At 45.9% G+C, this 71,237-nt stretch overlaps 2 protein-coding genes across 2 annotated transcripts; both read right to left on the bottom strand.

Annotated features, from left to right (window-relative positions):
• Nucleotides 1-6,121: 6,121 nt before the first annotated feature.
• Nucleotides 6,122-8,831, bottom strand: LOC122743727 (GSK-3-binding protein FRAT2-like). Its single transcript, XM_043988851.1, has one exon. It carries the CDS (start codon nucleotides 8,618-8,620, stop codon nucleotides 7,787-7,789), a length of 834 nt encoding a protein of 277 aa, XP_043844786.1. The 5' UTR covers nucleotides 8,621-8,831; the 3' UTR covers nucleotides 6,122-7,786.
• A 27,492-nt stretch (nucleotides 8,832-36,323) lies between these two features.
• RRP12 (ribosomal RNA processing 12 homolog) lies at nucleotides 36,324-61,626 on the bottom strand. Its single transcript, XM_043984990.1, has 34 exons — nucleotides 61,387-61,626; nucleotides 58,206-58,435; nucleotides 57,907-57,990; nucleotides 57,082-57,158; nucleotides 54,851-54,956; nucleotides 54,484-54,600; nucleotides 53,685-53,823; nucleotides 53,384-53,511; nucleotides 52,285-52,383; nucleotides 51,856-51,947; nucleotides 51,051-51,162; nucleotides 50,644-50,741; nucleotides 49,860-49,974; nucleotides 49,161-49,303; nucleotides 48,843-48,964; nucleotides 48,690-48,754; nucleotides 48,429-48,591; nucleotides 47,862-48,016; nucleotides 47,482-47,549; nucleotides 47,094-47,187; nucleotides 46,314-46,472; nucleotides 46,061-46,141; nucleotides 45,837-45,942; nucleotides 45,418-45,525; nucleotides 44,980-45,137; nucleotides 44,029-44,120; nucleotides 43,665-43,814; nucleotides 43,381-43,547; nucleotides 42,963-43,079; nucleotides 42,734-42,783; nucleotides 41,854-41,926; nucleotides 40,333-40,394; nucleotides 39,846-39,928; nucleotides 36,324-39,678 (listed from the first exon to the last, which is right to left on the bottom strand). Exons 1-34 carry the CDS (start codon nucleotides 61,523-61,525, stop codon nucleotides 39,576-39,578), a joined length of 3,855 nt encoding a protein of 1,284 aa, XP_043840925.1. The 5' UTR covers nucleotides 61,526-61,626; the 3' UTR covers nucleotides 36,324-39,575.
• Between the last annotated feature and the right edge of the window lie 9,611 nt (nucleotides 61,627-71,237).

Below are 71,237 nucleotides of genomic sequence, written 5' to 3'. Positions count from 1 at the left end.
CCAAGGATCTGGGTTAGAATCCCAGACCTACCACTTACCACTTACTACTGCCTATATAAATGACCTTAAACAAAGTCTTTAATATTGCGGAGCCTCAGTTTCCTCATCTGTAAAATGAAGGGGCTGGGCTCCATGGCCTCTAAAAGCCCCTTCCTTTTACAAATGCCTGATCCTATGAGCTATAAGGAATGACATGTGAAGATTTAAGAGAAACATAGGAAGCCAGGTGTGAAGAGATTCAAGGTAAAGAAAGGAGAGCCCAAAGAATACACAATGTCTATAAATATACAGACAATGTTGTTGTTGTTCAGTTACTTTTCACCATGTCCAACTCTTTAGTTTTAGTTTTGTTTTTTGGTGAGGCAATTGGGGTTAAGTGACTTGCCCAGGGCCACACAGCTAGTGTTAAGTGTCTGAGGCTGCATTTGAACTCAGGTCCTCCTGAATCCAAGGCCAGTGCTCTTTCCACTGCACCACCTAGCTACCCCATGTCCAACTCTTTGTGACCTCATTTGGAATTTTCTTGGCAGAGATACTGGAATGGTTTGCTATTTCCTTCTGCTGCTCACTTTAGAGATGAGGAAACTGAGGCAAACGAGGTTGACTTGCCTTGCCTTGGGTCACAAAGCTAGTAAGTGTAACCCTACCACCCCTACTCTATGCTGTGAATGATTTCTCACTTCGCTCTGGACCCCTCCTCTAGATAGATTTTAAGGTATTGCAGTTATTGGGGGGGAGGGGGTAGTGGATAGGATGCTGGGCCTGGAATCACCTAGTGGTGTGACCCTGAGCAAGTCACTTAACCTTGTTTGCCTCAGGTCCCTCATCTGTAAAATGAGCTGGAGAAGGAAACGGCAAACCACTTCAGTATCTTTGCCAAGAAACTTCTAAACGGGGTCATGAAGAGTCCTACAAGACTGAAACAACAATTATAGTTATTTGCATTAGCAGCTCCTTCCTCCCAGATCTCCACCCCCAAACAACACTGAGAACACACTTTCTGATAACTATCCAAAGGAACCCTCAACAAAGTCCACTCCCTGAACGGGTGAAACAAGATTACTTTCTGACTCCAGGCAGGGTACTCTATCCACAGGATAGAGCCGAACCACCCAACTAGCTCACTGACAGCATGAAAAGAGAACAAAACTTAGGTCAAATACCATAAATGCAGGTACTGTGCTTTCCTTTCCATTTTGTCCTAGCCAACTACAAAAGTGGTGAGTGGCATGTACTGTCCTCACAGTCACTCTATTAAGTAATTTTGTTTCAACAGTTCAGGAAGTGTACTTTGTTGAGGATTACTCTGGATGGTTTTTGGAAAGTGTCTGTTCTTAACGAGCTTGTTATTGCTTGGGGTGGGGGCTGGGAGGAAGGAGCTGCTAAGGCAAATAACTTGTAACCCTTGTCCTTCTGGTCTCCAACGACTTCATGACCCCAATTGGGGTTTTCTTGGCAAAGATACTAAGGTGGTTTGGCATTTCCTTCTCCAGCTCATTTTACAGATGAGGAAACTGAGGTGAACAGGGTCACACAGCTAGTAAGTTCTGAGGCCAGATTTGAATTCAGAAAGACTCCTCTTTGTGACTCCACACTGGGCACTCTCTCTACTTTGCCACCTAGCTGCCTCCCACCCAAGTAACTATAATACATCAGAATATATCTACAGGAGAGGTCCACAGAGATATAAGAAATCATTTATAGCATGGGGTGGGGTGGGAGGGGAGATAAGGCAACTCCTTGAAGGGAGGGAGATCTCACTGGGCAGACATGTAAAAGAAACCATTTTAGGAAGCTAGGACAGCTTGTACAAAGCCACTGAGGCCAAAAAGAATAGAATGAGATCTAGGAATGGCTAGAATTTAGTACATGCTAACAGGAATAATATGAGTTAAACCTGGAAAGGAGGGGTTGGAATAAGCCTGCATAGGGCCTTGAATGCCAGATCAAATTTTATTTGGTAAACAAGAAGCCATGGAATATTTTTAATAGGGGAGTAACCAATCTCCAGCTATGCATTAAAATTATTTTGGCATCATGTGAGAAGAGGGAATTGGAAGGGAAGAGACTAGAGCCAGGTAGATCAACTTGAAGCCTAGCACAGATGTCCAGGTACAGTTGGGGAGAACATGGGTCCCAAGGACTGGGGAGAAGTGATGAACAAAGGTAGAATAAAGCAGCATGGCACAGTGGGCAGTGGAGTAAGACCTGGATTTGAAGCCTACCTGGGTGATGCTGGGCAAGTCACATAACCTCTTTTTCCTCATCCGTAAAATGGGGACAATAATAACACCTGCCTCCCAGGATTGTTGTGAGGATAGGATGTAACCTAGTATATAAAGCATTTTGCAAACCTTAAAAGGCTAAATAACTGCTAGCTATTGTTAACACACTCATGAATCCACAAGGATTTGACATTTGAAAAAAATTGGGATGGTAGGAAGAAGGGTAGGTTTTAGAGAAAATGAGTTCAGTTTGAACATGTCACATTTGAGCTCAGGACATCCAGATGTCACTACCCAGCATGCAGCTGTAAAACTATCCAGGCTGGAGATAAGAGATTTGGAGGAGACTGCAATAAAGTGATCATTGAAGCCAAGGGAGCCGACATTAAGGGAGGGGGCCTGGAGGTCATTTATCCTGGTAGTATAATCTGAACCTTCCTAACCCGAACCACTGTTTAGTTCCTGTTAGAATCTGGACTTGAATCCAGGTTACATGCATCCCACCTCAGTGGTCTTTCCATTCAAACATTGTCCTTATTCTAATAGAATTGGGCTTCCATGGGGCCGCTAGGTGGCACAGTGGATAAAGCACCAGCCTTGGATTCAGGAGTACCTGAGTTCAAATCCGGCCTCAGACACTTGATACTTACTAGCTGTGTGACCCTGGGCAAGTCACTTAACCCCCATTGCCCCGCAAAAAAAAAAAAAAAAAAAAGATTGGGCTTCCATAGAGCAGCTTTAGGCACCCTCTCCAGGCACCTACAGCTCCACAGGGCTTGTCTTACCCCTACCTGGGCACCTTCCACACAGGCACCAACCCCCATCCCCACTACCTTTAAGACACCCAGGAACAACTCCACCTGAGGATGCACCCCTGTGGACAATGTCAACCTACCTGAACATTCCTTATTAATTTACATCATTCCAGGACCCATTCTATCCAGCCCATCCCAGTGATTCTGAATCCATGGCTGCCATTGTTCAAACCCCAATGTCCATCCCCCACTGTCTGGTCCCTTATTCCTCTCTCTTCTCAAGCCAAGTGCTTCCAACCTTCCACTCTAAACAAAGCTACCCAACCCTTCCAGTGTGCCCTCTGGAACACCTCCTCTATAGGCAAGAAACATTTTTTTCCTTTCTTGTTCCCTTCAACTTCTTGAACTCACCGAGTCAGGGCTCCTTCTTGATGTTCCTGGCTAGCCTGTCCAGCCCAGGTTGCACATTCACTCATCCCTGACTCATTGGTGGAGGTGAGGAAGTTAGATGACTCTTTGTGCTCCATTGGCACTTCCAGATTCTCCCTCGGTCACCACCACTAAGAAACTTCTCCTTTGAGGTTCATTCAACCTATATTTATCAGCCAGCCAAGACTTTGACAGCTCTTGTCTCCAGATCTCCAGGATACTCTCCTCCCTTCCTCAGTGAGTACCTAGCTCATAGTCTTTCTCTCTTCCCTAACTCCCTAACTCCCACAAAGGGACTTCTATATACATCCTGACATTCCCTCAAATCCCTAACCTCCCAATTCTTTAACTTACTCATTTCCCATGACCTAGTCCTCCATCCCACAACTACACACAGGGATGGTCATGCCCATGACCCACAGTGTTCCTTAGCGATGTTCACCAACTCTGAAATTCCTTTTATCTGATCAGAATTTTGGGTCATTCCATTTCTCCCTCTGCCTTGCAAGTCCAAATAATGTTGTTTGTCCATACCACAACCTCAATCCCTTCACACCTCAGTTCTTTCCCAGGACATCTTCCACACAATGGCTATACTCACTTTGCTTCCCCATCTTGACCCACTATTAAATCAGTTCAACTCCACAATGACCACAAATCCCTTGCCTTTTTATAGATCTTGCCCCAGCTGAACCCCAGCCTTGGATTACCCCCACTATTCACTATTCACTATTCACTCTAGCTGCTGAAAAGCTAGAGAAAATCATGAAACTGTATCGGCCAGATCTGTGTATTATAGAAACTCAACTGGGCCCTCACTGTGGCAAAGCAAGCCTTTTACACCTCCTTAATTGATTCACACTCACAACAATGGCTTTTCCAAACCCTTTCATCCCTCCTAAAACCTCCCACAGCTCCCCTAAAGACCCACTCTCTCAGCTAAGAATATTGCCTATTTCACTGGGGAAGAAAATCTATCAAGGCTACTCACTCATTAAGCGACTTTTCTCCCCTCCTCAACCAAATGCCTTCTGCCACTATTTCCATCTGCACTGTCTCACATGGAGAGGTAGTCCTTTTTGCTAAAGCAAACCCTCTCTATATCATTCTATTTTCTGTTACATTTTCACCTCCATCATCCCTACTAATTCTTCATTATCTACTGACTGTACGTCCCTACTGCCTGCAAAGATGCTCCCATCTCCCCCATTGTCAAAAACCTCAAGTTGTCCACCCCAGCTATCTCTTCTTATCCTCTATCTCTCCTCCCTTTTGTGGCTCAACTGAGAAGGCCATCAGCAATGTCTTCCTCCTACTCTGGTCTTTAATCTTTGCAGTCTAGCTTTGGGTCTATGGTTCAACTGAAATTACTGTCTCCGGTGTTAGTCATGACCTCTACATTGCAAAATCTAATGGCTTTTTTTCTCAATCCTTACCCTTCTTGACCTCTCTAGTGTCTAACACTATCAATCACCCTCTTTTTGATACAATTTTCCCTTTAGGTTTTGGAACCTGTTCTCTCCTGGTTCTGCTCCTTGCTGATTTCTTCTTTTCTTTGTTTTTTTGGCAGGGCAATGAGGGTTAAGTGACTTGCCCAGGGTCACACAGCTAGTAGGTGTCAAGTGTCCGAGGCTGGATTTGAACTCAGGTCCTCCTGAACTGAAGGCCAGTGCTTTATCCACTGTACCACCTAGCTGCCCCCTCCTTTCTGATTTCTTTTGCTGGATCTTAGCCAAGGTTATTCCTGCTAAGTGTGGGTGTTTCCCAAGGTTCTGCCCTGGGCCCTCTTCTATATCATTTCACTTGATGAACTCGATTCCCAAGGTTTCAATTATCTCCTGCCCTAACCTCTCCTCCCAACCCTCATCCTCCAGTTGACTACCCTGGTATCTCCATCTAGAGGTACCACAGCCATCTTAAATGCAACATGTCCAAAATTGAATTCAGTATCTTTCCTCCAAACCTTCCCCTCTTCCTTACTCATATATACCCCACCCCCTTCTGACACTGAAACCCAGCCTGGGGCAAGCCCTCCTTACCTAATGCCTGACTACTACTACAATAGCTTGCTAGTTGGCCTTCCTGCTTAAAGTCTCTCCCCCCATTCCAAGCCATCTACCACTCAGCTGACAAAATGTTCCTAAAGTACATGTCTGACCATATCACCTCCCCCACTTCCCACCCCCTATCAATAAACTCCAATGGCTCCCTATTACCTCTAAGACCAAATATAAAATCCTTTGGAAAGGTATGAAGAGCTTTAAAAGCCAATCTTCTTAGATCTTACTACCCTTCACATCCCCCGTAATTCAGTGACACTGCCCTCCCTGATGATTTCCCCCACATAACACTTCATCTCTCAACTCCCCAATGTTCCCCATACCTCGAAGGCTTTCCCTCATCCCAGCCACCCTGGTTTCCTTCAGGTCTCAGCTAAAGATGCATTGAGCCTTTCCTGGCCCTTCCTTAATGCTTCCCTTTCTTCTGAGTTTACCACCCCCCCCCCCAATTTACAATGTATTTTAATTATACAATATTGTGTGTGTCCAGCTCTTTGCAACCTAGATTTGTGAACTGTGTCCAAGGATTGGCCTTTCTTTGTATCCCCAGAACTTAGCACAGTGCCTAGCACCATAGTAGGCAACTAATAAATAGTAGTTGACTGAGAACTGGTCAGGTTTTATTTTTTATTTGATTCTATTTCATTTTCTCTCCATCTTGTAATACTCAGTTATTTCCCATTTTCACCCCAAACAAAGGTTGTTCCTTCCACGAGCTTTTACAACAGGCACTCTGGGATGCTTTTCGAATCTTTTCATTGTTAAGGGTATCAGATGTTTACTTTCCCACCCAGAAATAAGACATTTCAATAAAGATAAATCCGATAAATCAGGACCACCAGTATTTCCACAACCAAATCTGAATGAGTCAAGCCATTCAATCTCTTAAAACTGTTCTTGGGCTACACAGGGACGGGGGTGTTTCCAACACCCCATTATGTTTCACAATGGCGAACCCCGCGGCTCCTCCATGCAGAGGGTCACATTTTTTAGGCTGGTTTCATTCACTCACAAAAAAGCAGCTATGGAGAGAGGAAAGAAAATAAGCCACCTCTATCAAGGGAATCGCTGCTATTATTTGCGAGAGGCTCCAGAGGGGCCATTAGAAATGTGGGTGTCTGCGTGTCCTTCCTCTCAATCCTCCCGCCCTCATTTTCTATGACATACCAACATCCCAAAAAGAGGAACCCCCCCCCCCAAGGAGGGCTCGAAACTAGACAGAAAAGGGAGACACGCTAGGAGGGTCAGAGTGGAAGAAAAGGAAACAGAAGTGAGCGCTTTTTTTCCTAACAGTTTCTAGGAAATCTTGATCCCTGGCCAAGAGCTGAAGCCAACAGCAGGAGGAGCTCTTAAAAGGAGTATGCGCCCAGAGCACGCATCTACCATCCCCTACCCACTAGTAGGCACAACGTGCATGTCCTCAGGAGACACCCAGCAGTTGCAAAACACAGGGCTCCACTTGGAGTACAAGCAGAACGAGCCAGGATACAGTTACTCTCCTGCCAGGAGAGTCACAACATAGCTTGTGGGAAACAGTGACCTTGAAGGAAACAGACTGGAAGGACAGATTCTCAAAAAGCCTCTCTTCTGTCTGCAAAGAGCATTGAAGCCCAACTATTTATTTCCCACCCCACCTAGTCAATTCCACCCTTTTCCTCTCCTCTCTCACTCCCTCCCCGGGAAAAGCCAACTGTCCATTCACAGCAGAGAATGGGATCGGTCCCGGCTCAACTCCATTCAGCCCTTAATTTATTCTCCACCCAATATTTCTTCCCAATGCAATTTTAGCACCATTTTCCTTAAGCATTCCCCTAAAATAAAAAAGAAATGTACGCACATAATTAACAGTTTTCAAGTGTTATGTATAAAAATCCTCTTTTGAACCCATCTGATCCTCATACTTTTAATCCGACCACTGGACCTCTGAGGGAAAAATTAGGCCCAGTCAATGAAAGTAGTAGCTGCCATGTTAGTTTATCCCGAACAGACTGGGGTATTTGCCCTCGGGCCCCTGAGGCCGACCGTAAAATCCAAAGTAAACCATCCAGACCCACCCTATCAACTTTGCTTTCTAATACCCCTCCCCAGTCTCTAACGCGGTGGGTTCCTTGTTTGCCTCCAATTAAACAGGAGGCCCCTTTTCTCTGCCTCCTGCCCCATTTCCCGGGACCCCTAGTTCGCTCTTGTCAATCTCTGGGGCAGTCGTTCCCAGGGTCTGAGCCGCCCCTCTTCCTTCTTGCCCCTTGGCCTTCTGGGCTCACTAGCTGCTGGAGCCCAGGATGCCGACAGCGGGTCTTTGCCCCAGGTTTCCTCCGGGCTAAAGCAGGCTAGTCGTCGAGGGCTGCAGAGAGATAGAGTCCCTCCCGCCCCAGTCGCTCCCACCCCCGGGTGCAAAGACGAAGGAGGGGCCGGCGCCGGGGGCAGTGGGGGCCACGGCACCAGCAACCACGGCCACAGCTCTTCGAAGTCGTCGAACGGCCTCTTTGATGAGGTTCCCCGAAAGGACAAGCTGCTGCAGAAGCTGGTGGGGGTCATCGTCTCCGGCCCGGAGTCCCGGCTGTCCTCGGTACCGGTACTGGTGGTGCTGATGATGATGCAGACGGCGGGAGGCGGTGGCGCCCCGAAGCCAGGCGCGCCGGCACGGGCCCGGCAGCGGCTGCGGGAAGCCCCGCTTGCAGACTTGCGGGCCAGACGCCCCGCTCCGGGCCGGGGCTCCCCCCGGGGCGCACGGACCCGATGGCACCCGAAGTGGAGGGTGCGAGGCGGCGCCCACGTCGCTCGTCCAGGGCAGGGCAGCGCGGGCCCCGCTCCCCGCGCACTGCAGCGGTCCGGCCGGCTGCAGGGGCGCCGGAGCCGACCCCGGAGGCAGCAGCAGCTGCAGGACCGGGGGCCGCAGCGGGGGCGGCGGGGGGCGGCTTGAGCGCCAGGGGCCCCCGGGGGCGGGCCGGCTCCCGTGCGCCGCGTCCAGCTGCAGCGCCTCCCCGATCTGGGCCACCAGCCGGTCAACGTCCCCCGAGCCCCCGACAGTCACCGACTGCTGCAGCAGGAGGAAGCTCTCTTCTTCCTCCCCCTCCCCCTCGGCGTCCTCCTCCTCCTCTCCAGCCGCCGCCGCCTCGTCGTCCTCGTCCTCCTCCTCCCTCCGGCACGGCATGGCCTCTGTCCGCCGCCCGGACCCCGGAACTCCGCCGCCGCCGATGCCGCCGCTGCCACTAGGACCGCTCCTCGCTCCCCGCCGGGCCCCGGCGACAGCTCCCGAAGACAGGGCGCTGCGGTCTCGGAGCGAGCCGGCCGCGTGCGGGGCTCCCGAGCGCGCCGCAGCCGCCACCGCCGCCTCCACCGCAGCTCCGGGAACTGGAGCTCAGCCGGTTCAGTTCGATTTGTAAACAATGGGTGACGCGGGGCGGTTCGGGCGCTACCATTGCTGCAGGGCGGGGGGGCGCGGGAATGGTTCAGCTCGGAGGTCTGGAAGGATCCCTGGGAGGGCGCGCTGCGGGAGCTCCGCTGGACGCGGATGGCTGGATATTCATTCACTCAGGCCGCCAGGTCCTGCGCTATGGACACTTTACGTGCGCTAGACTCGACAGCTCCTGACCGACCATTTGCATTTCACCCCCACGTATTTGCTCCAGTTGGGCTCGCCCTGCCCCTCCCCCAGGAGCCCTTGGCATGGGGTGGGTCGTGCTCTCGTTGGGTTGGAGTGAATGGGTATAATGTTAAAAGGGTGAAATGCCTAATATTCATCCTGGAAGAGACTGGGCAGGAGAAAACTAGGCCGACAGAGAACAGAAAGGAGCGGGGGAGAGTGTGGCGTTAGGAGAGTGGGTGTTTACATCGTTTTTATATACTTACAAGTGTAAATGTAGTCTCCGCCCTATAGAACGGAAGCTCCTTGCGGACAGCCAGCACCTTCGCTTTTATCTTGGTATATCCCTAACTATTAGCCCCCGTGGATGGAGTCTGGAGCTCTGATGGTAACTGGGAATACCTCGGTGAAGAAAATCCTGCCAATACAGATTGGCCCCTACATAGCATGAAATAGAATTGTCTGGAGCACTAAGTACGTGTATTTGGGCAGGGTCCCAGGGCCAGTATGTGTCAAGGTCATGAGCTCTCTCCTCAATATGCCCCTCAGCCGGACACATAAAAGCCGGTTAATGGTAAGGGGAAAGTGAAAGTACTGAGAACGGGATCTAATGATGATTAGAAACATTCCCTCTGACTTTTATAGGCTCTGAGATTTGGTCATCTAATCCAACCCTTTTATGGTACAGTTTGAAAAAAAGGAACCCCACGAGCGAAAAGCAGTCCCAGAGCAAGAAAGGGATCCATTTCCTGAGGAGGGGATAGGGCTAAGGATGGTGGGGGACAATCTTGACTTGGAGAACAGGGAGGGCAAGAGTAATAACTATGGCTGGGTTAGGGCTGTATTGTAAACCAAGTCAGTCAGTTTATAAACCTTTATCAGTGCCAGGCACTGTACTAAGCCGCTGCTACTGGTTACCTATATGACCTTAGGCAAGTAACCTATTCTCTTGGACTTTGGTTTCCTCATCGGTAGAAAGCCTAGGCTTGACTAGGTCACTAAAATTCCAAAATAGTCCTGGAAACGACATTAAGTAAAGACACTACTACATTAACATTAGGTAATGTATAGCCCTTCTGTAGGTTTTATACATACCTGGGCCTCAGCCCTGGTTTGCTTGGAGTGATTCACCTGGGGAGATAAGTTACTCAACCTGTTATGAATGTGCCTCTCATGTTTTGCCCGATGAAGAGGAATTATTTTTGATTTTTCTGTGTTAGATGGCAGCTGGGAAACCGTGCTTGGGGCATTCCTGAAGGCCCAGCAGAGGTTCCCAAACAATGAGGTGTGTCATCATTCATTACTTGTACTTCTGGTTTAGGTGATTGATTCTCTACTCTAATGACAAGTTTGCTATAAATCTCTCAGTGCATTATAGTGACCCCCATTTCCCATAAAGGCTTAGAAGCCATTTCCACTAAGTGGGTAATTTTACTTTGTTGTTGTTCTGGTTGCAATTTATTAGAGGATTTCAAAGAAAATGGAAATTAGAGGAAATCTTAAGGATTCTAGTAGAGTGAAAACAATAAAAAAAATTTTCCTATTCTGTGATGATTCCAGGCTTTAAGGAGGAAAAAGTCGTTTTATGCTTCATTGACCTTGAACATGAACGTTGCTGGTATAGCTATCATCTCTAAAGGCATGCATCCCTATAGGTTGGTTGTCTTTGGTTTTTCTCTCACTGTGATTCTGATTGTGGGCTTGGTACCAGAAGAATGGCAATTTTAAGCTGTCATTCTTTTAAAAAAAGAACCACCACTACCACCTTCTATACAAAAGCAGTTGAAATTCTTACTTAAAGTCAAATCAGAAATCAGTGATTGTTGATTAAACAAACACTAGTTAAGTGATTAGGGATAAGTATTGATTAAGCATCTACTAAGAGATAAGCAGGAGCTAAGGCTATACAGATATGGTCCTCAGGTGCCTCCTGTGATCAGGTGCTGTGCTAAGCAATGGGATCTAAAGACAAAAGTGAAATGGTCTTTGTAATCTCATAATGGACTGTAACATGTGTGTGTGTGTATTCCCCTCCCCCCAAATAGATAAAAGGTGATTTTGGAGAAAAAAAAAAGCCTTAAAAGGCTTCCTGTAGAAGGGGGTAGTGCTGGAGCTAAGGCTTAAAGAAAATCAGAGGTTGGGGCAGCTAGGTAGTACAGTGGATAGAGCACCAGCCCTGGATTCAGGAGGACCTGAGTTCAAATCCAACCTCAGACACTTGCTGTGTGACCCTGGGCAAGTCACTTAACCCTCATTGTCCCACAAAAAAGAAAGAGGGATGGAGGTGAGGAGGGACAGGCCATTGTAGGGATGGATCCTATCCTAGGCAATGGCATGGAGGTGAACAATGGAATGCTATATATAAACAGTAAGGAAGGAAGTCATTTTGGCTTGACCAAAGTATGTGAAGAGGGGAGTAATGTATCCTAAGGCAGGAGAGGTAGGTTGTGGTAAATATACAAAGCGGGAAAAGATTCCATCAATAAAGTGAGTCTGGCCAAAAAGCTATTTTGTCATTATTGTCCCATTTTCTCCATCAGTTTTCATTGCTCAGCTTCAAGCATTGAGCAAGGTGTGATGACGTACCCATTGTAACATAGGCTTCTCTGTGTTCACTCTCTCTTTATGGTCTGACTGGTCTTTTCAGTATAATACATTTTAACCTTGTCAAGTTAGTCTGAGTAATAAATAATAGGATCAGACTCATAGCTCTAGAATTAGGAGGGACCTCTTGTTGTCCTTCGGTCATTTCAGACTCTTTGTGACTCCATTCAGGGCTTGCTTGACAAAGATATGGAGTGGTTTGCCATTTCCTTCTCCAGCATATTTTACAGATGAAGAAACTAAGGCAAACAAGATTCGCCCCAGGGTCACACAGCTAGTAAGTGTTTGAGGCTGGATTTGAACTCAGGACTTCTTGACTCCAGGCCTGGTGCTCTATCCACTGTGCCACTAGCTGCCCAGTACGGACCTGAGAAGCCATCTAGCCCAACACCCTAATTGTAATAGCTTATGTCTATACAGTGTATCATGACATAAAACTTCACAACGACCCTGTGATTATTGTGTAGTGCAAATATCAGTTCTATCTTACAGATGAAGAAACTGAGGTTCAGATTAATAGACTTGCCCAGGAGCACTGAGTGACACAGATTGAATGATTTCATAGAGGGGAAGGGCCATGAAATACAAGTTGGCCCTCTTTTCCCTCTACATTATTTCACTTATTGATCTCCTTAGGTCCCACAGTTTCAATGATCATTTTTATCCAGGGGACTAAGATCTATTTGTCCAGCTCTAGCCTCTCTCCCAACCTGCAGGTTCATATTTCCAGCTGCCTTCTTGACATCTTGACCTGAATGTCCCATAGACAACTTAAACTCAATCTGTCCAAATCCGAACTCAGTATCTATTCCCCTAAAACCTCATCTCTTCCTTCAACTCCCTTTATACTGTTAAGGGCATCACCATTTCTCCCAGTCATCCAGGCTGACAAACCCAAGCGTCGTCCTCAATCTCTCTCTCTCTCATTCACCATACTGTGTCAGTGGTTAATTCCTGTCATTTCCACCTTCATATTATCTTTAGCTTATTTCCCCTTCTTTCCTCGGACACTGCAGACCCTCATCACCTTATGCCTGGACTATTGCAATAGCCTGCTGGTTGTGGCTTTGTCCCCCTGCCTCAAGTCTTTCCCCACTCTAGTCGGTCCTCCACTCAGCTATCAAACTGGTGTTCCAAAAGTACAGTCTGACCACCTCATCCAACTCTGCCCCCCACTCCAAACCCCTCCCCCAACCACCAATAAACTCCAGTGTTTCTCTATTACCATTTAGCATCAAATATAAAATCCTCTGGTCTTTAAAGTTCTTCATGACCCTTGGCACCTTCCTATCTTTCCAGTCCTTCTACTTTACTACCCTCCACATACTCTGTGATGCAATGACACTGGCCTCCTGGATGGTTCTTCTACACAATATTTCAGCTCTTTTTCCTTTTTTTTTTTTTGAAAAGAGTATTTGATTTTTTCAATAATGTAAAAAAGACAAATTTTAACATTCATTAAAAAAAAATTTTGAGTTCCAAATTTTTCCCTCCCTTCTCCCTAAGATGGTAAACAATTTGATTAGGTTATATGTGTGCAATCACTTAAAACATTTCCATATTAGTCATCTTGGTGAAGAAGAAAACAGACCAAACACACACACACACACACACACACACACACACACACACCACGACACTCTTGAAAATAGTATGCTTTGATTTGCATTCAGTTTCCATAAGTTCTTTCTCTGGATATGGAGAGCATTTTCCATCATGTGTCCTTTGTAAGTGTCCTTAGATCATTGTATTGCTAAGAAGAGCTAAGTCTATCATAGTTGAATCATAGTTGATCATTGCACAATGTTGCTGTTACTGTATACAATGTTCACCTGGTTCTGTTCACTTCACTCTGCATCAGTTAATATAAACACAGTTTTTCTAGATCTGCCTGCCTGTCATTTCTTTATAGTACAATAGTATCCCATCATAATCACATGCCACAATTTGTTTCAGCCAGTCCCTAATTGATGGGCATCCCCTTGATTTTCCAATTCTTTGCTACCACAAAAAAAAAAGCTGCTATAAATATTTTTGTACAAGTAGGTCCTTTTCCCTTTAACACTTCATTTCTCAACTGCAGGCATTTTTCCATGACTGGAACTCTATTCATCATCTCTACCACCTCGCTTCAGGTCTCATTTAAGTCCTTCCTTCTACAACAAACCTTTACCAAACCTCCTTAATCTTACACCTTTCATCTTGAGATGACCTCCAGGTTTATCCCATCTTATCTTGTTTGTCTATAGTAGTTTGCATTTTGTCTCTCCCGCTAGATTGTTAGCCCCTTGAGATCAGGACATTGTTTAGTTTGTTGCCTTTTTTTTGGATCCCCAGCAGTGCCTGGCCCATAGTAAGTATTTAATAAATGTGAGTGAATATGGATGCTGATTGAACCATACTATATAGTTCTTTTGTTTTTGGTGCTGTTGTTTTTCTTTTTTGAGGTTTTCCTTTTTGCTCTAATTATTCTCTTATCACATGAGTAATGGAGAAATATGTTTAATGTTATTGTACATATACAACCTATATCAGATTACCTGCTGTCTTGGGAAGGGTGGGAAGGGAGGGGAGGGAGGGAGAAAAATTAGAAATTGGAAATCTTATAAAAACAAATGTTGAAAACCCATCTCTACATGTAACTGGAAAATAATAAATACTTTTATTTTAAAAAATTAATGGAAAAATCTGAAATTGGAAAGCTTGGTATAAACAACAAGTGAGAACCGTCTCTACATGTAACAGAAAAAAATAAAATATTACAAATAAAAAAATAAATAAATGTGAGTTTACTGACTGACTGGCAGTGCCAGGAATTTAAAACATACCTTTTTTTAAACATCTTTTTTTTTTTTTTTGGTGACGGCAATTGGGATTAAGTGACTTGCCCAGGGTCACACAGCTAGTAAGTGTTAAGTGTCTGAGGCCGGATTTGAACTCAGGTACTCCTGACTCCAGGGCCGGTGCTCTATCCACTGCGCCACTAGCTGCCCTAAACATCTTTTTAAAAAATTGAATTATTGTGCCTTTTGTTTTGACACCCATTGTTTACCCCTTAAATATCTGTCTCCCTTTTCTCCTTCACACATTTGACCCTCCCTTATGATAGAAAAACTAACTTCCCAATTTTATCGAGAGCACCACCATCCTTCTAGTACTGAAATTTGTAACATCAGAATCATCCTTACTCTGCCCTCTTCCTCACCCCAGCCCCTACCCCCATTCCCAATCAGGCGCCAGCTTCTGCTTTCACACTGCCTCTCAGCATCTGTTCCCTTCTCTCTATTCCCATGGCTACCACTCTAGTGCAGATCCTTATCACCCTCCAAAAGTGTATTACAGTAGCCTCCAAATCCCTATTACTGCCTGCATTCTCTCCCTACTCCAGTCCATCCCCCACACATATTGGCTAAAGTGATATATCCCTAAAGCACAGGTCTGTCCAATCACTTTTCCCGCTCAAAAAGCTTCAGTAATTTCCTACTGACTGGGGCAGCTAGGTGGCGAAGTGGATAAAGAGCAGGCCCTGGATTCATAAGGACCTGAGTTCAAATCCGGCCTCAGACACTTGACACTTACTAGCTGTGTGACCCTGGGCAAGTCACTAACCTAATTGCCTCACTAAAAAAATTAATTAATTTCCTATTGACTTTGGGATGAAATATAAACTTCCCTTTGGTATTTAATCTATCACAAACACTTCTCTCTCTCCCCCCTCTCATTCTCCCTCTCCCTCCCTCTCCCTCCATTTAGTGTCATATCAACATTTACTTCACCCTTTGAGAACAAAGGATGAGCAACAAAACAACAAAGGTTAGGAGAGTCTCATGTAAAATGCCTGAGGCTTGGCTGGAAATCTAGGTTACAGTAAAATGAAATTGGACTGGGCCCATAAATATAAACACCTTGAGGGAAGGTACAGTCTCTTACTTTGTCTCTGTATCCATAGGCATGGTGCCTGCCCATGGTAGACAACCAATATATGCTTATTGACTGGTTATCTCTTAAGATTCTCTCTAGTACTAACACTCTAAGATTTTACGTGGTCATTTCCTTCCCCAACCCCCACTCCCTGTGGTCATCAGGACTATTTCTTACGTCCTAGGCTCTATAAAAGCAGGCTCAGATACAGCCTCCAATTTCTAGCACTGGCTTGAAGTCTGGTTGATACTGATTGGGATAGCCAGAAACTAAAAGTAGGGCCAAGGAAACTGATAGAAAATGATTGGAGAGACCTCATTTCTCATTAGGCCTTGAGAGGAGTGTGGTGTTGTAGTGGGAAGAGTAGAGCATGGGGAGTCCAAGCACCTGGATTTGAATGTTAGCTCTGCACTTACCACCTGTATGGGCTTTATTGATTCCCTTTTGTTAAAACCCCAAACTTAACCTTTAAAGCCTTGTAGAATCTGGGTCACACCTACCTTCCTTTCCTGTCTCATATATTTCTCCCTCTACCTACTCTGATCCAGGCCAAAATGGCCTGCTGGCCATTCCCCATTCATGACATTATTCTATCTCTTACCTCCATGACTTTGCACAAATTGTAGCCCATGTCTGGGATGCAGTCCTTACTCCTACCTCCTAGAATTGCTGAGTGCTGCCTCCTACAGGAAGTCTCTCCTGATCCTTCCCAGTTGTTAGCACTCTCTCAAAATTATTTTCTATAATCATGGCACATTACTGTAATGGCATGTTATTGTGCCATAAGAAATGATAAAAGGGATGATTTGGGAAAAACCTGGGAAGACTAGTACAATTTATACAAAGACAGCACTGTCAAGACAAACACCTTTGAAAGACTTAAGAATTGTGATCAATGTAATAACCAACTATGATTCCAGAAGGCCAATGATGATGCCCACTTCCTGATAGAGAGGTGATGAATTCAAGATGCAAAATGAAGTATGTTTTTAGATATGGCTTACGCAGGGAATTTTTGATTATGTTGTTGGTATTGAGTCTTTTCAGTCATGTCTGATGCTCTGTGATCCCATTTGGAGTTTTCTTGGCAAAGATACTGGAGTGGTTTGCTATTTCCTTCTCCAAATCATTTGACAGATGGGGAAACTGAGACAAATGGTTACATGACTTGCCCAGGGTCACACAGCTAGTAAGTGTCTGAAGTCAGATTTGAACTCAAGAAGATGAGTCTTCCTGACTCCAGGCTTGGAACTCTATCTACTGCTTGACTAAACATATTTGTTTGAAGAGCTTTGTTTTCTTTCCTTTTTTTCCCCCCAAGATAGGGGAAGGAAGGATAGGAAGAAATAAATTCTTATTAACTGAAAAAATGAAAATAATTGTTTGTTTACACTCTGTATTTACTCACTTGTGTACATATTGTGTTCCTCTGGTAGACCTTGAGGTCAGAGTCCTTCCTTTCTGTCTTTGTACTTCTGGTGCACTTAAGAAAGGATGAATTGAATTGAATCCCTTTACCTCTCTCAAAAGCTTTTCCCCATGTTTAATGGAGTAAGTGGGGTGGGGATGGGGAGCACTTGGCCTAAGTGATCCCATAGATGTGTTCCTTCTCAAGAGGTTATGAATCATTTTGCCTGTGGCATCTCTGTCAGCACAGACTACTCTCAATTACCTGGAGACTCCCTAGAGACTCAGGTCACCTCTCCCAGGCAGCTTCATACCAGCTCCTTTCTGCCTTGCATTTGAGTAGAATTACAGCAATGAATTCCTAACCGTTGGGCCTGCTCCACCCTAGCAGGCACCTAGTGGCCTTTAGCCAAATGCTGGCATTTGTCATGTGGTCGTGTCCCACTGTCATGACCCCAGTGAACTGCAGCACATCAGACCCTTCCCCATGTCATGTCTTTTTGGCATTTTAATACCGTCCGTGGGGTTTTATTGGCAAAGATACTGGAGTGGTTTGCCATTTCCTTCTCCAGTTTTATATAAGCAGAAATTAAGTGATTTTCCCAGGGTCACACAGCCAGTGTCTGAGGTCTGATTTGAACTCTGGTTCTCTGAATCCTGGCTCACCACCTAGCTGCCCCAATTTTTATTTTATTTTATTTTTTGTGGGGCAATGGGGGTTAAGTGACTTGCCTAGGGTCACACAGCTAGTAAGTGTCAAGTGTCTGAGGCCGGATTTGAACTCAGGTACTCCTGAATCCAGGGCCGGTGCTTTATCCACTGCGCCACCTAGCCGCCCCTGCCCCAATTTTTTAAAAGCCTCCAGCTCCTGCTATTCCCAGGGGGTGGGTTTCCCATCCAAGTATTAACCAGGCCTGAGCCTGCTTAACTTCTTGGATTTTTGGTGAGTTGAGGGTGGTATAGCCATAGACAATTGCAGGCATACCTAGAAGGAATTAACCAGCCTCCAGCTGTGCAGGGTGTGCCTTATTGATACAGCCCATTCAACAACGGGCAATGTCATCCATATGTACATGTGTGATCATTTTGTCTTTACAACAACACTTAGAGGAAGGAAGTCAGGTTTCTTCATTCCCATTTTGTAGATGAGAAAACCCCCATTAATCCTCCCTTTTCTTGACCACTCAACCTGAGAAATGTCCATTAAGCTGCCAGAATCTACTTGTTCGAGTGATCCCATTCCATCCCCTCTCCTCCAGCAGAATGTCCCCTCTCTCATCTCATCTCCTCTTATTTGTAACCTTTCCCTGCCTACGGCTCCTTTCCTACTGCCTACAAACATGTAGATGTATCCCTCATCCTCAAAAAATCTCACTTGATCCCTCTAGCCCAGCTAACTCTCTTCAGGGCAATGGGGGTTAAGTGACTTACCCAAGGTCACACAGCTAGTAAGTGTCAAATGTCTGAGGCCAGATTTGAAACTCAGGTCCTCCTGAATCCAGGGCTGGTACTTCATCCACTGTGCCACCTTGCTGCCCCCAGATAGGTGCCTCCAGTTTCTTTTCTCTCACCTTCTTCTTAAACCCCTCACAAATCTGACTTCTGATCTTAATCATTTCACCAAAACTGCCCTTTCTGAAGTGAGTTATGATCTCTCAGTTGCCTCTCTAATAGCTTTTTCTCAATCCTCGTTCTCCCTGACCTCTCTACAACCTTTGACACTGTTGATAACTCTCTCCTTCTAAATACTTTCTCTCTAGGTTTTTGGGATACCACTCTGTACCCCAACATATAGAGCATGTACAGCATGCCACCCACAGGTGTCCCTCAGGGTTCTGTCTGGGAGCCTCCTCTCTTCTCCCTCTACACTATTTCTCACCAGCTCACCAGGGATGTAATCATCATCTCTATGCTGATGATTCTCTCTCACATTTACCAGTCCTGCCCCAAACTCTCCAATCTCATATCTCAAACTCTCGGACATCTCAAATTGGAAATCCAGTACACATTGAAAATCCAATGCGTCCAATGTAAGACTTGTTCTCTTTCTCCCCGAGCCCTCCCCCATTCTTTCCTTCCCTGTTACTGTAGAGGGTAACACCTTCCTCCCAGTCCCTCAGGCTCACCAACAGGAAGTCATCCTGGACTCCTTTCACTATCTTGGCCCCGCCTCCCCAACCTCCCCATATCCAATTGGTTGCTAGAGTCCGTCCATTTCACCTTAGCAGCATCTTTCAAACGCGCCTCCTCTCCTTTGACAGGGCCACAACAATAATACATCCTTGTTTGGCCACTATCGTGATTTTCCTAAAGAGCAACCCAACCCTGTCACCCCCACTACTCCAATGGTTCCCGATTGCCCCTAGAATCAAATACAAAATGCTGTTTGGCATTCCAATCCCTTCCTAGCCTAGCCCCCTCCTACCTAAGCCTCTTTCCTGGTTGCTATTCTTTTTTTTTTTTTTTTTTTTTGCAGGACAATGAGGGTTAAGTGACTTGCCCAGGGTCACACAGCTAGTAAGTGTCAAGTGTCTGAGGCCGGATTTGAACTCAGGTCCTCCTGAATCCAGGAACGGTGCTTTACCTACTGTGCCACCTAGCCATCCCCTCTAGACTCTTAATAAATGTTGATCAATTGATCAACAATGATGGTTTGGAAGCTTGTCTTTCCAAGGCAGTGCTAATAACAGGATTGATGTTTTTCTTATCAATAGAATGTGAAGCATGCTGTATGAATGAACTGTTATTGCCACTGGCCTTCTTGTAGAGAATTGCTTAGATGAAAATTACCTTTACCTGTTGGGTTTTTGAGTCAGTGAATCCGACTCTCAAAACTGCAGTGGCTTTAGGTGTGGGAGGCCACTGCTGAATTACAGCCTCTTAAAGTTAACCCATCTTATAACACCATTATCTCCTGGTAGATGAAGACTGCCAGGCCACAACATTGCAGTTGGATGGGCCATCCATCCAGCGGGTCATTTAGTTCATTTTTGTTGGGTAGATGCAATAGAAGGGCAGTGAGCTAGGCCCAGAGGAGGAAGGGAACGAGACGAGTTGGCAAATTGTGTATCACTTCAAATGATCATAAGCTGTCTCCTGATACAAAAACCAATCTCTTAGCACCTAAGTGCCTCCGGTATGTCTGCGCCATTACAATTTGTAGAACCTCACAATATACAAAGAATAGAAATTACATGGAGCGATGAGGAAATGCGTGGTAAGCATAAGTGAGCTGTAGCCAATTACCTCGGACAATCTGCTTACAAGAAAAGTAAACTGTATCACCCAGGAAATATATAATTAGAAAAGGAAGTGGCCTGATCCTATAGTTGAGAGTGAAAGCGGCTGGCCTGAGTATTGTATTAGTTTCCATACAAAGAAAGAAGGTATTCCAGCATACTAGGTAAACTCCTGATGGAGGATTTATGGGAGAATATGAACAAGAATAGGCAGTGAGGCAGTACATTGGATAAAGTGCCAGGTCTAGAGTCAGGAAGACTCATCATCCTGAGTTCAAATCTGACCTCAGACAGTTACTAGCTGTGTGACCCTGGGCAAGTCACTTAACCCTATTGCCTCAGTTTCCTTCCCGAAGAAGGAAATGGCAAACACTCCAGTATCTTTGCTAAAAAAACAAAACAAAACAAAAAAACCAAAAAATCAAATGGGGTCACAGAGTCAGACATGACTGAATGACACATTTTTGGCTCTCAGTTTCCTTTATGTGTAGAGTATATGGGAGTTTCTCCCTTCTACAAGAGTTACTGACATAGAGACCAGAGTCTAAAAGGCAGCTAGGTGGGTAGGTAATGCCAGTGTGCCACCCAGAGACAGGGCTAGAATAGCTGTTCAAGGTATATTCTCGGGGGCAGCTAGGTGGTACAGTGTATAAAGCACCGTTCCTGGATTCAGGGGGACCTGAGTTCAAATCTGGCTTCAGACCCTTGACATTTACTAGCTGTGTGACCCTGGGCAAGTCACTTAGCCCCAGTTGCCTCACCAAAAAAAAAAAGTATATTCTCTACTACATAAGCCATGAGGTGACACTCTAGGACCAAACTATTCCAGCTACCTCCCTTCCAACAGATGCCTTCAGTGGGGAAAGTGTTCACTCAACTCCCAGCTATCTTTTAGTGTCTTAGGAATAAGTTCAGGTTCTATCCCATCTTATTTAGTCTTGGTGGTGGGGATGGAGGTAATAAAGATGATGTTATAATTTGTTTGACTCAATTTCTCCCATTAAGATTATCTCTTTCCCACCTTCAGTGACCCCCAAAGGGCAGCTAGGTGGTGAAATGGATAGAGCACTGACCCTGCAGTCAGGAGGACCCAAGTTCAAATCTACCCTCAGACACCTGACACTAGTAGCATGTGAACCTGGACAAGTCACTTAACCCCGGTTGCCTAAAACACCCAGGGCCATCTCCTGTCATCCTGCTGTATATCTTGCCATTGGACCCAGATGACTCTGGTGGAGAGAGTGAGGCTGGTGACTTTGTACAGCCTTCCCTCTCTTAAATCCAATTCACTACAAGTCATGACATCTGTCATGGTCCTCTTCGAGAATGAAAGACAAACAACAACAATAATCCCCAAAAGACTACACATTCACATTATGACTGAGAGTTCATTTATCTAATGGGATAAAAATCTAAACATTAAAATTTCCAAGTGACCTGAGCTCAGCGGCTCCTAGAAAAGCCTGAAATCTTAATTTCTGAGTGGCTGCAGCTTGCTCCTGTAAAATCTTGGGCCCTCGGCCATCACTTTCACAAAGGGAACAGACACACTTAAAGGTCATTTATGGAGGAGGTTGACAAGGCTTCCCCCCACCAAATCAGTATCAAGTCAAATAGAAGAAAGCAAATATATCACCACAAGAATCACCTGATTCCTATAGGAAGAGTATGAATCTCCTAGCCCATCCTTAAAAATCAAACAAACCCTGGAGTCTAATGTTGAATAGAGGTTCTCTCTCCTGTCTACAACATAACCCTATGTTGCCCTGGTGATCCAGGTCCCTAATCAATCATAGCATGATGTAATAACCCAGCTAATATCTCAAATATGTTTTTGGTACATTTTCAGCTGGATTCTTCTCGTGGGTTTCTACTATTCTCTCTCCTGTTTCTTGTAAAGCAGCCAACCATCACTCTCAGAAGTCCCAAAACAGCCCAACATTGAATGACTTCTTGACAATTCCTTTTCTGTTAATTGCCCGGGTCCATCCAAGCCATGGACTCCTTGTCCTTTTGGCAAATTCGAAATGGGAATAACCAAGGAGAGGAAAAGGCAAACCAGAAAAAACTCAAGCTGTTTCAAACATGGCTCATGTAGTAAATGAAAGGGCCGGACACTTGAGTTCCCTTCTAGCTTTAAAACTATAGTGACTTCATGTATAACATATCAAATTGCCACCTCAGAAAGTAGGGAGGGGAGGGAGAGAATTTGGAACATACATTTTTTGAAATAAATGTTAAAAAAATTTTTTACGGGGGCACCTGGATGGTGCAGTGGATAAAGCACCAGTCCTGGATTCAGGAGATCCTGAGTTCAAATCCAGCCTTAGACATTTGACACTTACTAGCTGTGTAACCCTGGGCAAGTCACTTAACCCTCATTGCCTTGCAAACAAACAAACAAAAACACCAAAAATTGTTTTTACATGGAATTGGGGGTGAAATAAAATATTATTTTAAAAAACTATAGTGACACACCAGTACTGGGCTTACTGCTCCCCACATGTGATAGGACCAAGTTTCCCAGTTTCTCCATCTGAGCTATTAGTTTTTCCTAAAAGGCATCAAATTTTCAAATTTGTCCCTGGGACCTGATTAAGCACTGCCTTGATTTACAAAGATTCCTGGTTACATAAGGACATTAGAAAGTCCTATCCAAAAAAAAAAGTTCTATCCATGTGGATTGGGAACCCCTTGACTTCATGTTTGTCTAAAGACCCTGCTGTGTCACCATAGCCTGCCCAAATGATGAGACACACATTACCAAATGGAGACAAGGGGATCAGGTGTATAGAACCTAAGTGCCACTATATCCTTGTTGTATTAGGGCAAAGTAAACTTCCTTTTGTTAACTGTTCAGAGACTTAAATGCCTTGGTTTTTTTGTCCCAACATCCCACCTGAATTAATGGGTGTTAGTGTCAAGCCCAGCCCTAAGACCACATCTGCTATAGGTGTGGTATTCCATTTCATTTCATCGACTACAGCATAATTGGCCAGTGCTCCTCAAAAAAAAGGTCAAAAGTGGTTACTCTAAATTAAAAAAAATAAGTATGAAAACACAATTTGAAGGTGGCAAGTGATACCTAGCATTAGCCCTGCCTTCTTCATCCCCTTCTCCCTCTCTCCAAAATGAGAAATGGGAAACAACCTCCCGCTCCACCCATAGATTACAAAGCAAATGAATCTAGTTCAGTAGCCTGACAAGTCCTAGGGATTTGGGAGGTAGCCAAGAGAAAACAAGATTCACTAAAGGGATGTGATCGCCACTTCTAAGGATTCAAGGGGCTGTTAACCTAGAAAAGGGAATAATAGATTGGTTCTGCTCATCTCCAGATGGTAGATCTAGGAACAAAGGGTGGAAGCAATAGAGAAACAGGTGGAAGGAATTAAAAGCTATTCCTAGAGAGAATGGGTTGCTTCAGGACGTCCTCATGGCTCCCCTATACTTCAAACGAAGGCTAGATGATCATTGGTCTTGTAAGATCCCTCCCAACTCTGGATCTATGCTCCCATGTTGTAGAGGGAATTCTTGTTCAGAACCGGATGACCCCTGAGGTCACTTCCAACTCCAGTGATGGAGACACATGCCAACTGTACCAATCAACTCTCAAGTTGATACACAACGAGCTATTCTGTACTTTGAAACTATAGCGAAGCCCATTTGTAAAACATCAGTCTGCAAATACTCGGGGCTGTTGGTTGCACTTCATCTGTCAAATGAGGAAGAGGAGGAGGAGGGGAACTAGATTCAGTCCTCTAAGCATTTATTATGCACCCATGATGTCTCTGAACCTCATCTGTTTTGTGAAGATGTCTGGAACCAAGGTCATTCGGCATCGAGTCATTTAGCTCGGCTTTAGCGTCTCATCGTCCAGAGCTCTGGCAGCACACTGTTTGGCAGAAAGGAATTCAAAACTAGGCAGAATCCACTGCCACACCACAAGACTACAGGTTATTCCAGCTGTGACTCATGAAACTCACTTCCCAGCTGGAGCATCGAGACCTCTTGGCCGTGCTCTGATTATCAATCAGATGGCTGTGGCCAAATCCACTCCAGGAAATGGTGACCCAATTTACATTCTCTCACGTCAGGGTCCAGCACTCTCTGGAGTGCGAGCAGTCTCATGGTGAATCACAAAAAGAAAACAGACATCAGCCCTAGATCACACTATTTTGCTGTTCTTTTGTCTTTGGGGACCAGTGTAAGCATCAAGTGCCCATCTGTGGCAGATTTAGCATTATCCTTCGAAGAGATGAGAGCCCTGAATTAGAAGTAACTCAGGAAACAGTAGAAAAATATTTGAAAAGGAAAGAAATGGAAGTTTTTGAATGAGAGGCAGCAGAAAGAGCACTCTGGAGTCAGACTTGGATTCGAATCGTAGCTCTGCCCCATTCCTAGCTGTGTGACCTTAGACAAATCACTTAGCCTTTCTTAACCTTGGTTTCATACGATTGTAAATCCAGAGCTGGCAGGAATCTCAATGACCATCTAGTGAAGTCCATTCACTGGACAGAAGAGGAATCTGAGGGCTAGCCTTGTCCAGGTAGCTCATGTGAACATTGTACAAGACACTCTGTTATGACAGTCGCCCCAGACTTCTACACGAATGGATGATGGGGACAAGGCAATGGGCAGGCACTGGGCCCCACTGACATCAGTGTCCAAGCTCTCAGCAGCTGGATGGGGTGGAGGGCAAGAGAGAAGCCACTTACTTATAAGGGAAGGGCCCCACAGGGAATCATCTCTTCACCTGCCAATAAAAGGAGTTAGAAGTGGATCTCTAAGGTCCCATTCAGCTACAGTACCTAATATCCCTATGTTCTCTACCATAGGAAGCACCATGAGAGGAACTCATGGATATAACGCCTTAAGGTTTACAAATCACTTTTCTTTCAGTAGAATGTTAAGTTCCATGAGGGCAGGGACTGTTTCATTTTTGTCTTTCCAACTCCAGCACCTAGCACGGTCTCTAGCAAACAGCAGGTGTGTAACAAATGCCTGCTTAATTGAACCAAATCAAACAGTCATCCGTCAATTATAATAACAGCTCTTAAACAGAAGGAATTGGACTTCACAAACAATTGTCTCAAATGACGTACATCACCTCAGGAAGGATGTTTATTCTCCGTAACAGATGTGTGGTTCTTCAAATGTATTGGACGAGGGGGCAGCTAGGTGGAGCAGTGGATAAAGCACTGGTTCTGGATTCAGGAGGACCTGAGTTCAAATATGGCCTCAGACACTTGACACTTACTAGCTGTGTGACCCTGGGCAAGTCACTTAACCCCAATTTCCCTGCAAAAAACAAAAAACAAATGTATTAGACAAAATTCTAATTTACAGCAGGGATCTATGGGGTGCTCAGGGAGGACTAGCACTTCTGGTGTGAGGGCTTCTTGAGCCCTTTTCAGGGCTGCTCATCCATCTTTGGTGTCCACCTCTCATCCTACTCTCACCTGTGGCTCCAAGGAGCTATAGCATGCATAGTGGCCACACCCCTGTAAAACCAACTTGGCAGATGGACTAAACCAGGTTGAGGGTAGCTGATGGGCCTCAGACCTGTCGGTGAGTTAGAGGGGTGTCTACCCCCACAGAATTGGAGGATGAGAACAGTTGTTTCAACATCCACAAAGGCGGCTAACACAGGCACCGTAGGGTGCTAAGAGCTTGGTCAGACATGGAAGACACCAAGGTGATCTGTGGTATTCCAGTCCATCACCAGCCACTGGGCTTCTGTTACTCAGAGAGTGAGGCTGACAACTTTGCTCAACTCGGACTCACTTAAATCCAATACAAGCCAGGACGTCACTCCACAATGTCATTGGTCCTCTTCAAAAACAAAGGACCAAGGGGCAGCTAGGTGGCGCAGTGGAGAGCACCGGCCTTTGATTCAGGAGTACCTGAGTTCAAACCCAGCCTCAGACACTTAACACTTACTAGCTGTGTGACCCTGGGCAAGTCACTTAACCCCAATTGCCTCACTAAAAAAACAAAAACAAAAAAACAAAAACAAAGGACCAGCAACAATAAAAAGGACTTGACAAGATTTCCTGATGCCTGCAAAGAAATACCCGAAGGTGTCTATTGTATTACTGTTCCTGCCTTCCTGGGTTACCAGCAGCCTGAGAGTTGAGGCCTTTGTCAATAGCAACCTGTATAAATGAGGCCTGTGAAGCAGAAGATTCAACCAAGCTAGGCGGCTCAGTGGATAGAGTGCCAGCCCTGTAGTCAGGAGGATGAGTCTTCCTGAGTTCAAATCTGGCCTTAGACACTTACTAGACAAGCCACTTAGCCTTGTTTGCCTCAATTTCCTCATCTGCAAAATAAGCTGCAGAAGGAAATGCCAAACCATGCTATTATCCTTGCCAAGAAAACCCCAGCTGGGATCAGTCTGACACAACCGAACGACAAAAACAAAACCAAGAAAAAAAAAAGTCCTCAGCTGTAAAATGATGATTAAATGAAATATTTGTAGAGCACTTAACAAATTTGTAAAGCACTTAATATTTTTTCCCTCCTGGCTCCTCCTTTCCCCCCAGGTTATGAGGCTTTCCTACATCTCAAATAGGATTCAAATGCAGGTCTTCCTGACTCTGAGTCCTCTGCTCAATCTGCTACACCCTACCCTGCCTCTTAAACCTCCAAAGATAGTTAATATCTATGTTTTCCTAGTTAGGGATAAAAGTGATCTCCATCTCCCACATAAGCACTTAAGGTACATTTATATCCTAGGAGACTGTGTCAACAGTTGAGGCCTTAGTTCCTGGAGCCAATTAGATCTCAATGACAACTTTCCTGCCTTTTCAGGGAGAAACCAGCCTAGCCTATGGGAAGGAGGGATCATTCCTACCACACTCCACAACCCCCGGTGCTGGTGCTGTCCAGGAAACCTGTGATGACCTCTTAGCCAACCCGTGTCTCCTTTTCCTCATGTAAAAGGAGGGGAGAGGACTCAGTGGATGTATTAGCAGGATCCCTCCGGAAGAAAACCAACAAGAAAAAGACAAAAAGCAGCCTCCAAAACCTCGCTTAAATCTTCACCGGCCTGTAAAGGGCCAGTGAAAAAAGAGGGGCTTCTCTGACAGGAGCCTGCTCCTTCTGAGTGTACATGCCACTTAGGAGAAGACAGCTACCGCTGAAGTCCTTCCTTTTTTCTTTTTTGGTGAGGCAATTGGGGTTAAGTGACTTGCCCAGGGTCACACAGCTAGTAAGTGTTAAGTGTCTGAGGCCGGATTTGAACTCAGGTCCTCCTGAATCCAGGGCTGGTGCTCTATCCACTGCGCCACCTAGCTGCCCCCTAAAGTCCTTCCTTTAGGCAGCACCAAAGGGGCAACTTCAATAAGTCAATGTATAAGCTTACTATGTGACAGGTAGGGAGCAGCTAAGTGCTTCAATGGATGGAGTGCCCAGCCTGCAGTCTGGAAGGCTCATTTTCCTAAGTTTAAATCTAGCCTCAGACACTAGCTATGTGACCCTGGGCAATTCACTTCACCCTGTTTGCCTCAGTTTCCTCATCTTTAAAATGAGTTACAGCAGGAAATGGCAAACCATTCCAGCATCTTTGTCAAGAAAACCCCAAATGGGGTCACCAAGAGTTGAAATGACTGGAAAACAACTCAAACAAATGTGCTAGGAACTAGGAATTCAAAGCCAGAAATGAAATAATTCCTGACCTCAAGGGGCTTACATTCATCTGGGGCTAGTCCCTAGTCATCAGAAACTCAGATATCTGGGAAATTTACTCAGATGGCATTATAGGTTTCTTAACAAGAGTTTCTTAACCCTCAATAGAAAGATCCATTCAAGTCTCAACCAAAGTTCATCAAGTCCCCAATGAAAGGCTCACTTCTCTCCAAGCTCATTAAGTTGATTTGGGAACAATGTCCTCAATCAGATCCCTGCTTCTGAAAACTATAAATACTTAATGCTAGAACTCCAGGCTGTCATTGGAAATTGACCAAAAATTTTGGATCCCTGATCTCATCAATGGGGGCACTACAAGAGAGCAAGTCAAAACCCACCCACAACCTCATCCTGCCCAATCAAAAAAGCCCTATGTAGATGTCAGCTGTTATCACTTTTTGCAAGGTATTACATGAAATGCTAGGAATTAAACAGAAATGATTCTCTTCCTGCCTCCAAGATGCTTAATTTAAAAGGGAGGATCAAAAATTTTTTATTTTTTTTTACAAATAAGTCTGTACAATATAAAACGTGACAGAGGCTATGGAGAGATACATATGTGAGCAAACAGAGACCATGTTCAAGTTGAGGTTATCATGGAAGGAATCAAGGAGGAGATAGCACCTGAACCGGATCTTCAAAAGAGACAGATTTTAACAAGCAGAGATGGGGTGGGAATGCATTCTAAGCATGGGAGTTGACAGGCACCAAAACATTAGACACAGGAGGGGCAGGATAAGATGGGGGAGTGCCCTAGTTGACGTAGAAACAAAGGTCAGGAAATACAGGTTAGAGGCCAACTGAGGGGCTCAAATCCCAGGCTAGGTAGTTTGCATGGAGAACCAAGACAGTTTTTTTTAGTTATAGAGCTGCTGTTTTCAGAGAGGTGCATGAAAAAGATTACTTGGGTAACAGTGTGAAGGTTAGATTGCAGTCAAAAGGGTATTAGGTCACTTTCATTTGAAATTTATTATGGTATATAGTGTAAGATGGATCTGGGTGTAGAATGGTGCATTACTGTCAGATGTGGTCACTTTGTCAGTTGGGTTTTGTTCAAATTTTTCTCTTTTTTGGTAATAACTAGAGGTACAATTTTTATTTTTCTTTTCTTCTCTTGGAGGCAGTCAGAGTTAAGTGACTTGCCCGGAGTCATGTAGCTAATATCTGAGGCCACATTTGAATGCAGGTCTTCTTGATTCCAGGGTGGGTGCCCTATCCACTGCACCACCTAGCTGCCCCACAGATTTTCTTTTGTTACAATTTTTCTTGGTTCAGTGAGGAGGGTAGTAAATTGGGAAGTGCTTCTCAGTTTATACTAAGTATAAATAAAAATTACTAATTGGGTGGGAAGAAGCTATTTTAATAGTCTAGGTAAGAAGAGAAGAACTGTACTAGAGTGGTTATATATTGATGGTGGAAAGGGAGGGATGGATGCAAGAAGAACTGACAGGATTTGGCAACCAGTTAGATGTGGGGGAAGAGACAGCTAAGGTTTGCATCTGGGTAACTGGGGAAAAAGTGATACCAGGATTGAATGAATAAACGAGTGAATGAATACGTATTAATATATGCAAAGCACTATGCTAACTAAGGACTAGGGCTACAAATAGGAAAAAGGGGGGCTAGTCTCTGCTCTCAAGGAACTCTCATTCTAATGGGGGAGATAACACATGGAGAAGGTTTCATCTGGGTCAAACGGTAGAGTCCCATGGTGCTTAGGGCACAGCAACAAAGCAGATAGGATGATGTCTTTTTTACTGTTCCCACTGGGAAAAAAAAATCACATCTGTTTCTGATATTGTGATTTGACAGTGCCCAGGACTCTGATGCTGAGAGCTTTCTTTTCTGGGTCTTCAGTAACCATGGATGCTAGGAAGGTGGGGCGTGGCCTTAGTGTCTGCAGAAGCAGTTGCCAGATCACGTCTCCACAGAGGCCACTTCCTGGGATGATGGCGGCAGGGGCTGGACTGGGGTTCAGGGTCCCTAGGCTATTTCCACTGAACTCTGAGGGGAGGTGGTGGAGGTGTAGTTTGACCATCTAGCACTTGAATGAATGAAGCATTTATTAAGCTCTTACTATGTGCAAAGCACTGTACTAAATACTGGGACTGAAAATTAGAAACAAAAATCTCAGCTTTCAAGAAGCTCACATTGTAAGAGGGGCAAACAACTCAAGAGGGAGGGTTTCAGCTGCGAGTCAGATGGAAAAGTGCCTTGGGGCACAACAGCTCAACAGATGGTAAATCCTCTTCTTTAATGTCATTCCCACTAATAAGACGATATCAATGTTTGATGTGAAGCCATTTGCCAAGAATTTTGGTGACAAATTGCTACCTACCCTCTGTCTCTCTGGGCACTCTGCTGCTTTTCAGCTACTCTGGCTTGCTGTCCTAGGGGTGGTAGTTGGTTGGCAGTTCTGGGGGTAACTAGCCTCTTCTCCACAGTAATCACTGATGGCCGAGGGGGCCGGGCTTGAAGAGTTTGGGAGGCACTGGTATTTTTGTGGCTCTTGGGCTTCCCTGCCCATTAGTGGCAGGTGGTCAGTGGTTGGTGTTGGTGTAGAAGGCTGGCCTTTTCCCTTCAGAGATTGCTCCTCCTAATGGTGGATGTGGGGGCCAGACTAGAAGCAAGCTTGTCATCCACAGAAATAGGGAAGTGGGAGGGGGGGGAAGTTTAAGGGGCAAGGTAAATTCAAAGCCACAGAGTTAGGTACTCTCACAATAGCGAATGTGAGTGTTAAGCTTGTTGTTTTTTTTTTTCAGAAGCTTTCATTGCCTTCTCTTTGCAATCTGTTTAAAGGAAGTGTGGAATATAACCTAGAGAAAATTGTTCACCTTCTCAATGTGTGTGTGGGGGGGAGAAGGGGAGGAGGGAAGGGAGGGAGAGAATTTGGAACTCAAAATTTGAAAAGAAAAAAACATTAAAATTGTTTTTACATGTAATTGGGAAAATAATAAAATAGTAAATTTAAAGGAAACTTGTAAGTAAAAATGCTTCCTTTTTGAGATGAGCAGCACGGGACCAAACCCTAAGTTTGGGGGACACACCTGTACACATGCCACCCATGATTCACAGAAAACAGGCACCAAGTAAATCTGATATTTGGATGAAGGAAAAGATGTATCTGAGGCCCGAGTTCAAATTCTGCCTCAGATACTTACTAGTTATATGACCCTGGGCAAGTCACTTAATCATTCTGAGCCTCAGTTTCCTCATCTGTAAAACGAGGGTCATGAATATGATGGCCTCCAAGGTCCTGTCCAACTCTACATCTCTGGTCATTTCTGGTAAACATTTCTCCAGTCTACAAATGGGATGAAGTACAGAAATCCCTTTGTAACCCATAAAACATCACAGCATCCACTAATGCAATTATTATTTTCCTTTTCCTACCTTTGAAGATGGAACCAAAGGACAAGATCATTGCAACCTCCAAGTGAGGAAGGAATCAAGGAGATGACACCTGAACTGGGTCATCAAAAGAGGCAGATTTTGACAAGCAGAGATGACATGGGAATGGCTTCTAAGCATGGGAGTTGGCAGATATCCATCTACTCGACACAGGAGGGGCAGGATGAGATAGGGGAGTGCCCTGGTTGAGTTGAAACCAGCCATCCTTTATGTGGTACTTTGGGGCTTACAAAGCACTTCATATCTTAGCTTACCTTACAGGTCCACAACCCTCTGAGGTAGGGATTGTTATTCCCATTTTACAGATGAAGTTGAGAGGTTAAGTGGGTCACTCAGTGAATGTCAGAGGCAGAATTCAAACTCAGTCTTCCTTGGCTCTAAGTCCAACATTCCATCCACTGTGCCACCCTGGGGCCTCTTGTTAGGTGCAGTGCCATTTAAATTGCCACATGTCATCACTATTCACATAAAGCCAGTATTTGGCAAATCTGATATTTAAATGTAGAGGATGCATCAGAGACCTGTTTGGATCCTTTGGAGAATGTTTTGCAACCAGATTTAACTCAAATCTTTTGTGCCACTGGTATTAGGAGAGTCTATTGGGCAGCTAGGTGGCGCAGTGGATAAAGCATCAGCCCTGGAGTCAGGAGGACCTGAGTTCAAATCTAGCCTCAGACACTTAACACTTACTAGCTGTGTGACCCTGGGCAAGTCACTTAACCCCAATTGCCTCACCAAAAAAAAAAATAAATTATTGGGGCAGCTAGGTGGCACAGTGGATAGAGCACTGGCCCTGGAGTCAGGAGGATCTGAGTTCAGATCAGGCCTCAGACACTTAACACTTACTAGCTGTGTGACCCTGGGCAAGTCACTTAACCTCAATTGCCTCACTAAGGAAAAAAAAAAAAAGAGTCTATTGCTACTCACCTTAGGCTCTGCTAGGCTTTTCCAGCAGGCATAGCATATTTTGAGTTCCCCAGTACATGCAAAGGTGTAAAACTTAGGCATGGTGTAATGCTAGGCCAAATCTTCAAAGAAACATTAACTGTTTTTTTGTCTTGGTTTGGTAGGATTTTTGAGCTGAAAAAGACCTTATAGAGCATATGGCTTAGTTCTCTCATTTTACATATGAGGAAACTGAGGTCCAGCATGATGTTGCCAGAGGCAGCAGAGGCAGGATTTGAACCCAGATGCTTTGATTGCCAATATGAACCCCAGCTAGCTAACCTAGTTAGTTAAAGGTCTGTAATCCTACTTCTCAACGAGGTGTTTTATAGTCTAGGCACCATCCGTCCCCCTCAACTCTCACATATAGAAGCTCCTATAGTGAGGGTCTTGGCAATATGGTCTTTATAATGGATACCAGCGTCAATGATGACCATCAAAATGATATTATCTAAGACCTTTGTTGATACCATATTCTTACCTCCTATTCTCTTCTCCAACCCTTGTAATCTAGCTTCTGGCCCCTATATTCAGCCTGAAATTGTTCTTTGTCCAAGGTCACTATGGATATCTAAATTGCTACGTCTGGTGGCCTTTTCTCAGTCCTCATCCTTCTTGACCTCTCCATAGCTTTCGATGCCATGAACTACCATCTCTCCTCCTGGTTACTCTCTCCTCACTGGGTTTCTGTGGCTCTCACTGCCCCCATTTCCAAGATGATGTCAAAACCTGTCTATTTCACCTTCCCAACATCTCTTGAATATGCTCCCTTCTCCCCTCTGACACCTCGATCACCCTGATGTAAGACCCTCATCACCTCATGCCTGGACTACAGCAAATAGCCTGCTGGTGAGTCTGCTGCACCAAGTCTCTCTCTGCTCCAACCCATCCTCCATTCACCTACTAAAGTGATTTTCCTAAAGCACAGGTCTGATTATGTTACTTCCCCCACTCAATAAACCTGAGTGGCTCCCTACTGATTCCAGGATCAAATACAAAATGCTCTGTGTGGCATTCAAAGCCCTTCATTGCCTAGACCCCTCATACCTTTCTAGTCTTTTTTTTTTTTTTTGCAGGGAAATGAGGGTTAAGTGACTTGCCCAGGGTCACACAGCTAGTAAGTGTTAAGTATCTGAGGCCAGATTTGAACTCAGGTCCTCCTGACTCCAGGGCCGGTGCTGTGTCCACTGTGCCACCTAGCTGCCCCCTCTAGTCTTCTTACACGCCTTAATCCCCAACACTTCTCTGATCCAGTGACACTGGCCTCCTGACTACTCCACAGACAAGAGATTCCACTTCTCAGTTCCAAGCATTTTCTCCAGCTATCCTCCATGGCTGGAAAGCACTCCCTCAACTCTGCCTACTGACCTCCCTGGATTCCTTTTTTTTTCTTTTTTGGCAGGGCAATGAGGATTAAGTGACTTGCCCAGGGTCACACAACTAGTGTCAAGTGTCTGAGACTGGATTTGAACTCAGGTCCTTCTGAATCCAGGGCCAGTGCTTTATCCACTGCACCACCCAGCTGCCCCATTCCCTGCATTCTGTTCAATCCCAACTAAAATTCCATCTTTTATAAGCCTTCCCCAACCCCTCTTAATTCAGTTGCCTTCCCTCTGTTATTTCATATATATATAGCTTGCTTTGTAAATATTGTTTGCATGGTGTTTTTTTAGATTATAAACTCTCTGAGGACAGGGACTGTCTTTTGCCTCTTTTTGCATACCCAGAATTTAGCACAGTGCTTAACACATACTGAAGTGCTTAATAAATGACTGATTGGACAGTATAGATGTTTCCTATGGATCTTTTTCTACATGAGTTGTGTCATGACCCCAATTGGGGTTTTCTTGGCAAAGATACTGGAGTGGTTTGCCATTTCCTTTTCTAGCTCATTTTACAGATGAGGAAACTGAGGCAAACAGGGTGAAGTGACTTACCCAGGGTCACATAGCCAGTGTCTGAGGCCTGATTTGAACTCATGAAGTTCATGTACTCTACTGTACCACCCAGCTGTCCCTGCCCAGTACTCTATCCACTGTACCACTCAGCTGTCCCTATTTCTTGTAGATGACTTCCAAATTCACACACCCCACTGTAATCACTCTTCAGATCTCATTCTATACTGATTCATTAATTGAATAAACATTGATTAAGCTCTTCCCATGGGGCCAGGCATGAAAGATACAAAGAGAAAAGTAAATACAAGATATCTTAAGCAGAACTGAAGTGATTTCACAGGGAGGAATTGGATAACTGGAGGGATCAGGATGGGCTTCTGTAGATGGCAAGTGAATTTAACTTGGAAGCCAGGGATCTGCCAAGGCGGGGAGGGCACGGGGCGCATTTCAGGTATGTGGGGCAGCATATGGAAAGGCAGAGGTACAGAAGATGCAATGTGGTATATGGAGAACCATTAGGCCACTGGGTTAGGACACAGAGTGGGTAAAGGAGAGTGATCTCTAAGTCTGGAAAGGTAAGCTATAGCCAGAATTTGAATTGTATCCTAGAGGTAAGAGCTAGCTACTGCAGCTTACTGAGGACAGGTATGAAATGTCACAGGTACATGAGTAGGGCTATTTCGGAGTAGGGGAAAATGAAGGTGACTAAATCTAGAGCCATGTCAACCCATGTACCTACGCTGTAGGAAAGAAAGGAAGGGTCAGGGAGAATCCTAGGTACCCTCTCCTGGCCACTCTGCCTATCTCCCGTTTCAGGTTTGGGACCTATGTGTGGTTCCTGCCTGTTCTTGCCCTGAGAAGATTCAGCTAGGTCCCAAGAGGCTAAGCAATGCTACCTCATCAAAGAGCATGGCTTGCATTCACACATGCACTCAACAAAAGCACCATGCTTGATAGAGAAGGAATAAAGGGTGGTGTCACAGCTGCCCTGGCTGCTAAGCAGGGTCTGCACATGTGACAAGAAGGTGCTGCCAGTGTAGAGAGAACAGAGCCAAATGCCCAACATACATGCCAACTACAATAATGTAACTGGAGACAACTTCAGACAACAAAACGAGGGTCAAATGCAAAGGACAATGTTGGTACCGAGTTCTTAAAAGCTGAAGCACACATCCTTCCTTCCTTCCTGTTAACAGTTAACCACAAAAGTGAAACGTGGCCCATCAGTCTCGATCGTTTTTTTCCTTTTTGTCTTGGCACAACAAAGGCTTCCCCAAAAGCTCCCTTGTAAAGTACATTCCCAGAAAAAAAGTCTGATTAAAAACAGAGAGGAATGTGTTCTTAGACAGCAGGATAATAACATTAGCCGTTCATCACATCTGGTCTGTTTTGTGGCCTCTTAAATGCCCTCCTCAATAATCCAGTGTCCAATAAAGCTGAAAACATAAATTACTTAGGAAAGAACCCCGTGTGGTAAGAACTGCTGGGAAAAATGGAAAGCGGTCTGGCAGAAATCAGGCTTCAACCAACATTTTACACCATATTCCACAAATTCAAAATGCCTATGACCTAAATATCAAGGATTGTCCCATAAAAAATTAGAAGAGAAGATGATCATATCACCTTTAACAGCTACAGCCATTAAATTTTTAGCCAAAAAAGGGACAGAGACAATTACAGAAGACAAAATAGATAATTTATTACATGAAACTGAAAAGGTTCTGCACAAATAGAAATTTCAATAACCATACTTTCCTCCAGTATCCCTCTACCATCCCCTCCCATAGCAGTGCTTTTTAAATAACGAGAGGAAAAAAATCAGCATAATTGATCAATACATCAAAAAAAGACCAAAAATATATATGTACAATATTTGTAGAATCTTACCTCTGCAAAGGGGGAGGAGTGTCTTCTTATATCTCTTCTTTAAAACCTTATTTGTGGGGCAGCTAGATGGCGCAGTGGATAGAGCACCGGCCCTGGATTCAGGAGTGCCTGAGTTCGGATCTGGCCTCAGACACTTGGCACTTGCTAGCTGTGTGACCCTGGGCAGGTCACTTAACCCCAATTGCCCCCCCCCCAAACAAACAAAAAAAACCCCCAACCTTATTTGTTCTTTTTATTTTTGCAACATTCAGTTCTATTTCATTGACATTGTTGGAGTTGGTTGTTTTTTTTTTTTTTGGGGGGGGGGGGGTTGCTCACTTAATTCACTCTGTATCAGTTCACGTGGATCTTACCATGCTTCTCTATACTCAACATACATCATTTCTTACAATAATATTCATATACCAATTTGTTTAGCCATTCCCCAATCCATGGGCACTTTTGTTTCCAATTCTTTGTTATTGCAAAAAGCTGCACAACTAAATTAATGCATCTAGGGTCAAAAGGGAAAAAAAATTGTGTGTGTATGTTAACTTTGATTAGGATTTCATATCCAAGACAGCTGGACAATAGAAATATACAATATCAAAAATCATTCCAAACAGATAAGTGGTTGAAGGTTGTGAGCAATTATCAAAGAATTATAAACTATTAACAATTGTATGAAAGAATGTTCCAAATTACTAATAAAGAAACAAATTAATAAGCAAATGAAAAACCTTGAAGTTTCACTCCACACACCCAGCAAACTGGCAAAGATGATAAAGATGGCCTAGTCAATGTTAGAGAGGTTGTGGAAAGACAGGAACGCTGACGCATTAGTAGTGGAGCTGTAAGTCAGTACATTCTATTCTGGAAAGCAAGAACTTTGCAAATAAAGTCATTACAATGTTCATATCTGTTGTTCTAGAAGCACTATGAAGCACTGATAAAAAAGTCTCATAACCCCTAAATTATTTATAGTAGAACTTTTTGTGGTACTAAAGAACTGGAACCAAAGCAGATGCCCATCAACTGCAGAATGGCTAAACAAATTGTGGCACAGGAATAGAATATTCCTGTGCTTTAAGACACAACAAACAAAAGTATAGAAGACTTATGTGAACTGATGAAAAGGGAAGTAGAGCCAGGAAGATAATAAACACAATGACCAAAACAATGTAAATTCAAATCATCACAAAAACTGGAAACGAATGCAACAAAACTTTTATAAGAAGCAATATGAAGACATTTCCTTCCCTCCTTTGCAGAGGTGGAGGGAGTCCATAGATATGAACAGTGTATAGAACATAGATAGAACAGTATATAGTATATAGAACATCAGAGTTTTAAGAAAATATTTCATTTGATAAATGTTTTCTTCTTTTTCAGATAATTCTTTGCTATAAAGGATAGCTCTTAAAGTGTGTGGGGGGGGGACACACAAAGGAAAATCTAAACAATGTAAAGACACTATCAAAAATCTACTTTACAAAATACTGTTATGAACATTTTTGTATATATGTTTTACCTTTGTCAATACTTCCTTGCGATATAGTCCCTGTGGATCTCTTTCTCAAAGGACATTTAACAATTTTATAACTTTCTTCCAGAATTCCAAATTGTCTTCCAGAATGGCTGAACTAATTCACCAGCAATGAATGAACTGTGGCTACTTCCCGAGAGTCCCTCCAGCAAGTTTTCTCTCCTCCTTTGGCTTGTTTTATTGAATATTTCTTGGTTTTTTTCCGAATATTTTTAGGCTGATTATTGATGCTTACGTATCTCTTTTGGCATTTTGTCTATTGGGGAATGACTCTTAAGAGATTCACATACATTCTCTGTATAGATAGTGGAAATCATTTTTATCAGACATTTAATGTTAAGATTTTCCTCCAATTTATATCTTTCTGCTTCTAATTGCACTGATTTTTGTGTAAAAGTTTAAAAATCTGATATGAGTGTAATCACCTCTTTTGTGCTTAATCATCTCATAGCTCATTTGTTGTCATGAATTTTTCTTTAACCCCAAATTGTAAAAAACAAAACTCGTTTTCTAATTTTGCTTAAGTGCACTTAAAAAAAAATATTTAGATTATTTATCCATTTGGAATTCATTGTGGCATTTGGATTTTGACCTAAAATCATTTCCTACCAAATTCTATAGTTCCAGTTTTCCCAGCTAGTGGTGGTGAATAGTGGGCCTTCCCCTGCAGATGTGACCTTGTGTAGCTGGGTAAAACAATAGATATAGCACCCAAGCCTGGAGTCAGAAAGACCCGAGTTCAAATTTGGCCTCAGACACTTCCTGAGACCCTGGACAAGTCACCTAACTGCAGCTTGCCTCAGTTCTGTCATCTGGAAAATGGGAATAAAAGTAGCACCTACCTTCCGGGGTTGTTGTAAGGATCAAATGAGATATCTGTCAAGTGCTTGGCATCGTGCCTGACACACATTAAGCATCATATAAATGTTAACTGCTATTACTGAGTTCACTGACCTAACAACTCTGGTAAGGGTCCTGTGACTTGCTCATCTACTGTGCGGATTCATTTTTCTCTCTTTTGTCCAGCACCAGGCAGTACTACTTTATAGCCTCCTCCCTTCTCCTCTTCTGGTATTCTTGACCTCTCAAGTTTCCAAATGAATTTTAAAATTATTTTATCTAATTCTATAAATAATCCCCGTGGGAAGCCTGGCAGAGTATGTTCAAGTCTGACCCATCCTCCCTCCCTCCTTGCCTCCCTCTCCTTCTACCTCCCTCTCTCTCCAGTTATTTGTTTCTTTTGTCAAAACTGCTCTGTGGTTGTATTTAAGACCCATCTTTGCCTAGGCAACTTAACTCCCAGAAGCTTCATATGGCTTATCTTATGTGGAGTTTTTCTTCCTCCTCCTGCAATCCTTCTCCTAGATGGCTTTGTTTAACTGTCCTTTGAGAAGGAGAGCCCTGTTTGTTGGGCTGTGTCTGCTAGGCCCAAATAAATACTAACTCAAAAGTCCATGATTAAAAAAATAAAGCAATTCTTATTGAGGGTATTCTGCAAGCCCAAGTTTAATGCACATCAGTGCAGGGTAGTACAGTCTTCTGGTCAATGAGTGACCCACAAAGCAGCCACACACACACACACACACACACACACACACACACACACACACACACACACACACACCCCACCCCCCAACCCTGAGGCCTGTGAACAGTTGAAGTCTGATCAGAAAACATCCCCCCAGAATTCAGGCAACAGATCGTGGGCATCATCATCTGGAGTCCAGGGCCCTTGGCCTGTAACAGGCATATAGTCACCTTGGATGAATCCGATTCCAGAGAACACTCAGAGCACACTTCCTGACACCAACAGCAAGGGCTCCTCCCGGGGTGCCACCCCGCCAGGTCTCGTTGAGTCTCTGGAACCAACTTCTAGGCCTGTCAGGTCACTCTTGAATCATGTTCCCGGTTCGAGGGCACTTTCAAAGTCACGGGCACTCAACGGCAGGCAGAAGCTGAAAACAAGGCTTGGGATGGCCACCCCTGGGGAGCCTGGGAATTCAGGCTTGATGCTTCTTCCTTCGGTTCTTGTGCCCAGCCTGGGCCCCACGCTGGGCAGCTTTTACCAGGCCCTTAAACTGTCCTTGCATCTTTGCCTTTTTCCTGTAAAGCCAAGGACACACACAAGTTCCTCACTCACTGCTGCAACAGCCCATTCCCTGTCTTCTTCCTCCTATCACCAGGGGCTTCAGAGGCAAGAGCTGGGACTCCAGGCAGGGGCTCCAGCCTTGCTCGGCTCCCACCCTTCCGGGCTGGCTGCTGGGCCGTACCTGTGATTGAGCTTGGCTTTGTTGAGGGGGATGTAGGCATAGGGGTCAAGGTGACCTTTCTTCTTCACATCACCTCTTCCTTTCTGCTTAGTCAGAGAAAAATAGAAATTGGGGGTCGGAGTTAGCCGAGAACCCCTTTCCAGCTTCCCTGCCCTCCTGCCCACCCCCAGACTTAGAAGGCACAGCCACCGCTTGACCTTCCGCCCACAATGGCCCCAGGGCTTCCTCTCCCTTCTGTCTGTCTCAGGACTGGAGCCCTTTGCCTCCCGGCCTCCCTGCTCTCCCACTCTCCAGCTAAGTCAAACACCTTTAGGAAGCCAGACCTGAACCCCCTTCTCCACCCCTACACTTTGACAGTGACCAATGGCACGTGAAGATGAAAATCACCCCAGGGAAGGAATAACACAGTCGTAGTCCCTGCCCCTTGTCTAGTCTCGCTCAGTCTAAACCCAGCACCAGGGACTCTCCCTGCGTCAGCAGCTCTTACCTTGGCCTTGTAGTCGGCCCCCGGCTTCTTGGAGAGTGGGCGGTGGATCCCAGAACCTCCGGCTAGAAAGGGAGCAAGTACGTCTCTGAGTCCGAGGTCAGAGCAGCCGCCTCTCCCCAGAAGCTGGACGCAGAAGGCATCTGCTGACAGCCCAGCACAAGCAGCAGCAACCGCACCACCCCCAAGAACCAGGGATGGACAACGTGGCTCCACCGAGTGGCTGCCGCGGCCAGACCATCGTTGGCTGACCTCACACCCCCATTTTCACAGCCTGGCTCTTCTGGACGCTAACAAGACCCGGCAGCCCAAACGCCTGCCAGTGACGGATTCTCCGCCTCTCCAGAAAGCAGCTCTCACCTGTACAAGGCCTTGGTTTCATCTGCCCTGATCCTCCTGACTACCCCATAGGGCAGGGCACAGCAGGTGGTTTAGAGAAAGGACAGTGTGCTTAAAACCAGAGGCAGCCAGCCATGCAGTGGAGAAAGCCCGTGCCTTGAGTCAGGAAGACCCGAGATCAAATCTAGCCTCAGACGCTGACCAGCTGTGTGACCCTGGGTAAGTCACTTTACCTTTGCCTCACTTTTCTCATCCATAAAACAATAGCATAGCACCTACCTTCCAGGCTGTTGTGAAGAACAATCTGTGAAGCAGAGCTCAGTGCCCAGCGCACAGTAGGTGCTTAATAAATGCTTGTTCCCTCCAATCAGAGGGCCTGGGTTTGGGTTCCAATTCTGATTCTTACCATGTACAGGGCCTACAACAAGCCTTGTTCCCCCCTTAGGGCCTCAGTTTCTCCCAACGATTTACCCAGGATTAGTCACTGTGCACCACAACCCAGTGCACAGAGTCCCTTTACAGAGGAGCAGGTCTCATTCTGGTGCCTGAAGAAGCAACACCGGATTCCAGCAGGGCTCAATTCCCAAGCCAAAAGGGACCCCCAGAGGTTGCCAGGCCCACCCACTCATTTTACAAATGGGAAAACCAAGGCCCTGAGGACGGTGATTTGCGCATGGTCTGTGGCAGCCCCGGGGCCCTAGCACAGCTTTCTTGATGTGGTCATTTTTTTCTAACAGCTCTTTTCAAGCCCTCTTTCTGCTCTACCACGAGACCATTAAGAAATGAGAATAAAGCATCCCTGAAATTCTAACGTAAGGTGAGGAGGAAGCAAAATGTGAACAATCATGAACAACAGTGATCTAAAGATTTCAGGAACAGCACCAACAGAATGGGAGTCAGACAGGGAATGGGCTGTGACCATCACAGTCCCGCCTCTTCCCCTAGAGTGGCCGCCCAAAGGTCTGTGCCAAGGATGGCAGTTTTCACTTCCAGGAGCCTGTGCCAATAACAGGACACAGCAAGAATGGGCCCGACTCCTCCTACAGGTAGTCTGCGAATGCCGTGGTCAGCCTCAGCAGGAATGAATGGTCTGGTCACCCTCGGGTGTGAAACACCCCCACTTCCTCCCCCTTTGTGTCCGGCAGCCCTTTCTCTATCCCAAGATCCCCGCCTCGCTTCTCTCACCTCTATACTGGGATGGGGGCTCCGGTTCCTCATCATCACGGTCCTGCCAAAGCTTGAGTTTGCGGGCTTTTTTCTGTAAACAGAGAGGAAGGTAACCAGAACAGGCAGCCGGCACAAGGGGCTGGGGTCTCCTGTCAGGCAGTCACACAGGCCCTGCCCTCCAGGAGCTCACAGTCTCTAGGGGAGACAGTGTACAAACAACCGCTTGATATCCAAGCTCAATACAAGAGAAAAGGGGAGGTGACCTCGGAGGGGAGGGGTTCTTGAAGTCTATCTTTCCAGAGCAGTGGCTCCCAATCTTTGAGCTTCTGAACCCAGAAATCAGTAAGGACAGCTCCTGCAGACAGTGTGCCCGCGCACACATACTCTCACATTATGTCTAGGCCCTCATGATCAATCCCTGTATGTGTGAGGCTGAGCCCCAGCACAGGCTGGGAACCACCGCTCTACCAGTTTCCTTCTCTGCCTCTCATTCCTAAAGGGACAGAGGGTCAACTTCTAGCCCCTCTGAAAACACGCCGGGGCCATCGCTCTGCCCATCCCTCCTCCCACCAATCGGCCAATCTGGAAGCCAAGAGAAGGAAGAAGGGGTTTCAGTGGAATGTGGACGGGATTTGGAGTTAGGGATCTGGGCTTTGAATCCCAGCACAGCCAGGCCTTCTTGGTGTAACGGCCTTCACAGAACTGACAAAGCCACAAAATGCTAAGCGCCCCTCCCCCCTCCTCAATGTTTGGGGCTGAAGAAGCTTCCCCACAGTGCCGGCTGATCCAGCTACAGATGACTTCTCACTGTGCCAAGTCCAGGCTTCAGAGCAGCCCCCGTGCCCATGCTTAGGCAGAAAATTCAAGGTGCCCCCATTGCAACGGGGGTGATACTCACGCTAAGGATGTGCACTTCTTGTTTGAGGTCCGTCATGTCCTCATCTGCAGCTGTGGCCAAAGAAAAAGCAGCATCTCAGTACCTGGGGGCTCCTCTAACGTCTCCCCGGGGCTCTGCATCCCCCCCCGCTCCCCCTCCCACTCCAAGGCGAGGAGATGGGAGATCGGGGATGTTTCTTTGGGGGGCACGGGCACCTGGCAGGAGTCATTCTGATCCATCACCCACATACCTTTGGCACCATCTTCCTCCTCCGGCTCATCCTCCTCTCGAATGATCAGGCGCCCATCTGCACTGAGTTTGAAGTTATGGTCCCTCTTCCTCTTCGGGGTCACGCCAGGCTGCGTGGCTTAGGAGAAGAGAGTGATGGGAGGGGAGGTGTGAAGAGAGAATCAACTCCAGACACAGGAAGTCTCTTCCTAGGCATCACTAACGCACTCACCCCTTCATGTGCCCCACCTGTACAAGGACAGTTATCAGGAAGGAGAGGCCCTGGTCCACACGGCAGTGTCTACTCAAGCCCTTACTCACCAGACAGATGTTCTCCAACACTATCAGGGAAGCGACCGGTACTAGACAGGAAGGTGCCCCCAATCCAAGGACAGGGCCACCCTCTGAACCCCAGAGTAGTCGGGCCCTCTTCTCCTTACCGAGAACTCTCTGGGACACCTTGGGATCCAGGAAGTTGAGGGGTTCATCTCCACCACCCTCTTTCAGCCACGCTCTGCTCCTCTGTCGTGCCAGCTTCTGATCCTTGCCCCTGGATGGCTTCTCAGCCTCCTCCTCATCCTCTGAGTCAGCCAAAATCTCTTCAATGCTAGACAGAGTGATGGACAGATCAATGATGGACAGACAGGAAGGAAGTGCTCCATAGCCTGCCTGGATCCAGAGACACTGTCCCAGGCAGGAGAGGCGGGTCTGGGCATGGGCTCACCTGTCTCCTCTGACCTGAGGAGAATCGTCTTCCCCTTCCACAGACGCCTGCTGCAAGGCCCGCTGCTTCTTGGCACGGGCCTCGGCTTTGCGAATGTTCACCAAGACTTTGTGGTAGTCCTCAGGGAGCAAGCCCTTCACCAGCTCAAACCTAGGGGTGCAAAGGAAGGAATGGAGTCGGAGTCCCCCAAGGAGCCAGCAAGGCGACAGCCCAGACACAGAAGCGCATCTGCTCCCCTGCCCCCATGAGACACCAGCGGCAGCACATCCAGTTTCCCCAAAGTGACAAGGGGCAGCCGCATTAATGTGACTTCCAAGGAAGCCCCTCTTCAGTCCCTTCTCCCAACCCACCCATCTATACTGACCCAAACTTGCGGATAAATTTGGTAAACAGGTTCCTAAGCTTCATTCGGAAATGGCGGCGCATGTCATCAGTCAGGCTCCCGATAGCTTCCATCTGTTACGGTGGGAACATCAGGTTACACAGGCAGGCCACAGGCTGCCTCTGACCAAAGCAGGTAAGACCGCAGGCAGAGGGTCCTGATTCTTGGACCCAGCGGCCCTATTAGGGATGCCCTTTAGCCTGCTGTTACAAGTCCATCAATAACAAGCACTGCTGAGGACAACCAGCGGCCGCAGGGGGCTCGTGAGGGACCCTGAGGCACCCTGCAAGTTCTCTATCCACTCTCCCTCACAGATCACAAGGCCCGCCTCCTTTGCGAAGCCTGCCCTGACTGCTCTAGCCCAGTCTTCGTGCCTTCTTTGGGGCCCCCAGTGTGTCATGTTCTGTTTCACACCGTGCTTGACTCTGATGTACGGATCACCTTGACCTGTCAGAGGGCAGGGACCGTCTCATGCTTCTGCAGCCCTTATGGACGGTGCCTAACACACTGCTGGGCACACAACACTCACCTAGCAGGGAATTGACTTGACCTGACAAGAGTCCAGAAAGAGCACTGAGCTGGGGCCTGGCCCTGGCCGAGTCCCTTCACTAGCCCTTGGACTCCCATCTGTAAGATGAGAGGATCAATCCGTTCCAGGCCTAACGTGCTGCCGTCCCATGATGAAGTGGAAGCAGCAGTAGAAGGAGACGCGAGGTGCCAGAGAAAGGCTGGGCCCGCCCAAGAATCCAATGTAGAATGATACTTCAGACCCTTCTCCAGCACCAGCGGGTAATACCAGTGCAGCCTCCAGGTGCCAGGGAGAACAGGAGACCAGCCCGAGGAGTCTTCGGGAGCTCATGGAGAGGCTGGGGCCCATGGGCTTGTTTATGGCTTGCTGACCCAGACAGCCGTGATGCCAGGGCTGGCACTTACCATTTGCTGCAGGTGCCTGGCCAGATGGGTCACGTCCATCACCAGCAACACCACCTTTATGAAGCCCAGGGCAGACTTCACCACATCGCGGGTGCGGGAGGTCAGAAGCAGGCACACATTTTTCAGTAACTGCTCTATGGTGTCTCTTCCCATCAGACCTGCAGGAAAGGCCCCCATCTACACGTCAGTGACTCTTGCCCCTACCCCACCCACCACCCACTCTGTCATGGAGAGAACAGGGACAACTTGAACTATTTGGGAGAAACAGCAGGAAGAAGCCAAGCTCATTCTGAATGAGGTGGAGGGGAGAGAACTTGGTGGTGTTCCCTGGCAGAGGTTCCTGAGCTATATAAACCCCATTCTACCCACCTGGCCCCTCTCCTTGCTCTTCCCTGTGCCCCTAACCCTCAGTGGCACTCTAGAGAGGATGGCTTTTACCTTTAAACTCAAAGAGGAGGTGGGTGAGAGCCAAGACGCTACAGCTGATCATGGTGACGGAGCCCGCGAGGCCAGGATAGATCAGGAGCAGGTATCTCTGCAGAGCAGCTAGGACAACAGAAACCAGAGTGAAACCATATTCCATGGGAGGCCACAGACTCTGCTTCCTCCTGTCTAGGTCTCCCCATGGACCTTCCTGGGAAGGACCTCTGGCCACAGGGGAGGGGAACGGTTCTGGCCCCCAGACTCTGAGACCAGATCCAAGAGGACATCTCCCATGCTTTGTCTTCCTTGAGAGCCAAGAGCTCAGGTGAGTCTCCAGAACACCAACCAAGGGAAAATGAAGATCCTCTGAAGACCTGCTCCCAGCTGGGCCAATGGGCCCAGACCCTACACCCACCAAATGGGGGCTTGCTCACCTTCTTGGTTAGAGTCAAACCGAAGGAAAGCACGTCCCATCTCCACCAGCAGCACAAAGGCATTCTTCCGAGCGCCCACGGACACCTCCTTGGTGCACAGAATGACCTGCAACAGAGCCCCCAAGTCAGTCCACGGCCACCACAGGCCTTTGGGCTTCCCTACCTGAAAGGAACAGGCGGGGGCGCCCAGCGTCACCCCTCCCCACAATGCTTCTCTGCTCTACCTCTGGAACCAGGGCAGTGATGAACTCCTCATGTTCCGCCGTCAGCTTCTTCATGATATGAATCAGGCACTTCAAACGGGGCTAGAGGGAGGAAGGCACTTCAGCAGGAGGGCGTCGGGCCTTGCCCCCAGTTCCCCTACGATGACTGGGAGTCTCGCTCCCAATGGGCCTCACCAGTAACCACCCCAAAGCTGGTTCCTCTTAAAGAATGGCCTTCCCCTTCCCCTCTTTGTCAAGCTCCCATGCGCCTCACCCTCTTGGCTGGGGAGGCGGTGCTCCGAAGGGAGTCCAGGAGGATTTTCTTCAGGTCGCCCAGGTGGTTCTGAACAAAACCCTCTCCAGGACCCTCAGGGCTGGCACACACTTCCTCCAGCACCCTGTATGCCTTTTTCTGCATCGTGTGCTCCTTACTCTAAGTGCAACGGATGAGAAGGTCAGGAACAAGGAACAGACATCTACCAGTTTGTTCAAATATTCCCCAATTGCTGAACAACAACATATGAATGATGGTGTATTGCTGGATCATAAGGAATGTCAGACACAACAATTCAGAGAAACAGGAGAAGACCAGGATGGAGTAATGCGGAATAAAGAAAGCAGAGCCCAAAAATATATACGACGACTACAACATTGGGGAAAAAGATAAGATAAGAAAATCTGGGTCGAATACAACGTACAATATTAGTGCCGTACCATCAAAATCCTTCCTTTCTGTTAACAATCAGTAACTGGTAAGTGACATGGGACTGCCAGGTACCATCGTAGTACTTGGCAGTTTCTCATTACTGGATTCAAGAAATGTACTTTTTAGGGGAATTTAAACATCGCAAAAGTCTACTGTGTCCAAATACCATAATTAAAGGTTAATGAAAAGTCAGGCTTCATGTTGCCTCCACAACAGTTTAATTTTGGTTGTGCCTTCCTCCCCGTGGGAAGCCCTCCTCTCTCAAGACTCAAGCATGGCCTGGGGCTCCTGTGCCTCACTTCCCCCTCCCCCAGCCCATCTTCCAGAAAGGACACTACAGGAGCTCACCTCGAGATAGGGACAGATCGTACGGTACAGCTTGCTGATAGAGGCTTCGTCAGCATGGGGTGCCATGGCCACAATCAAGTCCAGGATGGAGTGTCTGTTCAGGCAGGGAAAGATATAATCAGTGCGCAGTGTTTAGCCTGGGGCTCGCCGCCGCTATGGTGACAGAGGGAGGGAAGGCCATGAGCTGTGGCCACCTGGTTGTGCAGACACACCATGGCTGCCCAACCCACGTGGCCCTGCCTCACTGCCTCAATTGTCAGGAAGGGCGACCCTCAGATGGCTCCACACAACAAGCCTCCCCTGGCTTCCCACTCCAGGAGGTCCCAAGGAAGGAGGTGCAAACCTACCACCCCAGTACAGCACAGAGAACGCCTTTCAGACCATTTACCTGGTAAAGTCTGAGCTGGCGGGGTCAAGCACTTTCTCGCTGGCTTTCTCCAGGAACCCATTCACCAGCTGCAGAGCCGTGGAGAAAAGAATTACCAGGAGCCCAGATCCCCCTGCCCCTTCTCTCAGCCCCCAGCCTAGCCTTGAGCCCAGGGATGATCTCCTGACAACTTACAGCCAAGGGCTTTGGAAGCCAAAAACCACTCAGAGCCTAGGCCGGCAGCACCACGAACCTTCTCTACTCACGCAAAGCCCCAAAGGGATGACTTCTGAAGTGCCCTCACCTCAGGCAGTGAGCCTCCTCACCTCCCTGGGCATTGCTCCCTTCTCCTTCCTCCAGCCTGCCCACCAGAGCCCCCAAGGTCCTTCACCCCAGCTCACTTCTGGCTCTGTGACAGGGAGGTAAGTCTTAATGGTGTCCAGCACAGCTCGCCGGGGAGCCGTGTTTTCCCCCTCTGCCAAAGGCTGCCCATACACATTAAACAGGATCGGCAGAAAGTTCTTGGCGAAGCGTCTCACTTCAGCACGGTCCTTGTCTGCTCCAGAGGACACAGCCCAACACAAAGAGGGAAAAGAAGGAGCTTCATTAGCCTCAGAGCCCTGTTGGACTGGAGCCCTCAGGTCCCTCCCTCCCAAGTAATCCAGGGTGCTCTCCTTCAGATAGCAACCAAATAACCCAAGGTGGGCTGGAAGGCCATGAGCCCCTAACGCTCCGGGAAAGCATGGACTGTGTGCTACACTTCTCTGGCATTTGCATTTCTCTGATTACTCAAATGCTAACTGATGGGCACTGGTCAGTCACTCGTGGCATCCAGAGCACACACATGGACACAGAGCTATCCACAGCCTGATACTGAGGCCCTTCACCTCTCTCCTATAAGAAGGCAAGCCCCCATTCTTTGGAAAAGGGCAGAAGGCAGCTCCCTGGGAGACAGGCAGAAACCGTACCTGCCTCACAACCCTTGTTGATCAGTGTGCGCAGAGCCTGGCACACCGTGAGCCGCAGATCTGGACGCTCGCTGATGGCTGTGCCCAGAGTCTTGGCAATCCCCTTGAAGGAGGCGGCCACGTCGGTGGGCTTGGTACAGAATCCAGGCAGCAGGGTCCATATCTGCAGAGGGCAGAAAGGAAAAGAGCGTCACCCTCGGGAGTCACTCTTCTCGCTTCCCAGCCCCCAGCCCCAGCCCTGCAGGACTGGCTGCGCCTCACCTGCCACTGAAGAGTGTCATAGATTTTGGACTCCATGGTCCTCCCCTCCTGGGCCAGTTCTGTCGCTGTAGCAGGAGACATGGAAGCAGTGTGATCCTTACTGCCCCTTCCAAACCCAGGACCAAACCTGCCCCTGAGAGAAAGGCTCATTACCTCTGTTCTTCAGTGTGGCTGCCAGGGGCAAGAAGTAGCTTGTGAAGAAGCCCAGTCGTGCATGACGGACATGATCCCGAATCACGGGCAGCAGCCAGCTCCGAGGGAAATCCAAAGTCTCTCTGGGAAGAGAAAAGACACCCCCCCCAACTACTTATACCCAAACTGCCAGGCAGCAGGGGATACGGGTCTCCAATGTCCAGTGCTAACCAATGCCTCTCCGCACTGAGTCCTGGGGTACCGTTAGGCAGAAACGAGCCTCTTCCCCGGCTCCCGCAGAGCAAGGGCCCTGCTTCCAGTCCCCCCTCCCCTACTCACTCGAAGCCATCGATCTCCAGAGGCACAGCCTGAAGCACAACCTCAGGGCCCATGAAGGTCACTGCGGCTCCCACGGCCTGGTCCAGAGCCAGTGTGTGAGGGAAGTGTGGGGACAGGCGCAAATCACAGAGCGACTGAAGGCACTTGAGAAAGAGGTAAAATATGGGGAAGAGACCCGTCACAAACGGCACAAAGAGAAGCCTGCTCCTGTTCAGCCAGACACTGGCAGCCCCTGCAGTGGGCATCTGAGGGGCACTCTGCTGCCCACCAGTGTCCTCTTCCAACTGGTGTTTTACAGAAGTCCCGCCCCTGCCCCCATCACATAACTGGAACAGCCTAGAATGATACCCCCCACCCCCAAGCCCCTGATTCTCCAGAGAAGCTGCCTGTCCCTGTAAGGAGCCCGCAGGGCCACGGTGCCCAGCACTCTTCCATAGTTTTCTGCAGTTTCCCTAAATTCTGATCCATATCATCCCCAGCCATTACCCAAGGGACTTCTTTCAGATCTCTATTTTCTGACCTATGTCTAAGCCATCGGGTCAAGAACCTAAAGCAACAACCAAGCAGACCTCCTTCCTGTCTCTTCTCCCCGCCTGTCCTCATCACAAGGACAGTGACCGGGCCTCCTGACCTCCACCTTTAACTAAAAGATAGCACAGCCCCAAGAGAGCCCTCCCAGCCTGTATCCAGCCAACTTACTTTCTTCATTATGAGGTGAGCCTGCTTTCCACAGGCTTCAAAGAAGTCACGGAGCAGCTGCAACACCAAATCCCACACTGCATGAAACTTGTACGTCAGGCCTTCTTCCACAGTCCTGCCAATGAGTAAGTGACTTGTCAGGACAGAGCCGGACACCTCAGGCAAGTGAACAGTGAGTACCACGGACACTGGTCAGGGTGGGGTCACAGTGCGCAAGCAATGGACCTGAACAGGAGACACTGTCCGAGAGGAGAGCCACAGCATCCGTGCGGGCCCACACCCTCTGGCGCAGTCCATGTGGAAATGCCCACCTCATCTAATGTTAAGTTCAGAATTTTAAAAAACAGCAATAGAAGAATATGTTCTGATTTCCAAAGCCTGTTTATAGGGGGGCCTGGGGTCACAAGTGTGGCCTCCCTCCTAGCAAAACCAGACTTAGGTCAGACCAAGTCAGAAGGAGAAAAAGAGAGCAGGCAGGAAAAACCCTAAGGTAAATCCATCTGTGACGAGCCAACTAAACACGTGGACCACTGGAAGAGGAGAGTCTGAGGACCTTGAGCCCAGAAACGAAACACAACCTGTAGCCAACGTCCTGGCTCTCTGCCCTCTCTTCTGCCCATCTCTGGAGGAGAGAGGAGAGAGGACGGCTGGTGTCTCTGCCCACAGGTCATCCGTACTTATCTCAGATCCAAGGCTGGATGGGTGATCCTCTGTACACACTCCTGGAGTAGCTCTGTGGGCTCACAGCCAAGACACAAGCTAGATAACATTTCTGCAGCCTCACCTGAACATCCTGGCAACAAACAGTGGGGGTCCAGAGGCAGAAGAGGACACTGGGCCGATGTCAGACATGTGGGGAGCAATGCACTCTGTGAGAAGCAGCTGGGGGGGAGGGGGGGGGGGAAGGAGTCAGCCAGAAGATCTGTGTGAGCAGCACTTCCCATCCCTCTAACACGCCGCCCTCCCATCCCAATGTTTCTAGGGGGTCCCCTTTACGCAGAAAGGTCAAGGACTGAGTCCTGGGTGAGCGGCCAAAGACAGCATGCAATAGCCCTCACTAATCAACTGTCATCACCCACATTACAGCAGGAATGGGCCACACTGACAGGGCAGTTCTAACCAGAGCAGAGGGCTTGAGGCCACAGGGAGCACAGAAGCCCTCCCTGGTCAGCATCACCCAGCTAAGAGTACCTTGAGGCTCTGGGTGGCAGCTGTCGCCACCTGCGCATGGGGTGAAAGAAGACAGTTCATTGCAGCCCCAAAAAAACGAGGTAAATGCCCCATGCCAAGGTCCCGCTGCAACCTGAAAAGACAGAACATTTCAGTGCTTCTGGGCTCCCACGAGCTATGAGACTGAGGCCAGCAGTTCCTTAGTAGGTCAAAAAGAATCAGAGGGGGACAGCTAGGTGGCGCAGTGGATAAAGTACCAGCCCTGGATTCAGGAGAACCTGAGTTCAAATCTGACCTCAGACACTTGACACTTACTAGCTGTGTAGCCCTGGGCAAGTCACTTAACCTTCACTGTCCCGCAAAAATAAAAAAAATCAGCCTGGAAGAAAATTCAAGAAGTCTTCTAATCTTTTTGACTATCTTCTCCCTTCCTTCTTTTCTCCCTCTGCTGAAGACTTCTAAATGTCCTATACTTCCAGCACTTTCCCGAAAGGGTGAGTGGGCATGGAGAATAATGACAGAATCACAGAGCTGGTCACCTGGCAGGGACCTTAGACAATCCAGCTCAGCCCTTTCATTTCACAAAGATGAAGAGACTTGTCAAAGGCCCCAGACTTCTGGGGTGGCACAAGCAGGGGCTGGTACTCTTCCCACAGCCCCATCCTAAGCTGACTCTCCATCTGATACAGACAAAACGAGATTTGGCTCCTCCCCCCTCAACTGCTGGATGAGATTTAGTTTCCAACTTAGGAAAAAGCTCCAACTTGAGTCCACCCGTCCTTTCTGCCTCCCTCCCCAGCCTCAGGGGAAGCAGGCCTGTGCCTACCTGACCAGGTTAGCATGGGCCTTCTCCATGACCATCAGCCAGGCCAGCAGGGGCTGTAAGTCGTTCTCACTGGGAATGTAGTCATACAGGGCCTAGAGACAGCAAGAGGAGGGTGAGACCCGGGGAATGAGCTCTGACTGCTTCAAGGACACCATGGACCTTCTCCAGTCTAGAAGTCACGCCACCGCCCCTCCTCAAGAGGGCCAGGGATGGTTTATGCTGTCTTGTCTGCCAGCCCCTGCCTGAGTGTCAGGGCCAGCCAAGCATGCCTTTCACCCCTCAGGGCTGGCAGCCCCTCTGCCCCCTAGAGCAAGCCACCGCAAGGCAAGCCCCCTTTCTCTGCATAATCTTTTCATTGACAGTGTTCCCTTCACCCTCCTCACCCAGCCCACTCCTCAAAGGCAATAACCACCTCCCCTTGAGCCTCACCGTGATAATCTGGGCATTGAGTTCTGCTGAAAGGATGTCAGGACTGGGTTTGGCATTGAAGAGACTGTGGAAAGCTTGCATGGCACAGGAAGTCACCAGCTGAGAAAGACATAGGGCCTCAGTCTCCAATAGTCAGGGACTACTGAGAAGCAGGCAGGACAGGAGAAGTGAGAAGCAGACAGGCAGGCAGGCAGAAACCTTGAGGCAAGAGGCCGGGCACTGATCTGGGGCCTCACCTCAACTAGCAGGCCCCTATGTTCAGGCCAAGAACATATAATTTGGGCACATGAATGGGTAGGAAGTCACTGTAAAATCATACAGTTGGGTTATAGAAACACTGCTGGCATTTCACCATCACAAATCTGACTTTTCCAATAATCTTGGGTCTTGGATTAAGAGATGAGGGAACGGGGGCAGCTAGGTGGTGCAGTGGATAGAGCACCGGCCCTGGATTCAGGAGGACCTGAGTTCAAATCCGGCCTCAGACACTTAACACTTACTAGCTGTGTGACCCTGGGCAAGTCACTTAATCCTCATTACCCCACCAAAAAGAGAGAGAGAGGGAGGGAGGGAGGGAGGGAGGAAGGGAGAGGGAGGAGGGAAACCAGAAGTGAGGGGAAGCCTCAGGGTTGAGTTTCCACACCTCCATGAGCAAGTGTTTCCTTAACTCCGACTGTGAAGCAGAATCCCAAAACCTCAGACCTGAAAGGACCCAGAGATGCTGAACAAGAACCACCCCCTCAATCCCCCAGGGGCCAGTAGGCCTTTGCCTCACCACCTCTGCACGACTTGTTACATTAAGTCTAAATCTGTCCCCATCTACTTGCACCCATTACTCTGAGCCTCTCTCTGGGGCCAAAAAGAACAAATCTAACTCCTCTCCACAATTCAAACACTTGAATACAGCCATCCCCACCGCCATCTCTTCCATCTCCAGAATTCCTTCAGCTGAACTTCCTCTGGCACAACTTTGAAGGCCTTTCACCATTCTTGGACAAGTAGCCAAAGACCAGAACCAGGGGCTCCTGATGGAATTCTACCTGCCCAGTTATTTGGCCACTCTGATCAGCCCCCGAGCTGGCCCAGAGCTCCCTCTTACCACGTGGCTAAGAGTCATGACCCTCAGCAATGTCTCACTGCAACCCTTCACCATGGCCAAAGGGAAAGACGGCAGCAGCTCAGTGAGCAGTGTGAGCACGTGCAGAGTTGTGGTGGCCTCCTTGGAGCCTGGAAGAGAAGCAAGAGCATGAGGCCCCTCCCCATTCTGCTCAGCTCACGCTCCATTGGTTCCCTGAACCCAAGCAGACAGCCTGAAAGAGCTGCTGGGGCTTGACACTGTGGGGTTGAGGGGCCCCCAGGGTCCCTTGAAGGTCACACGGGCTTTTCCTGGGCTGCTCTACCTCCAGACTTCTCAATCTCCTGGATACAGAATTTTCCAGTGGAGGGAGCGGCTGGGTGATATGTAGGGGGTTTATCTCCAAAGAGGAATTCGCTGCCCTTGATGACAGAGCACACCCCGTGCTGGGCTGCCTTCCGGACCTGTAAAACAGGAACAGGGTAGAGGAGCCAGGTTAGTGCCCGGCTGGCACTCTAAAGAGACAGCATCGGCCCACAAGGATCTGAGCGTTTCTTTAGGTGCTATGGGGAAGACCATGGAATGAATACACAGTCCCTGCCTTCAAGGAGCTGACAATCCATGGAGGGAGTCAAAAATATCATTTACAAACTTATGAGAAGACAGCTACAGGGTACCCTGTTTCCCTAAATACAAAAAGAAACCAGGGAAGATGCTCTCAGATCCAGCATCCTTTCAGCAGAGACGCTGTCTGTGAATGTGTCCTTGGGAACACCCTACAGACACCTAAAACACCCCCAGTGAATGACAAATTTCAAGTGGGATCAGCCTTCTATACATCCCTGGAGACTGCCTGGGTAAAGCAATGGGACCTGTTTCCCGTGGAGTCTGGTTCCATTCATAAAATATTAAACTGTCTCCCATTCTTAATTTAAAAAACCCCTACAACATCCCAGCTCAATTAAATGTGAACGCCAAAGGAGGCTCTCTAGATGCAGGGGGAGTCTCTTAATTCCAGTCAGACACACTCGCAAACAACCAGGCTTAAGCACCGGTCCCACACTCTGGAGAAGCGGGGAGCAATTAGAGTTTCCACATTGCCTCATTCTAGCCCAGAGGCTCACCTTGGGTTTGGCATGAACGACAAAGCTCAGCAGCCCATGATAAACCTGGAGGGTGACAGGGTAGCTCCAGGCTGTCAGGTCTTGCTTTCGTAGCAGGGTAGCCAGGCAGGAGAGGACCTTGTAAAGACACAGCAATATTAGCATCTCCTGCCCACAGTCACATAGAACACCACCCTAGTCTACACAGAAAGTCCTGCTCTAGGGCTCTTGAGAGACCAGGTAAAAAATCTCAAAGCTTTCAATCCCAGAGAAACAAAGGATCCAGTCCCCCCCTTCCTAAGCTCCTCTCCCGTATTATATAGCCTCCCTCTTATCTCCTCAAAGGCAAAATCCCCTCCAGAGAATGAACAGTAGCTGGAAAAATCACCCATCGCAGTGCTGCTGTGGAACCGTCGCTGGCCTGAGCTGACAGAACGTCCATAAAGGCTTTGGAGGTATCAGAGAACTTCTTAATGAGCACAGGGCTGGGAACCCTATGGAAAAGGAAGCCCAGAACAGAGAACAAGCTTTAGCTGAACGCTCTAAACTCCAAGTCCTATTCTATTTACAGTCTTCATGAAATATCTGTGTACCATCAACATCTTCCACTACATTTTATTAGCCACCACCTACGTTTCAATAACTTGCTCTCAATGGATAAAGTATAACGATTGTCCGGTTGCTCCCTGAAATCCCCATTGGATCTTGGCTTGTCCATTCTCATTCACTTTTCTTACACACTTAGAATTAATGGAGGTGGGGGAAGGGTTCTTTGTATTCCTTTTATTTATGGGCCTTAATTGCGTTATAGCAGTTCATTACATTTGGGTACCACAATTTATTTAACCATCCCCTATTGTTAGCCATTTAACTGATTTCTAGTTTTTGTAATTCCATACAAAGCTACTAGAAAAACTGTTGAACAAATCTTTCTTTCTTTCTTTGGCTTTTGGTTAACTTTTGATGCATATTCCCCAGACTGCATTTATTAGGTCAAATGGTGCTGGATATGATTATTTTTGTAACTTTTAGTGTGTACTAATAGACTTTTCTACAAAAAGATTCTGTGCACTTTCAACTCCACCAGCAATAAATGACTGAAGCTATTTTCCACAATGCCACCTGCACTGAGTTTTGTCAGGGATTTTTTTATGTGTGTTTTGGGGGGTTTTTTTGGTGAGACAATTGGGGTTAAGTGACTTGCCCAGGGTTCACAGAGCTAGTAAGTGTTAAGTGTCTGAGGCTGAATTTGAACTCAGGTCCTCCTGAATCCAGGGCCGGTGCTTTATCCAATACGCCCACCTAGCTGCCCCAAGAGTTTTGTCAGTTTTTGTTTTGTTTTGTTTTGTTTTAGTGAGGCAATTGGGGTTAAGTGACTTGCCCAGGGTCACACAGCTAGTAAGTGTTAAGTGTCTGAGGCCAGATCTGAACTCAGGTACTCCTGACTCCAGGGCCGGTGCTCTATCCACTGCACCACCTAGCCGCCCCTGAGTTTTGTCAGTTTTAATGATTTTTTTTTTTGCCAATTTGGCAAGGTACAAGCTTGTAACTCAAGAGTTGTTTGTATTTGTATCTTCTTTAATTATTACTGAAGATGGGACTTCTTTTGAGTCATCAATAACAATGGGTTTCCTCTTTTTTAAACTGTCTATTCCTATCCTTTGGCCATTTAATCAAGCTGGAATGGGAATTAATGCAACTTCTGTAAATTTTAGGTGTCAGGTTTTCAATCTATCATATTTTGTTATATTTTCCCTCAATGCCATTTTTCTTTAATTAGATTTTTTTGGTGGTACACAAATCTAATGTTGTCAAATAATAAATCTTATTCCTAATTTTTTCAATTTACAGAAAATTTTTAAAAATCCATCTCCCCATCACAACTAAGGTAATTACTGTATTCAATTTCAATTCATTTAAAAAATATTTATTTCCTGTTTATTATCCAGCTGCTAATCATTGGGGCAAATGGCAATCACTTTCCCACCTAAACGCCAATCATTTTCCCCAAAGACACTTGTTAGCTATTTTTCATTTTCATTCTGTTTTTTCCTTTACACTTAACATATATTTAGCTGGATGCCTGGCACATCTTTTCTGTTCCAGACAGCTATTTCTGCTTTATTGTCTAATACCAGATAATTTTTATGATTACCTCCAAGGCCAATTCTTCACTTAACTTTAGGATCCTTAGTGGTATCAAAACTCTACTCTTCACTATCCCTCCCCCTCCATGCCACAGCTGCCTCATTTTGGGGAACCCCATCTTCACTGAAGCTTTTGATAGCCTGTGTTCCTTAGCCCGAAGCTTCTAAAACTGTGGGTCATGACCCCATATAGGGTTGTGTAACTGAAGGTGGGGGGTTCGGAACAATTTGGCAACAGTTAAAGGTTAAGTATACCTATTTTATATACCTATATGCCTGGGCTCACATAAAAATTTCTCAGGCAAAAAGGGGTCACAAGTGGAAGAAGTTTAAGAAGCCCTGCCTTAGCCTAGAGTTCATTTACCCTGGGCTCCATACAGTATTTAACACCGTGATTTGAAAAGCCTTCCTTGTTCTACCTCTGCCTTCAGGCTCTTGAAATCTGGATGCTAGGAAAGGAGAATGTACTCACCGCTTCAAAACCAGATTCAACAAATAAACCACAGCAGCTAGAGATTCTGTTGACTCCACCACTTCCATTGTGGTCATCTGAGGAACAGATGAAGAACAAAGTGAACGGAAGCCTGGCTTACTGGATGAATAGGTTATTTTGGCATATTGGGAGTGGGGTGGGGGGGTAGGGTGTATGGAGAAGAGAAGGCCATCACATGCCCCACAGGTAGCACTTAGTAATCTATATTCTTTTTTTTTTTAATTAAAAAAAAAATTTTTTTAGTGAGGTAATTGGGGTTAAGTGACTTGCCCAGGGTCACACAGTTAGTAAGTGTCAAGTGTCTGAGGCCGGATTTGAACTCAGGTACTCCTGACTCCAGGGCCGGTGCTCCATCCACTGTGCCACCTAGCTGCCCCAGTAATCTATATTCTTGAGAGCTCCAGGGCCTAATGGCACCCAAGGTTTGGGGGAAGACAGAATTTGGCGATGGTGTTTATTTTATTTTTTAAATTTTTTTTTGTGGGGTTAAGTGACTTGCCCAGGGTCACATAGCTAGTAAGTGTCAAGTGTCTGAGTCTAGAATTAAACTGAGGTCCTCCTGAATCCAGGGCTGGTGCTCTATCCACTGCACCACCTAGCTGCCCCTGGTATTTATTTTAAAATAACTTGGCAAATACCATCAAATCTGTTGTACACCATTGCCCTTCTTTGCTCTTCTATCTCAAGGCCTAGGCCAGACTAAGCTAGGCTACACCTTTCAGATCTGTTCTTTTAAGGACTATGTTGAACATAGCTAGGGCTGAAACTACAGTCAGAACTTCTATTCCATCACCCCCAACTCACCAGGGCAGCAAAGTATTCCGTCTCAGTCTCCTTCCCTCCCTGGGAACGAATCACTTCTGTGACAGCGGCCAGGACCGCACAGATCTAGGAGAGACGGAGAGGGCATCTGTGAATTAGAAACCACCACCCCACCAAAAACACCTCTCCCCTGGACAAATTAATTTGTAACCAAAGACTAGCAGAACCCATTGACATCAAGGCCTGGGGTTGAATTTTAGGAATCAAACAAGCTTTGTCCACACCCCATCCTGAAACAAAGCTCCTAAGAGGCCCGCACAGCTCGCCGACATCCCACATACCTCCTTGTGCGCGGCCGAGTTGGACTCCCAAAAGCGCTGCACCTTGCTGAAGGTGACGTTGGTACAGTCAGAAAGGCCGCTCAGGAAGGTGCCTGAAGATTTCTCAGAGAGGGCTGGGCCCGCTTCATCCTCCACGAGCGACTGAGCCTTCCCTCCCCTGGCCAAGGGCAGAGGCCCAGCTTGCAGCTCATTATGCAACTTGACAGCATCAACTGTTAGATCACTTTTTTCTGAGAAAAACAGACTCAGGGTTACTCCTCATAGGACAGAGGTTACTCAGCTTTCTTTCACCTCTGTCTATAAACATACTTGGGTCTGTTATCCTAAAAATAATCCAAGACGTTTTCCCTCAACCATGCCACTATTCCCTCAAGTCCCTGGGTTTCTCTTCTTCACCAAACTCTCTCCAAATAGGGCTCCATTTGCTGGCTCTGTTTCCTTACCATTTACTTCTTCAGGCCCTAAAACCTGACTTCTATCACCAACATCCTAAGTCATTTATCTTGGACAAATCCAACTAGTCTGACCCCAATCTTCATCTTTCTTAAGCTCAGTAGCATCTGACTCTGCTCAACATCTGATATGCTTGCTCCTCTCCCAGATACCCTAAATGCAGGGGATCCCCCAAGTTCTGCCTATGCTCCCCATTTCTCGTTATACTCTCCTTTGGTAATCCAATCAATTCCAATAGCTTCAATAACCACCTCTATCCAGATATATCCCCAACCTCATTCTCTACTAGATCCTACTTTTAATAACAGTCTCCACCAGAATGTCCCACACATCAACAAACCTAAAATCAAAAGATTCACCTTCTCCCCAAACCAGGTGCTGCAATTTCTGTTAACAAGGGCACCACTATCCTTTAAGTCACTCAGGTTCCAAACCTAGGGATCATCCTTCAATATTCCCCAACTCCCTCACCACCTACATCCAATCAGTCACCAAGTCTCAACTAGGCTACCTCTACAGCATCCCTTGTCTATGTCCCCCCCCACCACCACCCTTTCACTTCTTGCTTTGGCTCTGAGAATAGTAATGAAATCAACTCTAGCACCCATAGAAAGGATGCCTCAATCACTCTGGGGTTCCACTCACCATCCCTGTGACTTTCCTGATCAAAACATCCCTCCTTGGACCACCTCCCTGTATGTGCTATCTTCTTCCTCTATTAGAATGTAAGCCCCTTGAGAACAGGCATCCCCAGCACCTCATTCATTCCAGGCCTTTTCACAGGCTTCCCCCCTTGTTTGGAATGTATTACTTCCTCATCACCTCTCAGAATGCCCAGCTTCCTTCAGGGCTGCCTCTTCTACAACAGACCCTCCAGTGCCAGTACCAGTACCAGTGCCAGTGCCAGTGCCCTTCTTCCCCCTGAAGTTACTTTGTATGATAGCCCCATTTGCAAATCAATCTAGGTCCCAGAAGGTAAATTCTTTGAGGGAAAAGACTATTCTGTTTTTGTTGTTTATCCAAGAAAGCCCAGCACTGAATCCTAGCTAAATGAATTATACAAGTATTTATTCAATCACTCAGGTTAAAAATTTACCTTCAAGGTATTTCTGACGCCTTTCTCTGTAATCTGGAGTCCGTGAATTTGTGTTTTTTTCCAAAAGTACTGTGATAACTGTATTTTAACATAATCAATTTCCTTTCTAATCCTTTGTATTTTATTCATTTAAAAAATGTTATTGGGCAGATAGGTGGCACAGTGGATAAAGCACCGGCCCTGGATTCAGGGGGACCTGAGTTCAAATCCAGCCTCAGACACTTGATACTTACTAGCCATGTGATCCTGGGCAAGTCACTTAACCCTCATTGCCCCCCCCCCCCCATGTCATTAGGCTTCACTAGACTGCCAATGAGGTCCACATGACATATACACAAAAAGTTCAGAACCCTGGCCCTAATCTTTGCTAGAATCCTGTCAATTCTACGTCTATGTTTTCTGTCCCTTTCTTTCCCTTCTCCACCATCTCAGTACAAACCTTCATTAACTTAACTGAGCTATTTCAGTAGCCACATAATGGGTCTCCCTACCTCTAGTTTTCTCCTTCAATCCATTCTACAACCAGATTATTCTTTCTAAAGCACAGCTCTGGTGTCGTGCACGGGCTTTAAAGCTCCAATAATTCCCTACCACCTATAAATCCCACAAATAAATCCCAACTCCCTGACCCTGCCTTCAAGGCTCCTTATTTTCTGTGATCCCAGTTTACTTTACTGCCTTATTTCCTTACTAGTACCTTAAACATGTACTTACCCAATGATTCAGTTAAACTGATCACTCCAAAAATTCCATGCTTTCCCATAGGAATGAAGGCACGGTCCCTATTTCTATCTGGCCCAAATGCCAGCTTGTCCCTGGACACCGTACAATTGCCACACTACTCCTCTAGCCTCCCTCATGAATGCTCTCTACATCAAATTATACTCCTCTATTGGCCAAACACTTCCCTGCTTTTATGCCTTTGCTCGTTTCCAAAGCTGAAAATGCCCACTCTCCCTCCCCATCTTCCCCCAGGATCAGAGATTTCCAGGGTCCCTGAGTCAGTAACAACCCTGTCATTCCATGAAACACCACCACTGAACCTAACTACTACTGCCAAAAATCTTTACTTTTTTTCTTAAAGTCCTTAACACTTACACGTTTTGAAAGCAACTCTTGCTTATAGTTCCTCATCTTTGCAGGATACCCTTCTTCCTCCCTGGATCTCAATGTCCACTTTCAACCTCATGAGGACATTCTCCCACAACACCAAGCCTTGGACGCGTTAGTCCAGAGACTCTCAGGCTCACCTCCTAGAGCAGGGGTCCCCCTACCCTTTCTTGTGTCACAGACCCCTTTGGCAGTGTGGTGAGCCTATGGCCCCCTTCTCAGAATGGCTTTTTAGTGTGCAAAATAAAAGATAGGATTACTAAGGAAATTGGTCATATGAGAATGTAGCAAAAAGCACGATGGGAAAGCAAATAAACCCAAGTGCACGGACGCCCTGAATTCTCTTCTTAGACCCCGTGGACCCCATGGTGGGGAGGAGTTAAGAACCTTGGTCCTGGAGCCCCATCAAACCCCTCTGCCCCCCCAAACCTCCAGGTTCTAGGCCCCCGCCCTCTCCGAAGCAATTCTCGAGAGCAGCCCTAGCCCCACCCCCACCCGATCCCTGTCCGGGCCGGCCGCTACCTGAAGGCCGGCTGAAGAAGCGGCTGCGCGCGGCCTGCCGGTGCTTCCGGCCTTCGGGATTGGAATCACTGCTGTGGCCCTTCTTCCAGCGCTTCAGCTTGGTGGAGGAACCAGAGGGCAACTTCCCAGACCGCCCCATGGCTGGGGGCTAGCGGCTGCGGCTGCGTCCACCGGTTCCGCGGCTCAGACCCAAGGGATTCAGCTATCCTTCCAACACACGCAGAACCCACGTGCAGCTCCGAGCACCTCACTTCCGTTTCCCGCAAGTCACTTCCGGCTCGATTCCCTGTTACCATGGAGAAAGGAATCAACATCCGGTTTCTGAGAATCTGGGCTCTGAGTGGGAGGAAACTGCTGAACTATCTTAGAGAACTTTTAGACCTGGCATTCTAAAACTTTTGGGTCTCAGGACCCGTTTGCACTCTTCAAAATCATAGAGAATTCCAAAGAGCTTTTGTTTATGTGGGTTAGAGCTATCGATACCGTATTAGAAATGAAAACTGTTGTTCAGTCGTAACCCTTCGTGACCTCATTTTGATTTTCTTGGCAAAGATACTGGAGGGGTTTGCCACTTCTTTCTCCAGCTCGTTTTACAGATGAAGAAACTGAGGCAAACAGGGTGAAGTGACTTGCCCAGGGTCATAAAGCTAGTAAGTGTCTGAGGCCAAACTTGAACTCATGAAGATGAGTCTTCCCGACTCCAGTCCCAGTATTCTATTCACTGCGCCACCTAGCTAGATAACATTTGTTTTTGTTTTTCATATATTTTTTATTTATTTCGTTAGCTATTCCCCAAATTATGCGTTAAAAAAGTAACTTTAAAAAAAAATTTTTGAGCTCCAAATTTTCTCCCTCTCTGCTTCCCTTTCCCCACCCACTTGGAAGGCAAGCAATATGATGTTTGATTATACATATGAAGTCATAAAATAATATTTTTTAATTATTTTAATTTTATTTTTCTCTTAATTACATGTAAAAACAATTGTAACATTCCTTTAAAAAATTTTTTTAGTTCCAAATTCCCTTCGCTCCTCATTAAGAAGGCAAGTGATGGGGGGGGGGAAACTTGGCGAAAAGGGTGACATTGTTTTTACATATTTTTGCAAATCTCTTTAATGTCTGTTAGATTTTCATATCTACCTCTGCTTTCAATCCGCTTTCATTATGTTGTTATGGTTGAAGTATGTGAGGAAAAAGCAACCTCACACAGATATGTAATTGGAAAAGGGAGGAATATTTGAATAGGTAAATAACATGTTAGTTTTCTTATGAAAATAGTTTTGACCTTAGGAGTCCCCTGAAAAGGATGTCTAGGACCGCCCCCTCAAACCTCCCCTTCCCCAGGATCCTGGGACTGCACTTTGAGAAATACTGATTCTGGCTAACCTCCATTTGTAAGGTCCCCAACTAAAGAGGCTTCCATATCTTTTGTGTTAGTAACTGCCAGCTATGGCAAGGGCCATTAAGTTTAGCTTCTTAAATCCCAGCAGGCCCCAGGTGATAAAAATCATTGACTGTCAGACCTGGAAGGGAGGATGTCAGAGGCTATCATTTTACAAATGGAGAAACTGAGGCCCAGAGAAGAGAAATGCCTGGTCCCCTATTTACATAGCTGAAGCAGATCTGGGACAGAGAATAATGTCTGTCTATAGCACTTTACATTAAGTTTTTTCTTCACAATAAACCTATTTTACAGAGGGGAAAACTAAGGCAAAGTTGATATGCCCCAAGTCACGGAATGAACCAGTACTCCAAGTTTTCTTTTCTTTTTTTAATCATTTTTTCTCCCAATTAACAAGCATCAGACCTGTCTCCCTTCTCCTTCTTCCTTCCCACTGAGCAGAAAAAAAAACAGATTTTTCTGACTCAATGCACCCAAGTTACATGAGTGGTAGGGGATCACCCACCTCACAGCTTTGTTTTAAAGATCAAATGTGATCATGTTGCTTTGCAACCCTTAATACACTATTTAGGGGGCAGCTAGGTGGTACAGTGGATAAAGCACCAGCCCTGCATTCAGGAAGGACCTGAGTTCAAATCCAGCCTCAGACACTTGACACTTATTAGCTGTGTGACCCTGGGCAAGTCACTTAACCCTCATTGCCCCACAAAAACAAACAAAAAAGTCCATAAAAAATACACTATTTAAATGTGAGCTATTATTTTCACTTCATTTGGATCCCACTTCTCGGGAGTGGCCCTGATTGAGGGGACTTTTGTTAGTGGAGTGAGATGTTGTAATTTCACAGCAAAGCACCAGATGGGAAGGTGCTGTGATACAGTGCAAAGAGCCCTGAACTAGTAACTAGGAGCCTAAATTCTTATTTTGTCACTGTCGTTAACTGTTAGCTCTGTAACCTTGGGCAAGTCACTTAGTTGTAGGTTTCAGTTACTTAAATCGGGGTAAAACTATTTTGAACATCTGTTTCAAAATACTTTTTTTAAAAAGTCACAGAACTTTAGAGCTGGTTTCATCTTGAACATGTAAAGAAGGAACCTTATCTCAGCCTTTTAATCTTGGTCATTCATCTTTTAAAGACAACCCTTTGAAAAGGTCGGGGAGCCTGATTTTCAATTTATGATATATTCAGGGCAAAATTATGATAACTTGAGTAAACTTGGTGAAAATGAATTTGTTACTACTTTTTTATTTTGTAGCAAGCAAATTGTGAGATACTATATATAGTTTCTGGTACAAATACCATAAAGGAATGCCTTGTTTTATGTGACAGAAGGATATGCATGCCTTTAAAATTTTTTCTTTTGTAAATTGAATCATCTAAAATGTGCTAGTTCCTGATCTAACCAATCTGTAGAGCAATTTGGAACTATGCCCAAAGGGCTATAAAACTGTGTATACCCTTTGATCCAGCAATACCTCTGCTGGGTTTATATCCCAAAGACATCCAAAAACAGGGGGGGAAGGACCTATTTGCACAAAAATATTTATAGCAGCTCTTTTTGTGATGGCTAAGAATTGGAAATCGAAGGGATACACATCCATTGGGGAATGGCTAAATAAGCTGTGCTATATGATTTTAATGGAATATTATTGTGTTATAAGAAATGACAAGCAGGATGATTTCAGAAAAACCTGGAAAGACTTACATGAATTGATGTATAGTGAAGTGAACAGAACCAGGAAAATATTGTACACAGTAACAATATCATTCAGTGAAGAACTGTGAATGACCTAGCTATTCTCAGCAATACAATGATCCAAGACAATCCCAAAGGACTAAATGATGAAGCATACCATCCACCTCCAGAGAAAGAACTGATATTGATTTAATACAGATTGAAGCATGCTATTTTTCTCTTTCATTTTTTTTCTTTTATTCGAGTCTTCTTGTACAAAATGACAAATGTGGAAATGTTTTACATAATTGAAAATGTCTAAATGATATCTGATTGCTTACAGCCTCAGGGAAGAATAGAATTTAGAACTCAAAACCTTAAATAAAAATGTTTTTAAAATTAACTAAAATGTACTATTTCCTTATTTAAAGGCATTCCAGGTGACTCCTTTTGTAAAGTGAATACCATTGAATTTTCCTCTTTGTTTTCATATAAAGAGTATCAGAATTGCTCAGAATGATGCCTTTCACTGTAACACTCTGGGCAACTATTGAGAGGTTTGTTCTGAATTATGGGGATAATAGAATATCATTGAGTAATTGGTCTATTTGAATGAAGAAATCAGCAATCAGCTAGTTTTGTAATTGACTGAGACTACAACTAGTTACAGCTTTGTGACCCAGTAGGTCACAATCCACTTTCTTCAGGCCAAACTGTGAGGTAAGAAATGCAAGTATTTATTCCTACTTTACAAACAGGTTCAGGAAGTTTGATCTATCTGTCTGTCTGTCTGTCTAACTATATCTGTCTATCCATATGTAGAAAGAGGTAGATATTTATATTTATTTATGTAGATATGTAGAGATAGATGATATATACATGGATGGATGGATGGATGGATGGATAAATAGATGGATAGTTAGATGGTAGTTGGAGATATTAAAAGCCTATTTCCTTAAATCATATTATAGTTTTATTGGACATATGGGAAATCAAAGTAGAAATTGTTTCTATCGATAGCTCCTAGTGCTTTTAAATGATCCTGCTAAATGCATTTACTGAATGGCTTATTGCTTGCACAGTGATGCAACAACTATGACATTAGGCCATTCGTCCAACAAGATTAATGTGTACCTACAAATTTTGTGTGACTGGAGAGCCCATGAGGCCTTGAAGCCATTTAGGGCACAGAGTGGGAGAGGAGGGGGTGGAATTTTGTCCTACCAGCTATCCCTGCTCTTGGCAATTAACTTCTCATTTAGTAATGATTCCCCACTTTTTTAGTTTCTTGTACCTGTTTTTACAACAATGACAAAAATGTATTGTAAACCCTTAGAATAACTTAATATACCTAGAGGTGACTAGTAGCACAATGGATAGAGTTCTGGACCTGGAATAAGAGAGATCTGAGATCAAATGTCGCCTCAGACACTTACTGGTTGTGTGAACTTGGATGAGAAAAAAATTGGCATCTCTATTTCCATTAACTTCTTACTGAAATCTATTATTTTCTTCAATTCTTTAAAAATATTATTCTTTTTTTTTTTTTTTTAGTGAGGCAATTGGGTTAAGTGACTTGCCCAGGGTCACACAGCTAGTAGTGTTAAGTGTCTGAGGGCGGATTTGAACTCAGGTACTCCTGACTCCAGGGGCCGGTGCTCTATCCACTGCACCATCTAGCTGCCCCTAAAAATATTATTCTGATAAGAGGTCCATATGTTTCACCAGACTGCCAAAGGGGTCCAGGATACAAAAAAGTTTAAGACCCCCTGCTCTAGATGGTACTTTAAAAATATACTGAGGGCAGCTAGATGGCGCAGTGGATAAATCACCGGCCCTGGATTCAGGAGGACCTGAGTTCAAATTTGGCCTCAGACATTTGACACTTACTAGCTGTGTGACCCTGGGCAAGTCACTTAACCCCAATTGCCTCACCAAAACAAACAAACAAAAAATATACTGAGAACTGATTTCTGTTTCCCATTCCCTCTTAATTCTAGTGCCTCCCATCTGCTGATTTTTTCTTATTTATCCTGTACATAGTCCGTTTGTACATATTTGTTTCCTTATTGTCTCCAAAGAAGACTGTGAGCTCTTTGAAGGTAGAAACGGTCTTTTGCCTTTCCTTTAATTCCTAGCACTTTGCATAGTGTCTGGTATATAGTAGGTACTTGTTAAATGTTTATTGATTAATTATTGTTTTCATACAATGCTAAAATTGAATGGTGCGTGACAGATTATCTAATCATTTAACAGATGAGGAAGATTGAGTAACTTGTCTAAGGTCACACTGACAGTGACAGCAATTTTGTGGTTTGTGCATGTGATCTATTTTATTTTTTCCTTTTGGGTGATGGGATTAGATGGGACTAAGCAACAGTGAAATATTTATAACCTGTGGTAGAAGCAATAAAGGGAAGGAAACCAGGAGGCTACAAAGCAGAGAAAGGGAAATCGGACTCTGTTTAACGGTTGTCTGCCCCAGGTGGCCATTTGAGCCGGTCACCACCTCTGATCTTAGGAGAACTTGTAAAGGGATGAGAAGGGAGAGATTGAAGAAAAACTCACAAATCTCGTTACAATTTACTCACAATATAATGACAGGAGTGACAGCTACTGCTTCACTAATAATATGATGACTCATTGCACCATAGTTTCCCCATTTCCCAAACCCTCATGGACAAGTTGGACAACTTCCTGTTGGTATACCCACCAGAAACTCCTTTGGTATGAGGCAGCCTGGCAGAATGCCCTTTGAAATACCTCAAGAATCCTGTCATTCCGTGGACCAACAGTGCCAGTCCACAAAACTTTTACTGCCAAAAAAACCTTTTTTGAGGGAAACTTCTTAAAATTTATACATTTTTAAAGTGAGTTCTGCTTATCCTCATTTCCTATGAATCCTGCCTTTCCCACTCCTTGCTCCTTTTTTCTAGTACCTTCCTTTTCAAGTAGCTAGGTGGTGAGTGCAATAGAGTGCTGGACTTGGAGTCCAAAAGACCTGAGTTCAAATTTAGCCTCAGAGTCTTACTATCTGGGTGATTCTGGGCAAGTCACTTTGCCACTTTCTTCCTCAGTTTCCTCAACTATAAAATAAGGGTGATAACAACTGAAAAACAATAACCTGACAGGGATGTTGTGAGGAGTAAATGAGATAATATTTTAAAGCACCTAGCATATAGTAGATGCTTTAAAAAAATGCTTTTTTCCTTGCTGTTTTGCGTCTTCAGAAGGCTGAATGGAACCCAGTCAAGAGTTAGATCTTTTTCTCCAAAAAAAATGTTTTTGGATTTGGAAAGCACTGACCATGATTTTGCTTCTCTTTTGTACCTCAATTGTTTAGCACATGGTAAGCACTTAATAAATGCTAGTACAGCCCCTTAATTTTACAGACTATTATAGTACCCCATGGCACTCCTTGAGGAAAGGGGAGGGTCACTGGTGGGAGTTCTCATGCATATTCATTCCCACTAATTGAGGTTAAAATGGAATGGAGAAGCTGTAGTGGAGAGAAAGACGGGAAGAGAGGCATAATAAGCAATAGAAAAGACAGGAAAGGGCACCCAAGACAGGAAACTCTCCGAGATAAACTGGAAATATCACTCTGGAACTTCAAGTGATAGAAAATGAGATACATGCACTGCACCCTCCCCTTCCTCGTTGCTTTTTGGACCCAAATGATCGACCAAATGGAAAATCACAGCGTGAATATGTGCTGGGAAACGTCAGGAGGTTGACTGAACAAATAACCCTATTGGGGTGAGCTTGTTTAGGGCTCCAGTGAGGGAGGTACTGGGGCCTCCTCCTTTCAGCATTGCCGAGAGGATCTGGGAGGAGAAAATCCTGGACTTGACCAAGAGTTGATTTTAAGTCCACCAGGCTCTTTGCCTTTGGGAGGAAGAAAGCCAGGATATTGTTAGCGCCCAGTAAATGCTAAGTAATAACTATAGCACGTTAATGCCAGGGCTCTGCTGATAGGATGGATGGAGTTTGTTCTCAAGAATCTGAGAAGGATGAAAACTTGTGAGAAACTATGTGGCCTTCTCCAGTCCACCAGAGCGACGCGGCCCTGGTGACTGGAGCGAGATAATTTCTATTTGAATGATTAATTGAGCATAAGGAACTTTTTGACTTCTACCCTGCAGTCGTAGTATAATCCCAGAGTTTACTCTTTGCACTTGCCCTGGGCTGGGAGATGAAGCTTCTGTTTTCAGTAAATAGGCAGCCCAAAATGGGCAAAGGATGAATTTCAGGCAGTGGAGGCTAGACCAATACATGCAGGTGGTACCTGCATAACCGTGAGCAAGTCACTTCAGCTCTCTCAGCTCTCACAAGGGGCTTGGACCAGATGGTCTCTAAGGTACTTCTTTGTTTTTTTGTTTTTTTTAAGTGAGGCAACTGGGATTAAGTGACTTGCCCAGGGTCACACAGCTAGTAAGTATTAAGTGTCTGAGGCAGGATTTGAACTCAGGTCCTCCTGACTCCAAGGCCAGTGCTCTATCCACTGCGCCACCTAGCTGCCCTCTAAGGTACTTCTAATGATAACTTATGATTGTATGACCCTGTATGGTTTCTATAATAAGTCTGGCCAACCTATTTATAGAACGGTCTAGAACTTTAAGCATCTGATATTTGTCTGAGACATCAGGGAAACCCTCCTTTGTTCATAAAAGTAGGAAGATTGATTGACAGCCATATATATACATATACATATATATATATATATATATGTATATATATATATATATATATATATATACACACACATATAAGAAAGAGGTCAGGAGGAAGACAATGGCTTTGCCCTCATAATTTAGCTTGCTCAGAAGCATTCATGTGTCAAGACCCAAAAGATTTGGGGCTCCCCCTCAACACACACGCACACACACACACACACCAACAACCCAGGGTGGCTATGTGTTATACACATAGCTCTGTGAAGTTTCTCTGGTTCGGCCTCCTGAAACTGGTTTCACGGAGCAGGATCCCCATAAGGAAATTAAGCAGGAGTAACAAGGACTCTGTAACTTTAAATCAGAGTCTTCCTGGGGGTTTATTTCCCTTTGCTAGGAATTCAGGCTTATAACCTTTGATAGTTCTAAAGAGTTGTCAGCCTGGCTCTTATCAGAGAGAAAGTGCAGTACAAACCCAGTGGGAATGATGGGATCTTTCATGAAGTGAAATAGTCTAGAGGGAGAGGAAAAGAGAGCCCACGGGACACCCATGGATAGTAAGCATAACCTGGATGAAGATCTAGCAAAGGAGGCTGAGTAGATCAGAGAGATAGAAATAGTCATGAAAACCTAGAGAGAAGAGAGTATTCAGGATAAGAGGGTAGTAACTAACAGCGTCAAGGGCTGCAGAGAGGTCAAGCAGGATGAAGATTGAGAAAAGGCCATTGGATTTGGTAATTTAGAGATCATTGGTAACTTGTCAGATGAGATCCAAAGCCAGCCTATAGATGAGAGGAAAAGAAGTGGAGGAATCTACTGTAGATGACCTTCTCTAGTTTAGTCACAAAAGAGAGGAGAGCAATGGGACAATATGGGGAATGGATGGATCAAATAAAAGGTTTTTGAGATTAGGGGAGATATGGGCATATTTGTAGGCAGTAGGGAAACAGAGAGTAGACAGGGAAGATATTAAAGATTAGTGAGCGCAGAAATGATAGAGGAGCCAATCTGCTTGAGAAGATGGGAGGATATGGGATCATTTGTGCATGGAGAGGAGTTTGCCTTAGGAAGAAGTGTCACCTCATTATGTGATATATAGGAGTGAAGCAGGAGATAGTAGCAAAGAGCATCTGGGTGATGTGTGATGAGGAAGAAAGGAGAAGAGAGACTTCTTGGTGAATTGCTAATTAGGAAGGCATCAAAAAAATTTGCACTGAGGACCAAGTTGAGATTATGCATCTAAATTTGTAGTGGATCCAGTTAGCATGGTTTTGTGATTTTCTCCATCCTCATTTAGCAGCAAAGGGGTAGGAGTGAAGGCAGTGGATGGTCGGAGTAATCTAGAACTGAGGTTCTGAAGGTCGAGATCAGTGATAGGATAAGGGGCAGGAGACTCAAGAGATGAGGGCAGTGTAGAGTTGAATTGGCTCACCAAGGAGTCAAAATGGCGCAGGGAGAAGACTATAGCCAATGGAGAAACAAGGAAAATCCCAACTTCCTCACCATGGAGGAATCAGTGAAAGTGCAACCAGTACCAGAAAGGGTAGCCAGGAAGGTTATGTCATCAGGTGGAAACAGGCCTCGATGAGAGCCAAAAGATTCAAGGAGTGGTAAATGAAAAGATTGACCATGAAATTAAGTTTATTACCTAAGGAACAAGCGTTCTAGAGACCACAGTGGAAGGGGTGGGTAGCGTTAGAGTAGGATCTTGGTAGGGTTGGATTGAGGGGGAAGGGAATAAGGGAGTGATTAGTGAGGGATGAATAATTACAGTTGGAGGTTGTGAATCACTGAGTTGGGGAGGCTACTACTGGGTGGGAGTTTGTTAATCTTTGGTGAATTGGTTCAGGCAGAATATTAACTTTGGTAAGGGTTCAGCCTCAGGGTAGATTCTTCTCTGGGTATTAGGCAGCTGAGGTGTGTATTTGTGAGAAAGTTTGAAGCAGGTTTATGAAAGGAAGGGATCTGATGTGATAACTGTTCTTCCTTCACCATCTTATTAAATGCCATCGCTTTGAGCTAAGTGTTGTCTACTGTCTGTTTAAGGATAACTCTCTGGTGAGCCTTTACCACGATTTTAGGAGTGTCAACCCACATAGT

Source organism: Dromiciops gliroides, chromosome 2 (assembly GCF_019393635.1).
Source record: "Dromiciops gliroides isolate mDroGli1 chromosome 2, mDroGli1.pri, whole genome shotgun sequence".
NCBI classification, from domain to species: domain Eukaryota; kingdom Metazoa; phylum Chordata; class Mammalia; order Microbiotheria; family Microbiotheriidae; genus Dromiciops; species Dromiciops gliroides.
Note: the sequence above shows the minus strand (reverse complement) of the source record. Positions and strands in the feature narration are given on the sequence as shown.

What these genes read in the sequence shown, in the direction of transcription:
- RRP12 (XM_043984990.1), bottom strand. Translation starts at nt 61,525, where the DNA reads ATGGGGCGGTCTGGGAAGTTGCCCTCTGGTTCCTCCACCAAGCTGAAG. An exon ending in GGAGATTGAGAAGTCTGGAG is followed by an intron (nt 53,512 to 53,684) that starts GTAGAGCAGCCC and finishes CTTCTCTTCCAG; the next exon opens with GCTCCAAGGAGGCCACCACA. An exon ending in TCATGACTCTTAGCCACGTG is followed by an intron (nt 52,384 to 53,383) that starts GTAAGAGGGAGC and finishes TGTCTTTCTCAG; the next exon opens with CTGGTGACTTCCTGTGCCAT.
- LOC122743727 (XM_043988851.1), bottom strand. Translation starts at nt 8,620, where the DNA reads ATGCCGTGCCGGAGGGAGGAGGAGGACGAGGACGACGAGGCGGCGGCG.